Raw genomic sequence first — 72,089 nt, forward strand, 5'->3', positions numbered from 1 at the left:
GTTACCGAGTTAACTCATGGGGAGGACAGTTTTATGAAAAACGGAGATCCCAGGAGAAGGGCGTCAGGCTCTGTGCAGAGGCAAAGCTGGCAATCCTGCGTGCATATCCTTCTGCACATCATAAAGAGGTGACAGTTACGATAGTGTTTATTAGACTGGAAATTCTTCATGCTCCTGTGGCATCTGATAACTGTTATATGCACTAACGAATGACTCATGAGTGGCTATCAGAAATAAGTTAAGGCATAAAGTCAAAAATTCAAAAGGAGCTTCAGATGTGCAGTCAGCAAAGACTTCACCGCCCTGCTCTTGCACCCATCAAGGCAGGATTTAAAGGCTCCCTTTTAAGGGCCAAATCCAGTTCCTTTTGCAACCAAGCTACGCACACTGTTAGAGCAGTGATTACATGGAGACGAACTGCCTGTATTCTTCCCTCTTGCACGTGCAGAYATTTCACAGACTGCAAAACAATGGTCATAATGCGCCCTTTTAACTAGGTTTCCATGTAGCATTTAATTCTGCATGCATAAAATTTCATATTTGCTGGATCCATGGCCTGGACCTCATGTGATAAATGTCTGAATGTTTGAAGACATGGGAAATTACTGAACTTTTTTTTTTTTTCTAGTACAACTCCATTCAGGCACTAGACAGACCARTGTGGACATCAATGGCACACAGTATTTCTACTGCATATGCATATACTCGCCAGGCTTTGCCACATCATTTGGAATAGATTGCTAGAAGAGGACATAGAGGGCTTTGGTTTATATCTACTATTTTAGTGAAGTTGTCATTTGCATATTTTATTCCTTTAAAAGGGTTTGCCTTCTTTTGTAATTCTGTGCCTGTTGTGTTTAGCGACTTGGAAAAAATCAATAAGGAGATTTCCAGAAGTTCCACTGAAACTCAGCGTTGCATTCACTGCATTAAGGAGCAGGACGCATCAGCAGCCAAGTGGCACTGACTTGTGCACTAAGACATCCTCATGTTTAGTCAGCTCTTCACCTATCGAGCTTTCATGAACTCTCCCCATTATAGCACTTTTAGCCTCAGATAGGAGGGTCTTATAACAGAGATGGCTATCAGGGAAACAAGAATCCATACATTTCGTACAACCCACAAAAGGGCTGTCATAAATCCACRCAGCTCCTTTTGTCAGAACACAAGACAATGCTGTGCCCTCTCCAGAGCTGGCCACATACAGGTCTCTTTCAAACACATCCACCCTTGGTGTCACTGAAATAGAAGAGCTTCTCTTCCCTCGTGATCTTCCCTAGGTAGTATAAAACTCAGCATCCAAAGTGCTCTTTTAAAAGTAGGTTAGCTCCTGATAAAAACCAGAGTTCATATTTGTGCTGACAATAGTAGATAATGTCAGAACTGTGCTGCCTGCATGAACCCCGCTCTTCTGCAAACCCAATGTGTGAACATCAAGAACAATAAATGCCTTCTGCTTCCCTGCTAAAACTCCATCAATTGGAGGCAAGGCCACCTTTTGCCACTGCAACTACGCAAAACGCTATTAACAAACTTGAATTGTGTGCAAAGCTTTCACTGTTTTCACAACAAAGCATGCTGACTTTTCTCTAGAAGATTTTTTATGCAGATTTTTTTCCTCTTTGAAAAGATTTTTTTTTTTTTAAAAAAAGAAAAAGACTTGTTCCCCCACTACTACCACCAGGCCTTCAGTGCTCTCTGTAAGGTCTCTAATCTTACAGTCAAGCACAAAAGCTGCTAATATAAATATTTGCAACACTATCATATGCTGGAGAGCCCTGAGTGATGAACTATTCTGTAATTTGTAGCCCACGAGCTGTGGGTGCTGTTTCCATTATGCAGGAGGAATGTGGTAGGCTGACAGAAAGTATTAAACAACAGGGAGGTTTTACACGGTGCTAATACAAGGTTTTGCCACTTCAGTGCAAAATACTACAATGTATTTGTGCTACTCCTAATACGACAAGGATAAGTAAATCAGGGTCACCAAGTGGACTGTTCCAGTGAGTTATGAAAGTGAGAGTAACAAACTTGAATTTACAATGCATGCCCTTTAGCTAAAACTGAGATTTGTAGCAGTTATTTTGGCCTTATTAAAGTATAATATTAACGTCCATAAGAGAAAATTTGTTATTCCAAAGACACTTCTATACCAAACAATGCTATATTTAGAGACAATAACTATCCTGCGTTGCATAATCTGGCATTTGCACCACAAGGGAGTCATATGGCATTATTCACTAATGACAGAAAGGCTTCTGGCTCCTTTTCCTAGTATAATAAATGTCCCTTTAGAGCAAGGAAACTAGAAGGGGGTGAACTGTGCAGCCAGCATGTATTTGTTTTCAAACAAACTGCAAATTAACTAGAGACATTTTCAGTCCTTATCATAAGACTTCTTATGACAAGCCTGGCAAGAGTTAAATTTGATGAAAGTTTTAAAATAATAAATCAATAATAATAAATCAAACACAACTACAAGGTCACTACGGAAAAGGCAGCTTGAGCTTAGTCATTAGGAGACCTGTTCCTGTTTCACGCTCGGTGGGAGTTGGCAAATGTGGCTAAGAGTGGGGAACCCACAAGGCAGAAAGCAGCAGCATCTCCACATAGCCCCAGTGCTTCTGCAGCGGGGACAGGGGTTTCAGAGCCACCCCAAGACCAGTCTGGTGCTGGGCTAGAGCACACTGTGAATCAGCTGTTCTTGGCAAACCTAACAGGAGGCTCTTCTCTTCAGGAACCTTTGGCATTAGGCACCATTCTTAACAGAAAGACGGTTCAATAAAAAGCTAGGTATTCAGGGAAAAGTACATGTTAAAACAGCAGCTTCTATATACATCCATTTTACCTAAATTTCCTAGTTGTGGGGATGAGAGGGGAGCAGCTGGCTACTCTCTTCACATAGTCCAGAAGCATCTCCTGGTTTCTCTCCCTTTTGTGAGTGAATGGGCCTTTTAAAATTTGCCAGAATAGTTCTGCTTGCCCATGCTCTCTTTCCTATCCTAGTTGAAAGGATTTTTCCTCTTTGTTGCTAAGCTAGTGCTTTGGCATTGATGCTTCACAGGGAAATGGTTTGCGGTAAGATGGCTTATCATGGACCTCCCAGCACAGACTTTGCCTTTTTACCCCCAGGACAGTCAATTCTCTTTTGGGTTGAATGTATTTGATTATAAAAAAAATCTAAAAACTTATAAGAATAACCAAATCACTACCAATTTTTGCAAGACCTATTCCTCCCTGAAAAGCTTACAGGCGCAGCATCTAGGAARGCTGCACACATGTATAAGGGCAATGGCATTTGGTAGCACCAGGAAATTTGGTAGCTCCAGAACCCAGCTCCTTTGCAGAAACCAGTTTCCTTTTGAAGCAGTGTGGGATATTTTTGAAGGTAACAAACAGGTGATGGAGCAGCCCTGTTTCTAACACTGGTGTCTCTTGGATTTGTTTTTCCTCCAACTCAGACTGCTTTAGGTACTCCGTATTTGCGTGCTGTGTTAGTTCCTGTCATTTTTTTCTAAAGACATCAAAATGAGTCTAACAGACACCAAATTCACATTGTTATTCGTAAAAACTTAAAGAGGGCCAGACTCGATAGCAGCTGGCCRCTGTCTTCAAAGGATCTGCACAAATGGAATGACCTGATCCCCCAAGCAGAGTTTAACAAAGCCTGWATTTAAGAAGTCTGGGGGCTGGGAAGATAACTGTAGCTGCTTCTCATTAAGATACAAGCGTGTAATAAAACAGAATGCAGAAAATTAAATCTCCATGGTTTGTGGCATTTTGCCATTTACCTTCCAGTTTTCCAAAAAGAAATAAAATAAATAGACAACAGAAAATGATAAAGCAGAAATAACTGAAAGCCAAGTGACGCAGTGTGGCAACGACCAACAAAAAGCAACGCATCCCCGAGCTGGTGGGTGCCCAAGCCCGTCTCCTACCAACTCCTGCAGAGGCAAAGTCGGCCCCGCAGCACCAGGGAGCATCGGGCAAGTTGGTCATCTGTCCGAACCGTGCGGCTTCTGTAGACTTTGGCTTAGAAAGTGTCATCCAGATTTTTCCCCATTCCCTCGCAAAGGCCTGCTAAGCACTTCTTTTTAAGGAAAGTATTTCTGCTTGAACCCTGTAAAAAGTATATTGCTTCCTTTTTATAGCGCTGAACTGCTCTGCAACAGGTAAATACATATGTTCTTTTATATTTGTTCATGCTCTGGATAACACATCAAGGCATTTTATAGACATCAGGTCAGCACTGACACGTAACTATCAGCTGTGCAGGAGTAACAGCCCATCTCAACTGCATCCAAGGGCAGAAAGCGAAAACAGACTCTGCACCACATTGGAACCAGCCCTTWCAAAAGGCAACGAGCACTTGTTTAGACTGGAGTTTGGTCAATCCAATCAGGCTGCAACACCCAAAAACGCGATGGGAATGTTAAGGACAGGATGGAGTCGTAGGAAGGCGACCTGTAACGCTGCTCTGTCCACTTGGCATGGACTCAACTGAAAGAAAAGCAAGAAGCCCCCAAGTRCACAAAGGTGCCTGCTTTAGATCTCCTTCCGTTCCGGCGGGGATGAGCCAGGCTGACTTCAGTAAACACTGGACCAGAAAATGAAACCTGCCACAGCCATTGTGCGAGATGGCTGCAGGCGCAGTTTACTTCTCTCATCATTAACGGCACGCATCCTGATGAGACACTACCATTGCAATCTGCTCTCAAATCCCAGCAGAAGATTCCAAAAAATTTTATGCGTATTGGCAGACATACATTTTATACAAACATGATTTTCCAGTCAAGGCCATAATGCCGTTTTCATCCCAGAGTAAATTTTTGCAGCTAAGTTATAAACCCTTGAAAGCAGCATTTTATAATGCTGATATAAGCTTAATCAGAGCAGCAAGAAGAGTGCCATGCTCTGTAAAAATAAAAGTGAATCATAAAGGAGATAAGGTTTGATTACGATAAAGTACCTGGGTTTGAAATCTTGATTCAGACACTTTTTTTTTTTTTTTTTTAATTACTTCTCATGACCTAGAGATACTTTTTGGACAGATAACGTCTGGGGAATTAAATCAAAGATGCTTTTTGCAGCTCGAGAACACAATACTGATGTGCTCAAATATCTCCTCCTAGCCTAAAACACAAGACTTTGAAAGTTGCTTGGTCGACTTGTAAATAACAGTGTGATATGCAGCCTGGAATTAAAAATAAACTCTAAATTCCAATGAACCAAAAATGAGATTTGTAGGGGGAAAAAAAACAAGTTATAAAAAACTAAAAGGAGAAAAAAGAAAAACCTCCCAAGATTTCAAAGATGCCTAGTAGGAATGTTTCTTAATTGAGCCATGCTTTAGAGCTGCATGGAATTGTTCTTATTAAAAATTAAATAAGAACAGAGAAGAAGAACATGGGAGCTTTTGAGAGATTAGAGCTTTGTAAGATTTACTTAAAAGGTTTCTATTAGACTTCAGGGGTTCTCTCACATATGAGAGACTCACCTACACAAAACAGCCTGAAAAGCTAAGGCTCCATCTACCAAAACCACAATACATTCACTGGAGAAAAAGAAAAAAAGTATTTCCAATACAGTATAACAGCTCATACTGAATCAGTGCAATTTTTTTTTTGTTTGCTGATAATCATATAGTTTTTAAATGCAACATGTTCATTTTCAACCTACATTTTTTCTTATTTCCCATTTAACTAATTGAGAACCAGTTCCATCTGACTGGGCTTCTCACAATTGTCTTGATTTCCAATCTTACACATCACTTGCATCGTACAGGCTAAATTGCAAGAAGAGCAACCACAAAAATTACTTTATGTTGACTACATACATGATTCATAATATTTGCAGAGATGAGAAATACTTTGTCTCTRGTTAAATAATCTCCTATTGGACAAATGATATATAAAATGGGACTTAATCTGACTGCAAAAGCAGTCTGTTCTAGAATTTTGTCACCTTTCTACAGCAACACTACAAGTTTGCTTTGAAATCCTTAAATATGCCACCTGTTATCTTATCTTGGAATTCACCTGCAAAATASAGCCTCAAGATTCATCAGATGGGCACAAAAAATGTTCTCAGTTCTCTGGCTTCCATCTGTGCTAATCCTGTCTTAGCAAATGCACCTTCTGCATCATGCCAAGCTTTCAAGTACTGGCAGACTTTGGGGATTTCACAAATGAAACACTTAATACTTCTGGGCAACCTGAGGAGCTTTGCTGATCTTTGTTCATATTACAATGTTTCTAGCTCATTCAAGTTGGCTCATAGACCAATTTCCCATTAGGTTTTTATGAAAATCTCAAATGACACATTCCCAACCCATTCTCCTCTTTGCAAAGCTATTACATGTTTTGAAAGGAGCTAATCCTGACTCCCATAAAACTATCATTGGGTATGAGAAGCTTGAAAACACCCTCCCAATTCTAGCTTTAGGCTGCTACTGCAGCTACATTAAAAAAAAAGAGACTCAATATCTGGTAACGTAATAGCAATGCAAGATTTATTTGCTTTGGTTTAAAGGGGTGCAACTCAATGATAAGACAGAAAATTGCAGAAATTTGCTCAGAAAAAAAAAAGCAAAAAAACACACATGAAAGATGTCATCTCAGTAGCTTGAGRAAAGTGGGTTCCTGGTTTTTCTCAGCTGCTCAGGCTGCTTTCCTTCTACAGACCCAAAGACCTGGCCAGCCCCAGACCCTGCCTTGTGCAGGGAAGCAGCAGAGCTGCAGCAGCACTTCCCATCTACATTTCATAATTAGAACACGTTATTAGGGAATTATTAGCAAACACTATAAACCCAGGCACTTTCAGACTCCACAAATTTATACAGGAGACAGCAGGACATTAAGAGGAGCCGACTAATCCAAGTTCCTCCCAGAATTGCACTAACTGCAGTTCTGGCAGGATAGTGGATACCGAGACTAGAGCTCCTGGTACTTCCAGCTCAGCAAGGATTTACTACTTGATCTTTATAGTTGCCATCCCTAAAATATAGAAGTGAATAAAAGCAAGTAAGTAGGGAAAAAAGGATGTTACTTCTGTGCCCAGATCTTCTGGGAACTATGCTACTTCTGCTGCCAGTCCTTCCAGGAAAAGTGTTTCAGGACTGTTGGTGCYTTGTGGACACTACAGCCAGAGAGTGGAAAAAAATAAATAAAATTGCAATGAATAACCTAATCTAGGAGTTTAGATTTTTTTCTTATGTAATGTTTATTGACCAACTGATTTGACTTCATTGTTCTTTTAATTCATTACAATAAACACTGAGTTTTGAACAGTGGGGAAAAAAGAATAAAATAAGGTATAAAGAATAAGACATAGCTAAGAATAAAAGGGAACTAAAGCTGAGAACAGTGAGCAAGCCAGATGCAAGTTTACAATACATTTCAGTAACAACAGCAGAGAAGACCAAGGTGGGTTACGTAAACAGCAAGCCAGACCAGTGAGATAAGGAATTGATAGCACAGATTTAAGGATCTCAGCATCAGACTGAGGCTGAAAAAGTGGAGAGAATTTGTGCAACAGCAGCCAACACACTTCATGGACTAAAATGGCCGAAGCAGCACATGTTGGAAGATTTTTAAGTACGTAGAAGTGCAGCCAAGGGGCAGATGAGAGAGGAAGGGTAAAATTCTCACAATCATTTGCTGTAAGAAAAGGTAAGAAAGGACAGGAAATTCTACACAGAGCCTAGAAGATGTAACGGGGAATAATGGGAACTTCYGGATGAATATTAGCAGTTAAAACTACCGCTACTGTGAACTCCACCAGTTCAGGATACACCTTACTAAAGACACTACTTTTCGCCCGCAGGATTTTGCTGTTTGTGGTGAAGGAGGAGCCAGGAAACAAACAAAAATACAAACTAAAATAACCCCTGAAAAATAAATGTTCCGATCCTTCTACGTACGTTAAACTGTTAACACCATCAAATACATTCTTCATCTGCAATGCTCATTTATCCTTTTAGCACCGTATTCCTGCTCTCAGCATAACTGACATGACTGTTTTCAATAAAATGCAAGATTTTCTTTATGCACTCCATTTTATAGAGAAAGATATGCACACCTACAAAACACACATTTATTCTATTTCACTTTTTTCCCACCCAATACTATATAATTTGCTTCATATCCCTAAATAGATGTCAGGCTGTAGCTGTTAAGACTCCATAGTTCATGCTATCTTTTCTTACAGGACAGTCAGTAACTGCATTGATTTTATCAGGTGAAGGGCATCAATTAATTAAAAATATAAGTGTTTACAAATCATGAATACAGTTGGACTGAAAACTAGCAATGCTTTAGGGAGTTATTCAAATACTAAACTTCTATGCACTTATATATGGCTTAGCACTATTTATTGCAGGGACTATGCTAATGCAAACCTCCTTCTGCCTTTAACATCCTCAGCTCCCTATTCAGGGTCACGAACTGCTCAGTCAACAGCATTTAATTATCTACTGACACGGCGTTAGCCTCAAATCACTTCCATCCTAGCCATGCATCAGAACRGCACGTCAGAAGCAAATATATCAATGCTTCATGTATAAGGGGGACAAGTCCAACATGCAGAGACTCCAACTGCTGCTGCCATTCTTTTTGATAAAACACTAGACATGAATAATTAGTATTCATTTGCTCTAATTAAGGAATATAGATAATGGAAGCTGGATTTAGAATAGTGTGAAGCAGTTGTCTAGTGCCGGCCAGGCTCAGGCTGGATCCAACCATGCTGCTTTCATGTGTGTWGGGCACACGGCAGCCAGAGCAACCCATTTGACAGAACAGGGACCAGGAGAGGCAAAACACCAAGTGAGAAATTACCTAGAGATTCCCCAGAGCACACACAGACTGTGATAATTCTCAGGTCCAACCTTTCCAAACAAAAGTGAGGCAGATTCTATAAATTATGCTTAAAGAACATAGTATGAGTAGCACAAGGGAGTGTAAGTAAATCCATAATGCTTTTTTAAAAAATATTTTTATGCAGTAGAGTTCTACACGAGTGAACAATAATACAGGTATCAGGACAAGACATTTTACAGCTCAGTTTGCCAGCTGATGGGTGCAGACAGCCCTTGCTGTGTCCAGCATGGCACAGAGTGGGGCATCAAGCTGTATTTTTCTGTCAGGAGAATCTTCCAGGGGATGGAGATGGTTTCACATCTTTGTCCATCTGCTTATCTTGATGCAAACCACAGGATCTACCACACAGACACCACTCAAGTTTCAAAAAAACCAAGTCAGCCTCTTTAGGAGAGGTTAAGTTAGTGCCGATTTACTCTGCTGGTCTAAAGCAAGCATTTATTTAGAGAAGTGTCCTCACGTGTGCTACAACACAGCTGAACAGGTCCTTCCTAAGGAAGGTAGTGTTGCCAAGGACAGTGCAGTCTAGTCCTACAGGCTCCTCACCAACCCACCAGCAAGCTTCGCTTTACACACAGGAAGGACATGCTTGTACATGAGGCAAYGGCCTCACTAAGAGACAGTTCATGTTGGCCCCTGCTACCAGGCACCATTTCTTTGATGCACTCATTTTGGTAAGCATTTCCTCATAGGTGTCAGCGGAACAACGTCAACATGAGCTCAGGCTGCGAGGAGGAAACCAGCACCATGTCCTTTTCCAGGAGACACAGGTCAACCCCAAAGCCCTTTACTGCTTGGCTCCCAAGGGCAAGTCCCCCTTCAGTCTGGGCAGGCTGATGCTTCTTCTGGCACAATGCAGAAGAGGTCATCCATTCAGCAGGACCAGCATCCCATAGCACCCATGCAGAGCATTGGTGCAGCGGCCACAAGACACCAAAACTGAAGCAAGGGAAGAAGGTGGCAACAATTCTCCCATCATCGATGGAGCTCTCCAGCAAAGCACATAGGGCAAAATKAATTCCAAGTTTAAAGATCGGGGTACACAAGAGTAGTCATACAAACTGAACGTGTAAATCCACCTTCAAAAGTTTGTGTCATTGACTTTAATGGTTGTGGGCAACCGTTGACATTGGAATCCATTGACAATTGGAGCTCTACAGCAAGTACCAGGCTGAGCAAAGCACACTTACATTTACTGTGTTATAGTTTTGATTTATATCCTTTTTATATCCTTTGAAAATGGAATATTATTGACTCTTTTTAAAAAGAACTCTCACCAAGTTTGCCTTTAGATAGGACCCCTTCACTAATTTCTCTGTACTTTCAAGAACAGATAGCTATTATGTTTGCTAGATGTGAAGAATTTACAGTGTAACAGAACAATTCCCTGCCTTCTAGACCGGGAAAAATAATTTCACTATTTAAAAATGCAAAATAAATGCTGCTTCCCCAAAATCACACTTTTTTGTTCCCCTCTGTAAAACAACTTCTGGGATGAGGCCAAATTACACGCTAAGCGCATTGAGAGGGCTTMGTAACACAATCAGATTTGATGTGAAAATGGTTATAGATTCTGCTCTACAGTAGTGTTAGTTGGCTCAGCTATAAAATATCTATATCTCTGTATCAGTGATAGATGACCCAGTATAATAAAAGATCTTGACTTGTGTGTAATGTTAACAATTAATGGGATGTATAATGTATCACATACTGTGTGTGGAAGGTAATAAAGAGGTGTAAATGAGAATTACACTGGTTAATTGGTGTCATTAATGGTTCTTTTGTTCTGCTAGAAAAGCAGTATCTTACTCTGAAGATGATATTGTAGGGCTGACTGCAGACTTCAAGTCAAGAGTTAAGATGAGTTAAAAATGCCAACTCAGCTATGAAATTGGTTCTTCAGAGATGTTTCCTGACAGRAAACCTTCTCAGAAACCCTGACCCRATCCTGCCTACCACATGGACTGGTTTTCTTCCCTCGACCGACCTCAGGCCTTGACCACCCTCGTCTAATCTGTAGAGCAGATTATTATATGGCTCCTTCTAGTCTGTCCATAACAGATCTAACAGACACTCTCAGTGCTCACCATGCTGTCCTGAGTAGATTGACAAGGCTGCCCTTGAGACAAGAATGCATCCAACTTGGCCTCCAGAATAGATATTCTTGCAGGAATTCAGGACAGGCCAGATGAAGGGATGATAATTAGCAATACCCAAGAAGCTGCTGAAATTTGATATTCAGGATACACTGGCCTAGAAGTGCGTGCTACAGTGTCTTACGGAACAGGACATTGTTATATCTGGACAGACTCTCTGGGCAAAGATTACTTTGGACTTTAACTTTTTTAATGGGTACTCTTACAGCTTTTGTGAAGGAAGTAGAGAAGTTAAACAGCTTCTTCTAGTTGAGAGAGGGAACTAGCACCCAAGAGTGAAAGCCAGGCCTTCAAATCCCACTCCACCCACAAGAGTAGGCTAATATTCCTCTGCTTGAGCAAAGAAAGCACGTGAAAGTGCAAAGCACTGCAAAGCTGCTGTCATTTCAGTACAAATCCACCAGCCAGTGGCTCTGATCCACCAGCTTGGGATAAGAGCCAGGAGACATACATCATTTTAAAGGTGAAACCTACTAACCACACCAAAAAAATATTTAGCAATTATAATAAAAGATACCTTTTTAACGAGTGACTTTTTAATCAGCTCTACAGCMCTGTAAATCAAAACGTGCAGGATGTTTTCCAAAAGACTAAGTGCTAAGCCACTGAATTTAAATGGTCTGACAAACGATGGGCCATATACTGCCCACTGACATGAACAGCAGCTCTGTAGTGGATTTAAGGCAATGCAGAACTCTATAAAATCACTGTATCATATTCAGAGTTTTGATTTTTACATCCTTCTTCAGTATTTGCGTGCTAATTTAGTGCCTGTGGAAGCTGCCAGCTATACTGTAGCCCTTTTCAAGCCAAAGCATAGATTCAACACAGTGAAAGCAATGTAAGCCATCCAAATTTGCTTCTAACTTTGTGTTTCAGTGCTAAATGTAGTGATCTAGTAGAGCAGCACGTCTGTACAAGCAAGCTCAGGCTGATGCAAGATCCTTCTCCTGATGCTCATGGTTTGGCAGATACGGACATGCCAACTCAGAGCAGGGGCAGGGACGTTTACCCAAGGCTGCCCCCACGTTAGTCTGCAGCTACACCAGAAGCTACACTCAGCTTAATTCTTGCTATTCCATTGCACTGACAGCTGTGAAAGCCAAGTGCGAAGGTCAGACAGGATCCTCACTGAAGGCTTATGCCTAAAGTCTCCAGGCCTAACAAGATTTCGTCTAAGACAAGTGTTTTGAACAGTGACAAACCATATAATGACCTTTTATTTATTTAAAGATACACTATTATTTATACTGCAGTTGTGTCTAAGGCCAAAAGTAGGATCCAAACTTGAGAGCAGCAGGTACTGAACAACCTAGCAATGAAAGACAGCTTTTACTCATGGAGTGAAGGCCTGGAYTTTTTAAAAGCTGTTTAAACATCGCTCTGGCCAGCACTGCTAAACCTAAATCATTTAGAAGGTTAATTTTTCCTTTCAAAAGTGACCTAGGCATATTAGAAAGTTATTTTCAATTAACATTTTTGGGAAATTAATTGACTATTAAACCAGTATGAAGATGAAAGCAGGTTCCTGTCTAATTTAATTCACTCCTATAGTAAGTATCATTGATATGAACTGCCTAAAGGAGTCTCCACAAAAGTAAAGCAATGTTTGCAAAATGCAGCAAAGCCTTTAAATGCAATATATATATTCTTCATCCAGTACAAGTCCATCAGCTCTCTGTGATAGCCTCAGCAACCACCTTATCAAGTGGTTTGGTGTTGTCACCTCTCAACTCCACATCTGCCCTGATGGGGCAGYAGAACATCCCTCAGTAAAGCAGACCATGATACTGCTGCTCCCCATTACTGCCTGGGCCAGCTACATTCAAATCTAGAAGCAGCTTTCAAAACAGTTCAATGCCATATTTGTTTGGAGAGCGCTAACTTTTCGCAACGCTCACACAACAGACATCTGCAGGCTTTAAAATTTTTAGGGCATTTTGAGAGCATCGTTTCTCTTGAGCAAATTYGCATAACTAAAAGCAAACAGGCAGCAAAAGCAGCGCTCATGTGAGCGCCATTTTGAGGTGTTGACTGAAACCTCTTCAGGGCGACAACCAGAAAGGCAGAGGCAGATTTATCCGCCTGACAGATTCACCAACTGCTCAGCCCTGGCATATGGCGAGCTCCGTTCCCACCGCCACAGGTGAACACCCCCTATTAAATATCTCTCTTTTGGCCTGTATACTCCTATTTCATTAGCACTACACGTGGACTCGCTTTAGAGCAATTAGCCAAACAGATTGTGTGGGCACAGGCAGGTTTACGTGTGGAAAGTGCCACACAGAATCAGAAGCTAAGGAGAAGCACAGTCCTTAAACTCTTCAAAAGAGTCTTATTTTCCATATAACTTAAACTCTTTAACCTTAAGCCATTTAATTCCTCATTTTTCTTTCTTATATTGCACAACAATGAAACACAACCAACTATCAACTGAACAGGAGTTAAAAGAGCGACACTCCTCACGCAGGGCACATGGCTGACCCATACTGGCCTCTCTTTCCATAGCTGTCCTTGCTGCTTTCAGTGCTTGCAAAGAGCTACACAATATTTTGTAGCTGTCTCCCTCCTAGAAATAGCATCTTTAGACAGTATCCAGCAGCAATTTGCAGTATTTTTATTACCTATTGGGTCCTTCTCCCACTTAGGGGGGAGTCTCAGGAGATTTCAAACCCRTAGTTGCTTCAATCATACAGAGACWTTTCCTCACATCACCGAGRCAGCTTGCTAACACAACACAAAAAAACACTACCAAAAAAAGTTTTACTTAAATATCATGAAATGATATTATTCAAAGTGGGCTTTATGAATGCTGAGGCCTTGTGAACTTGCCACTCTTCTTGAAGCAATATGGAAAAACAACAGGGTACTTCCTGAATGGACAACTTTCTTACATGCTGAAAGATGTGCTATTAAGACCAGACATCATCTTTACCATCAGACTTTCCTAGTGGTTGTTACGCTTGCAGCTGTCTCCCTGGAAAGGAAAGAGGATGGTGGAGAAGACAGTGAAGATTTTGGTGGTGAACTGGTAGCACAATAGTCTGTAATTTAGATCAGACCGTATTCTTAGAGCGCTGGCAAGGAAATGCATGGTACATCTCAGAACAGGGAAAAGCATTTTGATTTAAGGAAACAACTGCATCATCCATATGTCCAAGTTCTCATGTTGGCTGCTGAAAAAATGGAGCTGCACAGAAGCTGGCATGCACATCTACGTCAGAYAACGGAAATGAGCACTACGCCTACGTGCTTGCCACTCTTTATTGAGGCAGCAGTCCAACTTCAGGAGATGCTTTAGATCCAGATTTGCAAGTGGATTAGATCCCGGTGAAGCTCATGTGTACAACAGTTGCTAACATCATCCTTTTGACTGTGCTTAAAGATCTTCTCAAAGATCTCATCAAAAAATGCGTTTTGGGTAGAATAAGGATAAGAGAGCAAACTTCAGTAATCATTTTCATGACACAAGGAGGATATGCATCAGAAAGARAAATCCCACAAAGGTCTTTACCTTTACACAACGCTATCAATTTTAAGGCAGTACACATAGGCATGTGCTGTAGGACAACAGCACCAGTTGTAGCTACAGAGAGCACTTGCATTCCAAACTGCTCCTCTCTGTTTGCTTAGACTCCTCAAACAGCCACCTCTGACACTGCTAAAGGTAAACCACATCTAGAGGACAGGAATAATAATTGTAACGTTCAGTATGTCACCATAGTCCTTATCCTTTTATTATTCCTAGTTAGCCTGTCAGGAAACATTTGCTACATACAATAGAAAAAAAGCATGGCACCAAGCGAATAACCAGAGACTAATCCTGACCAGCCTTGATTCATTATTTAGCCCTGACTCTTACAGGATGAGTTTCTAACAGAAGGAGCAAAAGGATATTTTGATATTCTTTCATCCTTCATTGTGGTTTGGTTCTCTCCGCTACAATCCTATTATCAACATTTCGGATGAAAGCAAATTTGTAYTCCTCCTGGTTAAGGACGTGGCCCAAGACAGCTCATACTAGCCTGTCACCTCGCATCTACTGCAATTCTTTCACAGGATTTTAAATTCAGCGGAAGGATTTTTATTTTAGTTGCTACACTCTGATCTCAATCTAGATTAGGTTTAAAAGCTAATGATCAATGAATCAAATTTACTTCAAATTATAAATCTGACTCAGTGTGCTGCAGCTTTTAAGGAAAATAGRCTTTTATAGATGATGATTTTTTTCCCACCTATACATCTATTCAAGGCTGTTCCTAAACTTCAATTTCATTTAAAGTCATTGACTTCTTGGTGTAAATCAACATTGAAAAGTACACAAGATATTACCTCAGAAATCAGGGAAAGKTTTGAAAGTCAAGTTACAAGGCAGATTGAGGTTCATGTACGAACAGTACATTGCACTGTATTTTTTTTCCCTGTACAAAGGAATATTCCCACAAAAGGTGATAGGACTTGCACATACAYGTCCAGAGACAGAAGCACACTTCTGTGCGAGTTAGCTACAAATCATTGTTAACTTGAGAAATTAGGTCTGGTTTCCACAACATCTAGCATTCAGAGGGTGTTTTGAAGGCCACAGTGCCTTGATTGGAAAATCCTCTGTTTTGGGGAACACATTTCTCTAACGTAAAGAACATGAAAGTTTATAAGGCTCACCAGAAATGAATAATAGTTAATTATTTATAGAGAGATATCTGTTCTGAGGCRTATGGGATCTGGGATAAAATGCTGGACCTATTCAGATTGATAGCAACATTCCACACTTTGAAAGGGCATCAACATCAATGTTTTAGAGGTGTTGAGAAGTTTAATACAACTTTTAGAGTACAATCAGATCATATCATGACCTTAGGAATCACTGAATCAGGCTGAAGCAACTCCATCACAACACAGTGCTGACAATTATTTCTTTAAACAGTCAATGAAAAAAATTAAAAAGCAATAGCAAAAACACTCAGAAGACACATGCTAGCATAAGACAAAAAATTTAGAAGACAAAACTAYTCTATCTCCAGGGCCATAGAAATCAGATTCTAGATTAGAAACCCGTCTCTAGTTTATAGAAGCTCAATTAAAAAAAGTACACTGACAGTACACTTTTAAGCATACAAGAATTCTACACTGAAGATAGTCTGGTTGAAATTAGTATAAATCTCACACTGTATTAAAGCATCAGAAGATGAGGGTAGCTATGGTAATTCTAGCACTTTATTAAACACCAGACAAATTGAAGAGTACATTTCCTGCCTTCTGAAAGAAATGAATGATACCTTCTGATTGGGGAATGCTAAGGGCAAAGGAAGCTGGATGGAATGGCTTAAAACAGCACTGCAGTACATTTATCAGGACATGCAGTGTATTTTTTCATAGGAAAATGGTGGAAGGGGAAAGCGATTTTTATTGCTAAAATTAATTTTATTGCAGTGCTAACTAGCCCTCCTCCCCCCTGGAATCACACGCAAATAAAGAAAAATGACTGGGAATGCTCTCCCTCTCAGTGGTTTTTCAGTACTTGTCTGTTTTCAACAGCACAGTGCTAGGTTTGAGCTGCGCACTGCACCATTCCTCTGCCCAAACTACAGCACTGAAAACAGATACATAAAGAATGAAAAATCTGATTAAGAAAAGTACATTTATATTTTGACTGGGTTTTATTTTTAACATAAAACATCTTGAAAAAAGTTTTATGATTTAGCATTTATGAATGACTAGATTTTAAGAGAATTGTAATATTTTTTTAGAGTATTTCAGCCCTATGAGTTATTTCTTGTAGATTCAGATAATGACATTATAAATCTTTCTGTGGAGGCAATTACTAAGGCAGAAATGGTCTATTCCCCATTGGCTTTTAGGCTCAGCTTACTGACATATTACAAGCAGGCTTACCATGGTCATTAAAAACTGATCTGGGATTTATTGTACCTCTTTAAACTCTCGCTACTTTGAAAAGTATTGAACAGAAAGGAATACAAGGTGAAGTTACAAAGAGATCCAACGAGGCAATCAGGGGGAAAATAGGCTTAATTTATCCCAGCAAGGCCCACCAGAAGAGCCACAAAAATATCTGAAATTGAGCTTCAAGTCCTTAATAGAGATCATTCTCAAGAGCTGTTAATCATATCAAATGGAAATACTTTTAAACAGAGGGTTTGGGAACATAAAGGACATCAACACAAGACTACAAAGGAAAAAAAACAGAGCCAAGATTTTTAAGACTGCCAATAATGACAAAATAGCTGCTCAGTGCTGTAGACAAGAATTGAGGAGGGGAAAAAATAAACTACAGCAACACTTCTTGTCTAAAAGCTCTTTGCTTGCAGCGCAAGGAAGAATCTGTATCTTATTTTAGCACAAGGTTTAAGATCATCACACCATACACGAGTATCGGGAAGATCTTTGGCRGCCTGCGGTAGGACCTGGCCCGAGAACACAGACATACATTTGCATCTTGTGCAAATAGCTCTGAAAAGCAGCCAGTATGGGAGAAAAAACAGCTACCAGTGAATCTGGATAACACTGACCTGCCAGTCAGCTTTAGTTTCAGGGTCACCAAAGACAACATCATCTTCTGAAGAGGCAGAACCCCAAACCATTTACAGATCCCAGTGCCTGGGACAAAGCCCAGACGCAGAACTCTGAGCGTGTGGGACATGGCACACGCCTCCTTCCCGGGGCTTTCATCCCAGCCTGCTGCTCCTGCAGGAGCAGATCGTTGCTTGGGGCAACTCTTTCATGACTGTAATTTATCCTTTCTTATGGTCAGCTCTGAGAATCCCATTCGCTTCAGGGAAGAAATCCATCCACTTTGATGCCTCAAAGTGTTATATAGTTTTTTGATACCACCATTATTTGCACAATGCTATAAATGACCAAACCCTCCCTCAATGAGCAATTCCATATGCGCATCCAGGTCACAACTGCCTGAGGAAGAAAGCAGCTTCGTTTTCGTTTTTTAAAAAAAATCTGTTTTCCATTCTCAAAAATAGGATGTAATTTGGATACCCTACCAGAAAAATGTGAATAGGCATCAAATTTTTTAGACAATAATGGTTTGCTACCTTTCTGAAAATTGAACTACGTTAAGAGGTCTGAAGGTTCTTGATCTAAGAAGTAAATGTCACTTTTGGCTTGTAAGTCATCTTCTGCATTATAAAGAAGATTCTGCCAGATGCATACATACTGTAATATTGAACTGTATGCTAGGCTGGTCAACAGTGATCTTAAAGACTACATTTCAACAGAATATTCATTTCAAACTTGAAATCAAATTATTACAGGTATTCTAAAAAACACAGGCATTTCCTTCAGGTTTGCATTTTCCAGAGAGATTGGTCACTCTAAAATTCTCCTTACTTTTCACCAGAAATAAACTGAAGTGTATTTGAAAATAATGGCTTTAATTATAATTGGCATTTCTGAGCCTACAGCTAGTGCCAGTCACTTTAGTAAGTGACATTACTTATGACACTGGCAAGATCAGAGTCTTTTATCACTTTTTTTAATTATTAATAGGAGACCAATTTCCAACCTCTCTAATATCTGACTATTTCTGGATAACTGGGGATGGGTGAAGATAAAGGTTCATATCCAGATCTGGATCCCGCTAGGAAGCCCTAAAAACCCATGGCATTCAGCATACAATATCAATGGGAGATGAACAGCAATTAAAGATTTACAACCACTTTGACAAAAGTGCCTGTCATATGATTGCTACGTATAAATCAAGGATGAGAAAACCTACGCCCCAGAACTAGGCACAGCCCGTGACCTCAACTCATATTTTTGGTGTGTGTTAGCATACAACCCAATGCAAGTGCCTGACAGACCTATTCATCACTGTTAAAATTATAAAGAAATATTTGCTAGCAGAAATGGCATAGTACTGTACAAGAGCCCAAGGGCAGGAACATGAAGGGGCTGACAGAGACAGAGGAGGGAGTTTCAGAGGCGCTGGGTGTCCCTACGCAAGGCGATCCTGGCTGCACATGCAGGGGATGGGATGGATGAGGGGTGCAGCACCACAGGAGTGTGACCTTCCCCTCGCTCCTCATATTCACCCTTTACATACAGCTAGCTTTGGCTTATCTTCAGTCCATAACTAGATTAATTATTAAAATCATTAATAAACAAGACAACAAGGAGGCTGGTTTTGTTCTAAAATAATCTACTGTAGACAGGAAGGTGCAAGTAGATATGACTGCAGAATATGGCACCACCTATTTAGTGTCTGCTTCCACACACGCAGAGTTCACCTAAAACATACTTTCCATTAAGACAAAGCTCATTCGGACTCGCTGTTCCTTCTTGGAACGTACACAGCATTGATTTACACTTTAGTAGTAATAACTTCAGCTATTAGAGTGCTCTTACTATCCTTTTTAAATTGGCTTCAAGCATTTGGGGAGTCATTGTCAGGCCATCTAGAATGTAGATAAAGGGATCCTACGGCAGAGTAATACTGTGTATAAACTCTAGTCTAGGGACGATGATATATTTCCCATAACTCTTACATTGCGGGCATTCCGATAACGTGTGGACAAAGTGTTCCAGAATATATATTACATCACCMGCCCCCTTATTATTCAAAACACCAGAATGAATCCTGTTCAGAGTCCAAGAGATTTGCAATGTAATTTTGTTGTTAAGAGGAGACCTTAATCACCTGGCCATTATTTTGACTGTTAGTACAAATGTTATCCCAGGCTTAGCTTGACATTTGAGTGTTCATATCAGAGTTTGTGAGTTTTCAGCATCCTCTGCTAGGTAGCATTATGCTGCAGAATGATTTTATTTTAATGAGTTTTCCATAAAACGCTAGGAGCATCGACTATTATACATCAGCTAAGTCATTTTTGTTTAAGACATACTTTACTGATGCTTCCAGTTCATGATATTCCAGAAATGAGTGGATATCTAACATGCTTATTTCTGTAACTAAACCATGAAAAAAAWTCCTCTGATAGTAGTCAAAATACTCTAAGACAAAATGGCGAAGGCTATATCCATATTAAAATATAGCGTACAGCTTTGATTTTTAAATGTACTTTAAAACTTAATGGTGTAGCTTCAACAGCAAATATCACCAACTATATTCTCTACCTACTAAATTCAAGAATAGTAAAAGCACACTGGCTGGTTCCTTCATCTCCTTTCTGTTAAGTATAGTAAGTTTTTTTTATTGTAAAGAAATCATTTTTCTACTTTGCAAGACAGAAACAAGAGATTACACAAAAGATTACTTCATGGCAACTGCTGAAGTTCATCAGACAAGCAGAAAGAAAAAGTACAGACCCTCAGAGATGTAACTTGAGAATGCTTAATTTGTATTTTATATTATAAACATAAGGATAACTAAAAAGTTCCTGAGATGTTGAAGTTATGTGACTGTTGATTGCTTGATGTAGAACAACGTGTTAATTTTTTCTTCTGGACAGACCATTATGTGGAGACACACATCATTTCAATAACAACCACCGTAACTTTCACACAGCTGCAAGGCAAGGGTGACTTAAGTATACCACATGACAGTTTTGTAGATACAAATAGATCAAGAATGATGGTGAGACACTGCTGCAACTAGCGAGAGGGAAAGATATACACAAGAGTACGCACTTGCAATTTACCACCGTAATTTTTCTTCCTTAATTTTCAAATATCAAGAAGATGTCCTACCTTAAAGTTCAACTTGAGACATAGCAGCTGCACATGTGGACAGAAGAAACAGCTCCAGTAGCATGGATGTGCTTCTCCCCCTTTTCCATGTTCCCCAATCATTGTTTTTTTCCTCAACTTTCATGAAGAACCTGTGGCAACACAAGATATTGATGCTCAGATTTCAGCACTGAGTAGTGCCTCTGCCATCCATGCTCTAGGARCATGATCTCATGGAGCATTTGCTCAGAAGTGATGGAAAAGGCTCCCTCTAGGCCTTGCTCACTTCTCTGTCATCAAGATACAGCAACTCACAAGTTACATGAGTCAACTGGATAGTTTCAGAAAAAAATCCAATAAACAGACAACTACAAGACAAGTCAAGGCCATAAAAGCACAATTCATGTAATCCATGACTTTGTCCATTAGTACTGTAGCCAACATCATTCTGCCCCAAAGAAAAGGCGTTGTTCATGAAATTCACAATATTTTATGGAGTTAATTTTCTAGACGATCTCCTGGAGATAAACACAAAGATTTCTAGATTCCATCCAAGATTTTTGGATGAAGCAGTTTCATAAAACCCTATACGCCTTCCCACCTTGCTGGACGCAGTTTTGAGAAGGAGAGTGTGCCTTGAAGGCTCTCAAGTCTTGGGAGATCTTTCACCATCTTCTTTCCATAGTTAAGACAAAAAACAGTTGCTATCAAAGATAGCTGCATAAATTTCCATGATAGTTTGATTGTTACAGCAAACAAAASTCTTCCCATCATTATGAAAAATAAGGAATAATCTAGGAGTTGGGAATTTCCATACAACATAATTTCCTAAAGTGACCTTGTTTTTTCAAAAACGTGCATGGARCAGTGAACTGATGCACCCAGCAAGTTTCTGACTGTAAACGGACTGATCTTTATTGCACACCAAAGAGCTTTAGCACTTAAGAAGCCTTTAGAGGAGAGAGAAAAAAAACATTACCAGCACGAAACAACAACATCCCCACACAACTCTCCAGGGGACAGTACAACTCTCAAGTGCCAACTGATACCACTTTTCCTTAGCAAGAAATTTTTGTGATGCAATAACTGATGCAGCCACCGTGTAAAACTCAGTCCCTGTACGATTGTGCATGGAAACAACCTTGAGATTCTCTCTGTATTAGGTGATTTACAGCAGAGAAATACTTATACCTGCTACACACAAGGCCCAGATTGAATGAAATTTAGCAAGATGAAGACAAATTAAAAGTTCTGCTGTTCCAACTTTTCAGCTTGCTTCAACTCAGAGAGACAAGGAGGCTAATGACAGATGTCATCAGCATGGCCTGCTATTTAATGATTTGGGGTTTGCCTCTACCACAAAGACAGTTAGCATCACTAACATGAGTGACAGTGGAGCAAGACTGCAGTCTTTGATGAGAAAGGTTAGCGAATATTGTAACAATTTAAATCTTTTCAAATCATTTCATGCTTTGTAGTCCTTCCTACCTCATCCTAGGTTATCTAAAGAATTAAAGCTCAGAGGTATTAAAGTATTTTTGAGAAATATTGAAGAATAGGTGAAATGCCAAAAGGCTGAAGAGAAAAAGAGAACAGAACTAGCTAGGAAATTATAAAGGAGCAGATTTCATTTAAATTTCTGGGAAAATGAAACAAGAAAATTATCTATATTATATATAAGATAACAGAAAGATGAATAACAGCCAACAGCCAATTTTCAAGAAGAAAATGTCAAACAACCTAATTTTCTTCTACAAGGAAGCAGGCTTCTGAACAGAAGAAATAGCAGTAGATACGGTATAATAAAATTTAGAAAAGCTTCCGAGTGCCATAAGCAAAGGAAACACGGTCTAGAGCAAAAGAAAAAAGTAAGATTTCTTTCAAAACTCCTCAAAGTATTTTTCCTTGCCTCGCTGTCAGAACAGGAGACTGTACCAAGTCAGGTGACATGGCATTAGTGCTATTCTATATTTTCATGAATGACAACACTGATGGAACTGAGACAACATCCAGTTGAGGGTACGATGGAAGACAAGAAATAAAGCAAGATCCATGAACTTCTGTTGCCCAAAGTTTTAGCTTTCAGAAGAAAATCTCATGCAAACACTACAATTAAAATAACTTCTCATTCTGCTTACAACTCCTGCTATAAACAGATGTCCAATACTTAATTTTCTCTCCAGATCTACAAGGCTGCTGCTAAGATACCTCTACAAGCAGAAGTCTTTTGCTTTTGAATTGTTGAGAGCAAAACTTTATTCTATAGATTCCAAAATCAAGGTTACTTATAGGAAAAAGTGACATGATCAGTTGTTTTGATGTACTGGAAGAGCAAGAACTGTGCAGGTGTGGAATGCATGTCCGATACTGCATTTTCACTAGTGGGATCACAGGATGAGAAAGCCGCATAAGCCTAGTGTCCTTTAGGTGGTTATAAATAATATATCAAAAACAAAAACTGGTTAACAGGCTTTGTGCCAAAATAAAGTTCATCTGTACTGAATCCACAGGGGAAAAAATGCCCCAAAAGAGATATCAATGTGAAAATATGGTCACTGTAGTGTTGTCAAGGTCAGTAAAACTTCAGGGATATGCTGACTAAGCCTGTTCAGAGGTACCCTGAGCTTGCACAATATTCCCATCCTTTCCTGAACTCTTGAACAAGATTAATCACAGCAGTCCCAAATCAGCTTCCATATCCATCTGTGAAAATATTTTGAATGTTCCTGTATAGTTACATGTCTCAGGCATTGCTACCATACCCATCTCTGGTCTATATGGACATTGGTGGGATGAACAGAATTCCATATCACATAATAGTTACTTAGGAAAGAAAGCATCCTCTATACTCTCTGTAGTTGTTATATAGCTTTATGCCATCTTTAAGCTATCTCTACACTGTTCTTGCCCCCTTGAAATATATACCTGGCTCCAATTTATAGATTAACAATAAGTAACAAGCAGGACTCAACATTTTATCCAATTTTCAGTGACATGGTTTAATAAAACAGCATCAACATTTAAGGTTATGTAAAAACACCCTCACAACAGCAGGAATGGAGAAGCAGCATGTAGGGTGCAAGTAACAACCACAAGATAAAGATTTTACACAGAGTCCTTTCTCTCTGACCCCAGTTCATTTGAGAAGAAACAGCAGTTTAAACTACCTAGCTAACCTCTTCCAGAGCTATAGTTTATAACCATAAGTCAGGCATGTGACTACCTGGAGGCATCGAGGAGTTTGCTGCTACACTACGTTACAGAGCTAGGAGGGAAAGAAAGTTCCTATTATTGGATCATGCAGTAGACACTGGCGCTTAAAATTTCCACTTACACTACATTAGCTCCAGGCAGTTCATTTGCTAAAATAAAAGAAACAAAGTGTAAAATATTCACTGACTTGCTCAACAAAGCAATCAACGAGAGAAAGAGAGAGAGAAACAGGGAGAAAAGGGAGGGAGGACGTTTTTTTTTTTTTTTAATATCACACTGTTGATAAATACCATTAGTATTTTAAAATTATCTCAACCATTCAGTTTAAATTTAAAAGTATTAGGGGTATTATCAGTCTGTCTATCCATCTTCCTTTATTTTGTCTGTCTCTCTCGCTTCTTTTTTTTTTGTGTGAAATTTCAAGAGATGAATCCCATTTTCTATTAATTCAATGGCTGTCATCTTGCATTGCATCATGTAGCCCAGATCACAACAATGAAATCTAAGGGTTTAAATTAATAATATTGCAACACATCACTTTGTAAAGCATTGTGCTTATCCGTATCTAGCCAGCTCAGGTACTTTGCCTCCAGTATGATGCCTTGTGCTGGTAGCTGTGAGTGGAATTACACCTGTACACTTGCAAACAACCTATAATTGGTAACTGAATACTCAGACTTCATGGTTGATAGCATTACTTTAATAGGGTGTTGAGATTTAACAAGATGTTTTTGCCTTAAAAAATAAAATAGTTGGGGAAAAGCTTCAGGGAATATGAGATCTCTGTTTTCTGAGTGGCATTTTCCACACCTACAAATATATGCTGACAGGTAACTGTATTGCATTACAATTGCCTTACATACAATGTCAGCTAAAGCTTCATGGAAAGTCAGCATCTTGGAGCACCTATGCATCATGAAACAGGTGATAGATTTGGTTAACTATTAGAAGTTCAGATATAATTTCATTATAGCTGCTAACCCACAGAGAAAAAGGAGAAAAAAGCCAGAATTACACACAAGTAAATCATCAGAACCACTACAAATTCAGGAAGGAATAAAACATTATGCCTAAAGGAAAATAACCCCCAAGATCAAAAATACATCCTATCCAGCATTTACTGTTGTTATTCAGGCATATCTCCTATTATACTTTGTCATGTAGAAACAAACCCACTAGCGGGAATCTACATTATTTTGCAAACATTTCTAACAGAAAGGATAAAAAAGAAATATGACCATAGGTTCATCAGTGGCCAGCCTAAACTATGAGAAACAGATGTTCAAGCTAAGAGCGCCTACCTTTCTCTCCCCTTCTCTCAGAGCATACTCAAAGCTGTAAAAATATTCCTAAGACTTTATATAGTGACAAAAATATGAAGCAATCGGTAAGCAGATAGGCACTCAATTTGTATACRAGATTCATTAGGTAGTTGCTAATCGCTAAGTAAGTTCCAGCCCAACCTGCTGAGTACAAATGCAAATTTACCACCTTTGGAGCTGCCTCATTGTACAGCTATTGATTTATGCTTGAATGGGAGTTCAAAAAAAAAGTTGTCTTTTGAAGCCTTGCTATCTGAGCATGGCTCCTTTGTCCAGGTGTCTTGGGGATCTCTTGCTGCAATTTTGATCTTTGTATTCCAAAAGCCTTAGAGAGTCAATTCAGGTAACTTAAAAGTGAGATATAATCAGAAAGGATTTGGAAATAAAGTCTTTGCCTTGTCACATTAATGCGGCCCTATCAAGTGGCAGTTTATCAAGAGGCAGCTCACAAGGTTTTAATGAGCATGCTGCCTGTTCTTGTACAATACTAATTAATCCCATTTTTTCACACTGGTGTGATTGCTTCATGAAACCCGCATTGTTTTATGCTCAGCAGCAAAGCGGGCTCTCACTGATTAAATCTCCTTCCCAGAGCTGGAGCCTGACAACTGAATTATACCTTGCTCAAAATAATAATGGGTATCAGCTAATAAATACGGTTTAACACACACAAAACTATGCAGCCAAAATCACACCACAAAATAGGAGTTTGACTTATAGGCACAGCAGTGTTTCATTAAACATCTGTATTATAATTCACTGGTTTTCCAACTGATGTAATAACTTAATTGATGAGAACAAAGACAAGCTTATTTATTCACCCAATTGCTTGCTTCTTGACTAACGTTTTTCCTTGGTGTTATTGTGGAAATAAATATGCAATATTCTTTTTATAGAAGTCTAATTTAGGCCCTTTTTTTCCCCTATTGAGAAGTCAACATCACAATCTGTTTCTGACAAGTTCTTGCTGCAGTGAAGCAGACCGCATTATGATAAGACAGCAGTGTGTTGTTTACCCTAATGTTCAGACATTCCAGCAAAGGTGAGAGAGGTGTGATGCTTCAGGCAGTTAATAATGAATAATTGTCTGCAAATTTACATTACAGGGTTCAAAAAGCTTGTTTTCCTCTTTCTTTTCCCTTCCCTATTCTCCCACATGATTTAAAGCTTCTTCTGTCTCAGCCAGGGAACGAATAACTGCAAAGTACTAATGAGTAGCGAAGCACTTTTCTCTGCAAGACCAAGTCAAGTCAGGGATAGCATAAATATAAAATATTTTTAAGAAAAAAAAGTCTTTTCCCCCAATTGATGAATGCAAAGTGACAGTTTTTACTCTTTCACATTGCATCAGTAGCATGTTGCAGATTAAAATGRCCAAAACTAATACCTTATTTTGCTTAATTTTTAAAGAAAGCTAGTTTCCAACTTAGAACTTCCTTCAGAAAGTGCTCTCTACAACCAATAAAACAAAAGGGGCGATCATTAACCCTAGCTTGAAATTCAAATTTRTATATGCAGCCTTGGATGCCCTAAGAAGAGCTGTATATTAATCTTTTTTCTGTAATAGTGCCAATAAAGTATAAGAAATTTTACAGACGAAAAAGTGAGATTTTTGAGTAAAAATAAATAAAAAGGAAGTGCCCTACCTCCCTTCCCTCCAGTATCACTGACTTTCACAGGTGATGGGCAAGTGAAAAAAGTTAACAAGACTGCTGAAGTGCCAAGCTCTGCCAATGTRCCAGACAGAAAGAAAGGCCTAACCTAAAATTTGTCATGAGACTTTGGGTGCTTTCCCCAAGAGCARAGGGAAGGGGGAAGTCTTGTGGAGGCCGGATGGTCCCACTTGGCTAACATTTGCAAAGAAAGATCCYGCTCACTAAAGAACTGATATACATACAAAGCATCTGATAAGGGGCCACACTCYATGAAGAAGGTTCACCTTGTGATGACCACCACAGCACAGTCACATACTCCTTTCCTAAGGGTACAAAGGAAAGAGTCTGGCAGTGATGAGTGAAACAGGGATCAAAAACAACTCCTGACCATCTCCACTTCTCTTGACACAGGGTCCTGGGCTAAAGTAACTCCTCATGATGTGGAGAGTCCCTTGTGCATTTGGGACATGGAATCACTAGCATGTTCACCTTGCAAGGTTGAGAGGCTCCTGTTCACACAGGGTGAAGAAACAAACTACAGCATTTGACTTGATCTTTCTTTGCCTTTTTTCCCCCCCATGACTTGTCAGCTAATTACTAATTGTTAAGCCCACCTCTATAACAATCACACCAGTTAATGGTGAATGTTGTTATAACAAAAATCTTGTGCAGGTGACTAAAAAAAAAGCCCACTAGCTAAAGCCCCTTTGGATTATTTTACTGTCTCTTTTAACATGCAGCAATTTTACAACAGTAAAATTTGGCCTAGTCAGCAGGATAGCAAGACACCAGATGAATTTAAGGGGAACAGAATGAGAATTTTAAAAATACATGGACTTTTATCCTTAGGGTCACTCTTCGCAATCTAGAGCGGATGTAGGTAAGAGGCTAAAACAAAAAAGCACTTATAGAATAATCATCTGTTTTTTGTAATGGCTGTCATGCTGTTGTTTGCACTGATTTCCCCTCCCGTCCCCATTAAGAATTTTGGTTCAAGGAGCACTTCTGTGGATTAGAGAATTATCTAGAATGTTTGAAAGATACTCAAACCTTGAGTCAGGAGAAACAGATGAGAAAATGCTAGGAATAAGACAAAAATAGATTATATTCGTGCTGCTTTTTGGAATTACCAAAAAGCTACGAACAAGACAGTTTGGAAAAAAATGTAAGAAAAATGAAGAAAATCCTTTCAATTATTCCAATTTCATCCTAGTTCCTGTGATATCATAATTTAACTAAGTCTCTCCGGTCCCCATTCAAGTCTTCAGCTGATGTGAGCAGCAGGAGTCCCCAGAGGATCTCGCCCGTGCAGTCTTCCAGATCTTCCCCTCCAGACAAGATTAGCATTTCCACATTACTCGCAGCCGCGTGAAGCGAGCGCACTGGCGGCACAATCTGAATTCTTCACCTGTCTGTTTTGGCTATGGCACTAATTTATTATTTCACTAGGCGTGATTTTTCACTATTGCATGTGCAATCACTTATAGTGCCACTAAAAGAGTGGAAAGGGATATAAAGGCTAACAAAGCAGAACACTTGCCTGCCCAATTCCTAGCCAGTTTGCAGAGGCAGAAGTTCCTAGGGAATCAGGCTCTACATCTATCCTCACAAATGTCAGAACTAAATGACAAGTCAGGCTATAATTAGATCATGGCCTATGTCTGGCATCAAAACTCAGTTCTTAGAATTGATGCTCCACATGAAATAAAAATAATTAACAACTCATCTATATTACAAAAGACTTCAACCATTTGCAACAATGATTTCTCTGGTTGCATGTGACATACATATTGGCAAGCAAATRCCCAGACAACTCATTTATACTTTTATATATGAAAATGCATGAAAGGCATACTTTCGGGATCCAGATTAAAGCTATTTTTAAAATTTCACTTATAAGAGCAGAAGGTTGAGTCTATTCCACACATAAAAGCAGCAGACTCTTGCATTATTTCCTAATAATTTTGCTTAGAATAAAAAAAGGAAAAAAAGGAAAAACTTTCCCTTCTTCTAGGGAATCTAATTATTCAGTGACAGCAGTTGGCTGACTTGGGCACAACACAACATGTCAATTTTCAGTTGCTTACACAGTATCACAGAAACTGTTAGAAATTGTTTTGAAATCTGGCATACTTTTCAGTCATCCTAATTCCTCCAAGTGAGCCAAACCTGATTACATTTGGCTCACCCACAAAAGATTCGCAAGATGGGGAGAAGAGAGGGTAGGAAGAGAAATCAAAATCAAGAAGATCCTTCCCACTCCACCTCGTCTCACTGCAACAGCAATTCTCTATCCTACGCTATATACACAAAAACATATTCATTTTCATCTTCTAAAGTAATTTATAAAACAGTTTGAATGCTTCTTTAGAAGCTTTATAGGAATATTGATTACTTAACATTGCACATACATCTAGAGGTGAAACAACTTGCGTTATGTGTCTACAATACAATTAAAAAACAAGCCAAGAAAACCCAGAATTTCAGGAGGATTGTTCCCAAATATATTCACATTTACAGCTTCTTGAAATTTATGCTCARAATCATCCTTGCCCATGCCAATGTACAGTGATCTCCAGTTCAACATGAGACAATAAAATCAGCCAGGTACTTGCCAAGTTTGGCATAAATATGATAACTTCAGAATAGCTGCCTTGGGAATGTGCTTAATTCACAATGCAACTCCTGTAAAATATTTTGGATCTCAATATATACGAACTTACTTCAGTGAAATTATGTTGATCTACATCACATAAGCACCTGCCCCTTTATGTAAGAACTACTCTACTTTTGCAATACATTCATAGCCCTTCAGTCAAAATCACTCAAGAGTCCTGCTGATCTATACTCTTCCATTGATAAAAATGGAGTTACATGGTTTCCCTTTTGGATTTAAGTAGAACACAGTACTATTTATTACAAAATATTTATACTTATATATAAAGTGCAGAAGTRCAAACCAAACTCATGTTTCCAATATGAAAATGTGTCCTTATCTTTAAAGCAAATAAAATTAATTCAGTCTAGCCCTTTACAAGTACAGCTTTTTTTTTTTTTCAAGCATATCCTTTTTAGGATGCTTTGTTTGATAGACCGATAGAAAAACATGAAGGCCATTATTCAGATGTTTATGGACCCTTTTAGCTAATGGATTCAAATCTATAATTCTGCACTTGTCAACAAGATAATTCTGCAATCATATTAAGACTGCATAACTCAGTTCAGTCCAAATCTTCTAGGACTGTGTTCTGCAAAGCAAATAACATTTCCCYAGGGGAAAAAAAATGTACCAATGCTATCTAAACAGTTCTCAGGTTTGCTTAGTGCTTTCTGCATTTTTGGGGAGTAGAGACACTTTTTGGAAGTGTGGTCCTGTTTATGTAAAGCTTAGCCCCCTCTGTATACACAAGAGATAAATATTCAGAGTGGCCTAATTTAAATGCAATCATCTGTGGTCTCCATAATGATATCACACATTTTTACACTAGGTTTTGGGAAGAATATCTGTGCCTTATAGTAAATAGCTCGTGAAGTAAATATTTTAAAATTGAATTATATTTCTTTCTTTATGAAGCTTGCTTCTCTCTTCCTTCATTACAGTATTAAAGTGAAAGCTGAACTAGCCATAAAACTTTCACATAAGTGAAATTCAAACAAAAAGCAAGCTTTTTTTTAAAGACTTTCATAACTGCTTCCATTTTTCATTTGCGTGATAATGATACTGTACCAAACCTGTAAAAATTACCTTATTTTTTATAGGTTCATACAACAGCAAAACTTTCATGAAACCAATAAACTCAATAAGTTGTTTAAACATAGCATTAGTTTATACAGAATTTTTACTTCCTGCTATAACGCAACTTACAACATAGATCTMAAGAATAAAGGAGTCTTTTAACCAAGTAGTAAAAGTTTTAGCAACTCACTTTTTCTCATTTTAACTATGAAATGACTATTTTCATTTTAACCTCTGAAGGAAATGTTGGAAATTATCAGAGAAACTATGACCATAAGACCAATTCCTAAGAAATTTGAGGACAACTTCTCTATGAAAGCCACATAAAGAAGGCTGAACAACATTAATGCAAAAGTAGTTTTCCATTAATAGAAGAGTCTTGTGGGTTTGTGTTCTTGCTTCATTTTATTTTTGTTGTGAAGAGTCTAAGTCATCAGAATCCCTAYCAATTAACTCTGTAGCAGCTTTAGAAGAACAAGCTGCATAGAATTAGGGCTAGTTTTTAGTTTCTACATAGTGATTTTCTATAGACAGAAAGATGTATTAAGCACTTCTCTAGCCTAGCGCTGTTCTTAAGCAGGTGGAGGACTGGGTCCTAATCCAAGTTAATTTATCATGAAAATTTCAAGGAAATTTTCAATGAAAATACTCCACTGTTAATACATTTTAAGGAGCTATCCAACTCTTTGACCTGTCAGGCAAGATGTTGCTAACCTGAAGACCACCCCAAGACCAGGCAAGGTGCTCAATATTGTCCAAGAAATATACTTTGGTCTCACCAAATGAGGCCAAACAATTGCACCCACCAATTGTCACAGCTTGGTACATTACACAGCAGCTTCTGGGCCATGATCACTAGTTGTGAAGCTACCCTCAAAGCAACCTCTAACAACCTTAAAGCCCACRAGCCTTTCAAGAGTCCTCCAGCTTTGTAAGAGGATTTCCATCGTATTTTGGTCTGAATAAATGCTATAAAATACTTTTCTGGCTTCCCATGTTTAAAGAAGTTGAGAGAGAAATAGGAGACACAAATATACAGGTCTTTTCCCACTTGAGACCCACCCATGTGGGCAGACCTTGAAGAAGGATTCTCAGAGCATTTCTCTTGATCCTCCTCTACAGATGGTCTGGGTTACCCTGCATAGCCTGAAACTAATAACATTAAATTTGTTGACCCCTTCTCCATATTCTGCCCTGTATTTCAGTATTAGAGCTGTTGGCTGCCCTAATTTTACCTGGAAAATATTAGCATAAGTAGGAAGAGATGCAAGACAAAAACTCTCCTTAATACAGGTTGATATGTGACTTTGCATAGCACTTTGAATGTTATTAAGTGTTTGAATTTCTTCCTGTGTCTTTTTAGCCTAGATGACTGTCTTTCTCTTTCACTGACAGCCTCTGCAGGACCAAATTGACAGCTCTTTAAAGCAGTCTGACAAAAAGCAGCATTAATTAAGTCATTGCCGGACTGTAATTGTGTTAAGAAGTAAAAATCTAATATGAGAAAAGGTTAGTGAGTCCTCTCTTGTGTCAGATTTTCTACTCTCTATGAATATTAATGTCCTTAATGAAGACAATCTTTGCCTCATCAAGCCGTTGTTCTGCATTCAGGTGCCAAATCCCTGCACCATTGATTTGTTTTTAAAGAACAAATATGTCAGGGGAGAGTGACTGTCCTGTTTCTTATCAACATCATAGCGAATGCTTTTGTATTCCTGGAAAGAGTTTATAGATTTTTGTGCACCATGTACAAGCGCTGCCTGTGATGGTAGAACAGTGGGGAGGGGAGTAATGTCGAGGCGAGGTAAACCAGTTTAGGTAATTTAATAGAAGTGTTACATTTTACCGTGTTAGCTTTTTTGTGTGTGTATGTTAGCAATATCCATATATTAACGAGGTTATGATCAGCAGTTTTAATGATAAAATATGAATTATCTCTCCAGAAAGAATCCTGCAGTTTAAGCACTGAAATGAAGGAGCTCAGTGATAAGACGCTGATCATCTCCTGCTGATTATCCCTCCCCCCCTCCTCCCGATCGAGCAGATAATGATGATGGTGCTGATGAATGATGATCCTTTTTAAATAGGTTGAAGGCCCTTAGGAGTCTAGCTCTGGTGAGGAATGCTTCRTGCGCTCCTCCAGCTTTCTGCTTCGCCTCCACGTCCCCAATCACTCCACTTACACAGTCCTCAAAGATYATCAGCTGTGAAATAAGCCTGGCATTGTTAGTTATTAAGATATTGATAGTTATTAAGATATTGCTAAAACTTTTGGTTAGGAACTGTTGCGTCTCCTCCAAAGGATGTATGAGAGGCCTCAAATGGTGGGGGAGGTCTCAGCACATGGTAYGGGGAGGTGGATGCTGATCTCCCCACAGCTCTGGAGATCAGATCAGCGAGAAACCTACTGAGGGTATTAGAAGGTCCATGAGCTTCTGGAGAGGGTATTTAAAAGATTCATGCCCCTTCAGAGACTCAATATATAATTAATATACTATTTTTCAAGGAAGAAAAAAACACTTGCAACAGCTCCATTTTTAAAAGAAGTTTTGCGATGTTTTTGTGTTATCACAGTAAATTAACAAAAACCTGAGAAAGAAGGTCTTTTTTCTCTCCTTTTTAAGAAAATCTCAGCATGTGTTACACTGACAGAATTAGATGAGATTTTTTTTCTAGACAAAATTAAACATTTAAACTTTGAGTTAGGTTGTGTCTGCCAATTAGGATGGGTACAACAAACATTCCGTAACAATAGCACCAACAACTCCAGAGTGATTTATATCAGAAAAGCGTTGGAAGAAATTTCTCATCTGACATACTTGAAGTACAAACTCAGCTGAAAAGCCACTTCCCCCCTCCCCTTTTTTTTATATAATATATATAATGTATATATAAAGTCAAGCAGCAACAACCACTGCTGCTCTTTATAGGTTTTAAGCAACTACTGCCTTTCTAAGCCTCTTGCTTGTGCTACCACAGCCCCTGGACTGTCTTCTGCCCTAAAAACTCCTCTTACAATCAAAATTCATGTTTTAGTTTCCTTTGCTCCAGATCTCAGTTTGCACTGATTTCCCTGGATACTCTTGCAGTTCACTAAATTCTGATCAACACAATTTTTTAAGATACAGGACTGAGACACCCACTCACACCAATTGATGAATTATCTSTTTTCTGTATACTGGCTGTAAAAATGGGGACCAGTGATAAAAACTCATAGAAAAAGTAGATTAAGACTAGAAATTCATTTTAGAAATTTGGATATTTAGGTTTGATGAAGAACACTGACCTTTAAGATTCTAAATGCCATTTACAGGATTGCCCCTAATTCTTCATCACTTGATTAAATTTATTACTCAAATGTTTCACAAAAGCAGCAACTCTGATTTGAAAACACTCCTATGTCACATATAACAGATACTGTATATAAACAAGCCCTGTTTCTGACAGGTTGATAGCTCAGGGTTGCACTTTAAAAACAACCCCCTGGCAGGCACTTTTAGGAAGCTCTCATGCAGCAAAACAAAAAAACTTTACTACAAAACTTTCCTTAATGCAAAAAACTTAATTACAGCAGTACTTGCAAAGCATATGAGATAATTTTATTTTTTTTATTAATAATACCTGCCCTTAGTGCCTTGACAAAGAAATTAAACACCATATCCTTATCTCAGAGGAGAAATCAACTTCACTGGCCCTTCCACTGGTTAAAAAGCAAAACAGGCACCTGGCCTCCGCACTTTCCAAGCAGGATGGCCACCTGTGTGGCAGGACCTCCCATGCTCAGAGAACGAGCTCCAAGGCCTCACTGGAGGCCTCCCCACRAGTCTGCAGTATCCAGCACTGCACAAGTGACAGGCGGCCGCTTCCCTCAGCCAAAATTCCAGTGGGCTCCTGTGCAGCAAGGGAAGTAACATTGGATTTATGTTGTCAGTGAYTCATACCGGAACTCAGAGTCCAGGAGAAAAACTGTTGATAAGAAACTATAAACACAGCATTGCAACAATAGCTTCTGACATTGTATGTGGGAGCTGTATGTTTTTCATATACATTTTACTCTCAGGTTTCTTTTTTCCCCCCTATGTTTACTGCTCCATAGTAGTTCATAACCCTGAAGGAGATTCTTCTTTGCATAGTCCTCCCCCATTTATCTATCCCTGCCCAGCTGACCCACTTGTAAAGCAAATAACACAATATTCAGAGAAGGATGTATAKTATCTTACATATACTATATCACTGTTCAACTACCCAAAAACCTCAAAAAATGGCTTCAATACCAATAATTCAATGCAATTCTCAGCTAGCTGCTACAGAACCTTCTGCACTTGGTGCTTCTTCCTCTAGGTATGACTCTTCAACAAGACATCAGCACCGTTGTCTCCCTGGGCAGGAGCTAAAGCAACACGCGTGAACCGAGCGAGGACAAAAGCCAGCAGAATGATTCTGCTCATCCTGCCACAAAGCCTTTGTGATTAAGGGATTAGATATGAAACCACCAGTCTCTACAGAGCGCAAGGATTAGGAGTTCATCAAAACAATACTGCCCCATATCTGAACTTAGACACGCGCTACCAGAGTCTACAGCATAAGATATCACGCAAGCTACGCACGAGATTCCTGTGGTGTCTTTGGCCCATACTCCTTCATCCTGATGCCCATTGATTAGTAACACGCTAACTCTCTGTTACTAATACATTTTAAATTGCATATAAACATTGTTTAAAAAAATCACATGAACATTAATCATCATTACTTTCAAGATGTACATATGAGAAAGCTATAAATGCAGGCCTTACTTCCTATTTATCCTTTAAAATTTCTGTAGGAGTCAGACTGAACAGGAGGGAGGCAGTTCAGCACTGAAATGGGTGCTGTTTAAGAGGCCATTCTCTCCTCAGCTTTGCCCTACAATAACATTCAGGCCTCACTTAACCAAACTGCTTAACATAGTTGCTAACTCTCTGTGTTTTTCTAACTGATCCAGATAAAACTGCAGCTTATAAAGAATTCACTGGCCAAACTACAGAGATCTTCTTCCTTCATTGTCTTCAACAACAAAAATTAGAGGCTGATTTCTGCTGCAATGAGAAACCCAACTGCAAAAAGCAACCCAACTGAGGTTCATGGGTTCTGCCCTACTTGGTTTTCCAATTGCCAACTCCCCTCTGCAGAGTCCTGCGTATGTCTCGTATGTGGTGCTGCATTTTACCAAGTTCCAGCTATAGGCAGTCTGGCAGATTAAGTTCAAGCTTTTGAACAGAGGAGAGATAATTCAGAGGCTTCTTATTACTTCTGATCTCTGAGCTGTGCAGGGATCACAGCTCTCGGATTGCATCTGTTCCTGAAATTTTCAAAACAAAACCAGCCTCTATGCATAATCTATTTCCTTACCATTATGCAGCAAGACAGGCTCAAGAGCCCTCAGTAAGAAAAAAAATCTCCTAGAACTGCACAGCAATCTCCAGGTGATTAAAATAACCACTGACAAAATGAAATGACTGGACTTCCCCCCMCACACCTCTCAGCAAGGAAACAGAGTCAAATGTTTTCTGAGGACAGTCTTCAGTATCAAAAAAAACCCGTAAAACTGTAGAGTTTTACAGAAAACTATGTGCCAGGCACAAAATTTCATGGACTTCTTTGGCACCCCCCCCCCCTTTTTTTTTTTTTTCCAGTTCAGGTGTGCCCCCAATCCTACAGCCAAACTGAAAGAGGAGCTAGATTTTCATGTTCGTGTAAATAGGCAAACAACTTTCATAGTTTCCTTTTGCATAATTGCAGCCCAGGCATTCACTTTTCAGTGACTGAGCTTCATAACTTAAGTATTTTTTGAATACGCAGTCTGCTCCATGGGAGAGGCATTTCCTGGGACTTCTAACATTTGTGCTATGAACACCTGGGATCAGGTGCCCTTAGTCCAGCTCCTAAACCTGYACAGGAAGCACCAGTATAAGCTGCACTGTGGCATACAAGAGTGCTTCACACCCATCCCAGAGAGACTACTTGTAAAGGTAAAAGGATGTTGTAGCAATTTAGACTATAAACGGGGTTCAACACAAGACTGACGAAATTAAGGTGTGTAAGTGAACCCTGCTATAGYACTGACCTAGCTCTTTCTCTCCAATTAATTTAATTGAGAGTTTTGGTTTACTTAGCACTTTTCATCCATAGATCTAAAAGCACTTTATAAAGAAATGTAAATGTCAATATCCTCATTCTACAGATGAGGATAAAAGGGCACAGAAGTTATATGAATCACCCCAGGTCAGCAAGTAGGTGGCAAAACCAGGAATAGAAGGCAGGTCTGCTTACTGTCTGCTGTGCCCCAATCCATCAGGCCACTGCAAACTCCAGACCATTTAGTAGAAGAGCTAAAGCAAAGGCTCTCAGACAGCTGCCTTTTACACAGAGGCACAATATCCCATCTGTAGGCTTCAATATTTTAAGGTAAAATTTTGGCATTTCATACAGCTCTATTAAGTTTATACTCTTAAGAAGCATGACGTGCATTTTGTCCAGGTCATTATATAAAACACTATTTCAACTATTTTCCCCCCTGCAGAAAAAGTTGCTTTTACCACACGTACACAGAGCTATTTTTAAGGCAGCACAAGGAGCTGTAAGTCAGAGCACAGCTACAGAGAGAGAAACCTGATTTCCTCTCCCTAAAGGCAGATATTTTCAGTTTTAATTTGTTTTCTCCCATGGCAAAAACATTAGGAGACAGCCATGTGAGGAGGAGGGTAGGAAAGTTTCCTGAAACACAGGGTCAACTCAATATGGTTTTTAATTTCTAAGCATCCATGTGCTAGGTGGGTATAGTGGCAGCTGAGATATCCTATTTGAAGAGTTAGTAGTTATTGGTTATTTTAAAGGAAAGAGTAGAGGAGTTTTGGACCATTGAGGTTTGGTTAAAATACTTTGCAAAATTCTGTCCTCTGCTTTATAACAACATGCAGTGAAAGTCAACACTCTTAATCTTGATAGGCTATTTTAGCTACGAAAATAAAGGATAATATGATATGGAACAGAGCTTATTCTGTCATACTGAGAGTCTCAAGCTGCAAGATAAAATGAATSTAAATTGATTCATCTGGAAACCCAGAGCTGAGGCCAGTTTACAGCACAGTCAGGTTGTTCCTGCACTGGCAAACTGCATTTGATCATATTTCAATTCATATTCATTGAGCTGAACCATCCACAGCAGCTCCTTCATGAAGTTAGTCTAGAGAGCCTGTTGGTGCCTTCCGTCTTGAGATCTCATCTGAAACGCTGGAGACATTTTAGATATTTGATATGTTGAGTCAGTATTTTTTATGTCACCCAGTGCCAGAGGAAAGCAACCAAAGAGAAAGGGAATCTGGAGAAACAATTCTTATTTTTTTAATCCAACACCAAATTTRGAAGCCTAAAGGGACAATCTGATACTAACAACATTCACGTACCACTTCCTTAGGAAGGACTCACTCTCCAACTGTGAGCAAGATAAAGGTTGTTTTACTAATCAGAAGCTAATGGGAATTTCCTTATGCATTTTTTTTTTCCCCTGAAAACTAAAGCTTGATAACAGCCACCCTTCAGCATTTGGCTTTTCAATCGGAAGTTCTGAAGGGCAGATTTTGCCATTCTTTTGCTGAGTGCTCCATGAATAATACCTCTATGATGAAGACTTCAGTATACTGCATGACTCATGAATTCTATAGTAAATAGGCCAGATTTGCAGCTCCAGGTATTTTTAACTTTCTAAGCAAAAAAAAGGGAATATTTAGGATAAGAAATGAACATGAATTTAATAAAAATAGAAAGACCACTTGGTATATAGCACTTGGGTAACCCTCTGGGATAGAACTGTACAGATTACCATATGTTCTCTTCCAAGCAATATATATAAAAAAGACGACAAAATGTTTTATGAAATTCTTTACAGTGTAGATAACACTGATGCAAAGCTATAGCTAAATAAATACGATACCTTCCTTGTGCTACCCTAAGACACTGGTGACCTATCAATTTCTTAATCTGAGCAGAAGAAAAGCAAAAGATGACAGGCCTTTCCCAGCAGAATGGCTGGTATACAACAATCCACTGTAGCTCTGTACCTGATTATTAATTATGATTAATATATGGTAAGCAGATGCTAAGCGAGCCTGGGGCTAGCTTCAAAACTGGGAGGTCTCATCTTACCCTCTTCTTGCAGTTGTGCTGGATGGGGCAATGACAGGTTGAACCAAAATGGGCAGTCTGGTGGTTTGAGATGGTCCTCACCAYGCTCTGCTTGCCTGGGCTGATATACCAGGAAATGAGAAAACCAGCTCATCTCAGTATGGTTTCTCAAGCATGCAAAAAWCAGATAAAATGGCTAGGGAGCAAAGCAGCCAAGTACCCCAGCAGCCACTTCCTCGGGACTTTGAGTAGAGMGCTGCAAGCCACAGCTAGAAGAACATAAAAGGACAAAGGTGGCCAAAGTCCTCGCAAAACATACAGGACTTTCACATTGCAGCCTTTCTTTTACTTTTAAGCTAAAATTTCCAGATATCTATGGGATTCAAGCATTTAGCTCCCATTGAGTTTGCTTGGTTTGGGGCAACTAACTCCCCCAGGCACTTTCAAAAATCTCATCTGTAGTCATTTTCCTGTCCTTGTTCTCACTAATTAGCATGATGCTCTTGCATGTGACTTTACAACACTGCAGAGGATTCTCCTGAATGTGTGTGGGGGCTGGGGGAAGTCATCTTATTGAAATTTGATTCAAAAGAAGGAAAAAGAAAAACACTTCTATTCATATTAGGTTTTGTAAAACCATTTAGTTTTATGAAAAGCCTAATGTTTAAGCCTAAACTAAGTAGACAGTGATCCTTTAAGTCCCTGTCTTCCAGTATATTTTACCATTCTATTCTTTCAGGGGAAGTTAGGTTTGTTATTCCTTCACCTTCCAAAGTCTTTGAAGGTTATTTCTAGAGTACATTTAAGTCTAAAATATATTTGTCAGCAAAGATGTCTACAGAAATTTTTTCAAACTCCAATATGTATTTACCCACCATCCAAAAATTCCTTTTCCATTTTCTATTAATATTATTTCACTGGGATCAATCTCTGTTGAGAAATTTAGTTTAAACTGCCTAGCAGTCTTAAAAGAGGAAGATCTATTAATTTAATCATTTATATGAATCATGTCTAAATGATCTCAGCAGAGAAAATGTGTTAGCCATTTAAATCCCATCATTACATATTATATAATAATTACCACTAATTCCAGTTTGGATGGGCCACAATATTGCTTTACATACTTAATATATTCAGAACATCTACCTTACCAAGCTCAGTCTTTTTTTTGTGACCTTTGAGTTTATGCTTGTCTCTTGATTATGAGCATAGGACAGGCTCTCCAAGAAATCAGATATGCAAAGCACGTACACAGTACCACATCTATTTGTCATGCACAGCTACCACATTTAATTTTATTTTTTTTATAACAAGTTTTTTTCCTTCTCTGGAAGATATCTGGCATGCTGTTGTTACTATTGCAATCCAAATAATATTTGTTAAGTACTCTGCACTCAGTAGTGCATATGACACTAATTCACAACCTGGATCAAGCCAAACTCACATTGTAAGATAGAGGTATCCACAGGGGACTACAGGAAGTAACTTCCATTGAATTTTCAAATTCTTTACCTTGGAAAGCACTGCTCAAAAATTGTGCATGCAAATAAATATGTTCAGAGGAACTGACTGTGCATCTTTGCCTATTTATTGCGTGGAGGTATGGGTTTGCACTATTCAATTAAAAAAATAAAGATTTCAGTGCACAGGACTGAGTATGAGTTATACTATACAGGATTTCATGGAGCACTCCTGAAGAATATTTAATCCCTCTATAGGCATTGCATGCAACAATGAATAAAAACAGCTACCGGATTGTTCCTTGGTTGAACCACCTTAGCAAAGGCCTAAACAGCCTTTTGCTCCCTGGTAGCCAGTGGATTTCCACACAGGTATGTTGAGCCAGCATTACTTATTTGAGCCAAGGATGGGTTGAAGAACTCGACATGAGCTGGTGCTGCTGGCACCACACTGAGCAGCTGCTAATGGACAGAAGAGTCRAAGTTCTGCACACTGGTCACCAATTGTGCTTCCAAGGAGTGATTCCTCCCTCCCTGCCCCAAATAAGTACCTGTGTGGCCTTGCTGGGAGTCACTGAACCCTTCTTGCTTATAGATCTCAGGATCTGACTCCGCCCTTGAGAAGGGTTGAACTGCATCTCTTCTATGCTAGAGGATAACCTCATCCAATACTGATTCTCAATTTAATTTTCCTTTTATTTATTACTATTCTTTATTCTTTTTTCACCAACTCCACATCAACATTCGCTCTATCTCAACCAACAACATTGCAGTCCAATTTACACCCATGATTAATTACAGAAGAGCAAGATTTTCAACTTGCACATCTCAGGGGTCAAATTTATCCCACGTGTAAGGCAACAGAACTCAGTAGTGAGACAAATTTGGCCCTAGGTGACATTTTTTCCTATCAACTCATTACACCAGCCCTTCTACAGCTGATGAATTGAACCCCTTGTGTTCTGTTTGTAGCCATAATTAGTATTCATTTTGCAAGCTTAAAGTTCACCCTTGATACAGAATTGAGCCTAATGTTAATCACTGCGGTGTCTTACCGCCTTTGACTCTGATCTGTCAGGTTTGTATTACTTGTCCCATACCTAATTTTTTGCCCTTACCAGCCAACTAGCACCTCGACATCACACTGTGTCAGAATTAGAAACTTTTGACAGATCTGTAATCATCTAGTTCTCATCAGCTCTGTGCATGTTAGTCACTTCATTTCCACATTCTAACAGTTAATATGCCTTAATTTCTCTCACTTTGTGAATATTTAATTCCTCCCTTTTCAACATCATTTTTAGGTTGTGTGAATCATTTTCAAAGCCTTTGCTATTCTCCCTCCACTATCATCTGCATATTTTATGAAATGGCACAGTTGAATCTCTGAGGGCTCTTGATAAAAATGAAACTGGCAGGCTGCTCATTAGTTGTTTACCTGGAGCTGTGTGAATCCCCTAGAATAGTGGGTTCCCATTTGGATTTGAATTAGGATATTCTGACAGATAAGAATCGAAGCCTTTCCAAGTTTCAAGTAATTTTTCCCCCCTTTCTACTCCAATTACGAGCTCTTCTAGCAAGTTTGCATTCTTTGACCAATCCACCAGTAGTAGTCTACTAGTAGTATTGTACTGTGTACACCAACAGCTGAAACAACTGGACTATAAAAGGTGAGAGACAGAACCTGTAGCCATTCAACAAATATGAGGAGGGAAAAAGCAAAATGCATTGAGGGCAACAGGGCTAAAATAGGAACTTTGCAACTTTGCAGAGTCAAAACCAACTTGCTAGAAATAGGGCTGTGGTTTATCTAAGCATGTGCTTAAGGAGCAAATAATCCAATTACATTCAGTGGAAATACTGTGAGCAAAGTTCAAGACATTARATACTTTGCAGTGACCATATTCTACATTCTACATGAGTTTCAAACAGCTGTTACTCAGGAAGGACATTTTTCATTATTTCCTTGATCTTATTTATATAACAACTTTCATGTCTCACCATAAAAAACACACAAGTCGCAGCTCACAAGAGAGGAGGACACACTTATATTTACCATAAAATCCTGGAAGTTAACAGACAAATTCAGTGGATTATCTAGCCCATCCCTGTAGCCCTGTAGCAGAACAACTTTCCACTGCTGCATCTGATGCTGACTACATTTGCAAATCTCTACATGCTTCTTGTCACTTCTACAAGAAACTATTTATAACCAAAAATAGAGTTCAAATTAAGTTTCCGGCCATCTGATATTACATATTTTTTTCCCACCTAGAACTAAACAACCAAGAACAATCAAGGAGCTCCCTCCAAATCCTTAAAGCTGCATTCTCCAGAAAAAAATTGATAAGCTATGACTTGCTTTGATATTGATTGATAAGCAAGTCTCTTCATAGCATATCATTTTGCTTCATATTAGCTCTGTTACACAATCACACAGTTTAAGAAAATTCTTAAAACTCCTACTGTAAGAAACAAGTGAATACTTAAAAGTATAGCAACTATTTTTAATATACCCTTGCACAGAGTAAGGGTGGACTTATGTAAACCTTGAGTTTAATGCAAAGATTCAGAAGTTAGACATGTATTAAAAATAATTTTCTACCATCTCATGAAGCTTGGTGGTCTACGTGGCTGTAATTCTGAGATTTGACTATATTGCATTCTCCTAATTTGGTATATATGCTTCAAATCTATTACTTGTTAATTGGACATGAACATGACTATGAACTGTAATCTCCAAGGGTTTGCATAAAATTAGTCAAGACAGAGGCAAATGGAGTTGTCACTACAACTCATAACTATCAAATAGTGCAAGTAGTYAAAAATAATAGCCATAAAGATCTTCATGCAACTTAATACAACTCAACTACAGTAAGTTCAGGTTTGGTAGAGTGATATTTTTGCTCCTTGAGCTTTCCAAGATTCTTCCACCACAACTGTAAGCCAGCACTTTTGGCATTTTATATTTATATCTACTTTATTAAATACTAACTGAAATTTCAGAAACAACTTCTATCCTACTTYTAGTGTACACGTCATTCATGCAGATATGTCTCATTCACTCTGTGTTGTCAGGCTTCAGGAAATCGGAGGGCTTAATRCATAATCATATTGTAGGGTAAGATTTTTATTTTCAAAAGCAGCTCTCACTGCTAGAGTGTTGCTTGTGACTTCAGTCTTGCAATGCTAGCCAAGTGATTATCTTGCAAATAACATACATTAGCACATTCTCTTTTTGCAAAGTATTTTCACATACCAGGATATTTCTTAATTGTTCTGTATTTGATGAGCACAGCTGTGTTACTTCTTCACACTGCACTTTCTAGGCAAAGAGAGGGATGATTCTGGGAAAAGGCAATTTAAAGCAGCCTTTCAGTCACACACAACCTGTTCTCACTATTGAGGGAAATCTGCATTTGCTTTTGGCTGCTTATCTGMGCTGACCAGAACATGGGATGGAGCAAAGAGTTCTCCACCAGCCCAAAGCCATACGGATGAGAACATGAAATAGTAGTTTTCACAGAATCTGATATTCCTCTTAAGAGTTATAGGGGAAAAAAAAGGTTGAAATGATCAGTTGACAAGATCATTTGTATAATAGCAAACAGAACACCATGTTGGGGGGGAAGTRACTATATTGCCAGAGAAATATAGGTGAAGATAGGGTTTGGAAACACAGTAAAAGAAAATACTTGAAGCAACTAAAGGAAAGAATTGTCCTGATGCCTTTTTTTTCCCCCTCCCCACTCTCCTCGTTAGTAGCTCTTTTCAAAAGAAAAGCTTTCCAGTTTGGCTTGGCATAGTATATTGAGTCATGGTTTATGCTCCCTCTCTCTTCCCGCCCCTCCCACCACATGTTAAACAGACCAGAGACCTGACATTTTATGTTGTTTGTTTGAAATGATAAACTTAATCATGAGTGAAATGTTAGGAAGTGACAGCGCTGGCCACAGTAAGGTCATTTCTTGTTTCAGCCAAGTACAATACAGCTTTCCCCTTAATTGCATTGCCAGTCCTTGCCACAGGAGGACCCCGGCATTTGCAAGTGGGGAACTGAATCTGTCTGTGTGATAATTAAACCATGGACCTCTGTAAAGACTGCCAAATCTGCCATATGGTAGTTTTATGACCTAGACTGCTGTTATCTCTTGAGAAAGCTAACATCCTAATCTCATTTTAGTTATCTGTGATCAGAACCCATATTTCTAGAGGGTAAATGCAGGAGCGCTGCTTGTCACAGAGCATCCTAAAGCAATGAATTTTTTTCAGTGGTTCACATTAATAAAGCGAAAGGAGAGCTCATTATTGACATACTAGAATTAAAACAGAAATCAAGGAGGTAAAACCAAATCACCTATAGGTTACCTGCACATACATTGCAACATCTCRCTATGAAAAATTCCTGAGACTTCACCTGGGATAAATGAGCTCACTGACTAGTAATTAAAAGCTCCATTGCAGGAAGGTTGTGAAAAGGGCGCTGTATTTTTCCCAAAGCAAGCACATTATTTTTAAAACACAAAGTGTTGGTGCATTTAGAAGTCTGATATCATCTACTGCAACTGTGCTGCTTTGCAAGCATCCTTATGCACAGTSTCTGAGCTAGAGAAGTACTTCACAGAACACAAGATGCCCAGTTAAGAGAAATTAATTGATCAGAACTGGGGCTGGATAATGCTTTAAGTCTGGCTCATCTAATACCAGTGTTCTTTGATTAAATTAATGCTAATTTGTCTTTAAAATTAATATACATCTAGTTGGGCATTTGATTAGCTGCAAGTACAAACACTTACCAGCTGTGGTCACCTTCTTGCATCTCCTTTGGGGCCAAATCATTTCTTAACCAAGAGAGCCTGCATCTATTCCTTCCAGCAAGRCTACATCCTCAAAAGCATATGGAAATTATAAGAAACAGGTGGCATATTTTTCATCTCACTGGTAACAAGCAAATACACAGCCTCTTACACAGGTCTAAGAGCCTTAAATACAGATATCTTCAGTACTTGGAGCTCCTATTTTAAGATGAGGCTGACTAGGTATTGCAAAGTGGGGTATTCTTTAGCAGAGATGGACCTAACAGCTGGTCAAGTCTTCCCAGATTGCAAGTTCTCCAGACCAGTGACCTTCATCACGTTTATCGGATAGACAGACACTCTCAATGAGAAATTACCTAGGTCTGTTTTTACAGAAATATTCTGGTTATATGATCTAGATAATGCAGCCTGCTATAAATCACCCCAGTTGTCCCTTGATATTTTGAAAACTGATGAGACTGCCGATTCTTGCTTCTTACTTTGTATGCAAATGATGAATTATAGATGGGAAATAGGAAAAAGAAGGTTTTACTCATTTGCTGGATTGAAACAGACTGGATTAGTGAGCGAGCAGTAGTACCCTTGGACTATTTATTGTGACATTGCTTAGAAAAATTCAAACCCCAAAGCCTTCAAATCACTGGGGACATTGTTAGCCTTCTGCAGGAATTAAAATGTACAGAAATGTATGAGCATCACTTTATAATAATTAATCAGGGGCTGTTGATTAATAAAGCTCATTTTTTAGTCCCGATGATTCAGGGTATTATCCAAAGGACAGTGTCCTTGTCATATTGATTAAGAAACCAGACTTTGCCGTGGAAAAAAGTATAAGAATAGTCATGCTTCTTCMACTCCCTCCCCCCAATATAAAATAAATATTGAATGAGAATATTAACTCGTTAACCTTGACAACAATTTGTAATTTTCATAAGGAGGAAAACTCGCATATTCAGCAAATAAATTGCTGCAGGGATTTCAGAGAAACAAATTGGAGAGAATGAAGAATGCTACCATATGAATTCTGTCGTTTTTATGGGCTGCAATGATAAATTTGTTTGGTTATGTCCCTCAATTAAGGCCACAAATACTGTAAAGCGTCAAAAGCAAGTTAACTGGTAGAGCTGGTACAGAGCCGTCTGGGTGACAGTCTAAGGTCATTCAGGAAGTTAAGTGTTTTTTCTTGTCTCACATCTAGTTCAGATGTGGAGAAGACATCTCAGCTCCATTACAGATTGCTTCTTATGTGCAGCTTATTAATCCCTTTAAAGCCTTTCTTAAAAAGATAACTCCATTTATTAGGTCCTGCATGAGAAAAATCTTTATGTGGAATTAGCAGCACCAGTCACAGGTTTTAGAGGGTTATCTAATTGTTTTGAACTCACTTTAAGCAGGAATGCAGGTAAAATAAATAATTCATCAACTGTTTACCTCTGCAGCTAGTGTGCACTATTTTTTAACCCTCTATAAAAATGGTATGGTTTGAAGTGTGAGCTGAGGTGCTGTTTTAATAACAGGAAAAATGGATGCTGTATGCTCCATTGCATGTTTCCAGTTCAAAAATATTATTTGTTCAGATCACTAAGTCAGCAAGTCAACAAAACAGTTAAGCATGTGCTTATTTTTAAGTATGCGTTGTCTCAGTTGACACCAAGTAATACTACTTACACTTAAAATTAAGCATATGCTTAACTGCTTTGTTGGATTACAGCCTAAATTATCTATTAATCCAATTGCATGGTTTCCTCTGATCATTGCTGTCTTGAAATTCTTGCTGTACAATAGATTTAATATAAATGCATTATGTTTGTCAGGCATGGCACTAGATTTGCATGCTGCCCTTGTCTGCTTAGACACATTATCATCCATAGGAGAATATTAAAGATTTAATATGATTTTTAAAAATTTAATTTTAGTGACTTTTTGAAGGATATGAATGAACTGGTATCTTGTTTGGAAAACTAAAAGGAAAAATTAAATAAAAAGTGCTTAATACTTGAAAGATGCAGATAGGGGATATGAAGTGCCTGAGAAAAATGCATATCGATACCAGTAGCCTCAGATCCAAAAAGACAACACAGACCCTGTCCAATTTGACCGTCCTCATTCTGCAACAATTCTGGGATAGCAAAATACTGTATACCCATGTTTTATGCAGGAAATTTATATAGAGAGAATTTTAGATATAGAAACCTGAGCATAAAGAAGCTAGCTGCCAGGCTTTTGTAAAGGTTTCAGTGAGTTCTCATTCATTTCAGCATACGAATGAGCCTAAAGGTGCTCAGGGTGAAAGGCACCACTGAAATCACACCATTTGCTATTCCAGTTTCCCTATTTGCACCTTTTGAGTGCGGCTTTTTCTTGGTGTCCTCACATACTTTTAACAAAAAAAAACCTACCACAAAGTCTCACAAATGCAGCCTCAAATAATTTGTTCAAGGTCACACAGGACCCAGAAGAAAACCTGATTTCTCAAAGCCCTCTGCACACTGTCCTCCTTCCCGCACCTGGCCAGCACTGATGCTTCAAGCGCAATCCAGGCCACTCTGCAGCAGGGGTGGCAGCTTGGCTGCTCACAGCAACTGGAACAAGGTTTCAGTCCCCGTCAGCTACACCCCTACCTATACACTGTGCTGTTTTAGCTGAGGTATAGGAGGAAAGTTTGTGCAGCCCTGATAAGACATTGTTCATATAAAGCAGCGGGGAACTGCTCAGAGATGCAGTTATTCAGACAATGCCTTACAGAGGATAATAGCCATAATGACTTGTTCTAAGCCTTTTTTTGTTCTCCAAGCGCACAAAGCAAAAATAAATAAATAATAATAAAAAAAGAAATCCCCGCATTTCTATTACTGGTGACACTGGAATATAATCAGGCAGTACCTGCAGGATAAATCAAAAGATTAAATTAAGTTGGGATTTGAATCCCCACTAAACAAAGAATCAAACAGAGATTACATTTTTCTGGACTCTAGTCTCAGAATAGCTTTCAAGGGCCCCCCTTACAAACATAATATCATTATTTGCTTTGACCATTGGTATGTTAAAGAAAACACAGGCACAGGGGGGTGGAAGGTGGAGTCGCAGGGCAAGCACCTATATGGAGAGCAGTATGGGGCATGCTAATCTTCACTCACTGCCTGGCCTCCCTCCTGCCTCTCCTGAGCCTGTTCCAGCCCTAGCCTTGGGTTCTCACTCTTGACCGATACCTGTCACCATTTTCTGCATCCCACCTTCTGCTGCTCCTTTCATTTGGCTCAAGATTTTACCTATTTTCTTGCAGAAGAGACTGATTCCTGCTGTCACTATCCACACTGCCATCTCAAAGCCATTTATTCCTTCCTTGCAAAAGGTACAGTTGTCTAAACCCTCTCCCAATGGAGAGGGGTTGTGCAAATACAAGTGAGATTAATCATAGATAAATATTATATTTAGAAGCAGGAGAATCATCTTACTGGCTGACCTACAGGCTGTATAGTCTTGAATTCCTCCCCTGCAAGTGAGAGGGGTGAAAGGCACAGCGTAATTAAGAAATAATTTATACCTTCCTGTCTATGCATGTCACCCTAAATTTTAAGCAAATGTAGATAATCCTTATATAGTGACTTGAATCTTCCTTGACATATTCTGTTCATTAGAATTGCCTACATTAACTCTTACGTATTCATAATTTACAAATAATCATACAAATGCTGTTTGAATCTTGCTGCTGGTGACCTCAGTTTCATCACAACACAAAAACATCTAATGATGGGTTGCTTTTTTCTGCTAAGTTTTCATGGATCAAAATAGATTTGTCAAATCAGTCTGCACAGCCCAAACCAGCATGACCAAAGACTGTTTTAGAGATGTTCATTGCCCAAGTTTGGCAAAGACTGGGAGGTTCTCTAGTGCAAAGCCTYAAGCGAGTATGTTATAACAGCAGCCTCAGATTGCAAGCTTCTCACACCTTCTGGTTGTGAAAAAGAAAATCCCAGCATGGAAAAGAATAAGAAGCATCTCCAATTTCTCAAAAGTGGAAATGACGACAGTCTTGAAGGAGTATTTTCAAAATCCTTAGCCTTGAAAAACTGCGTATTTGAAATTCTGAGGTTTAGTACCTTCGGTTATTTTAAAAAATTTTAAATCCCAGAGCTGCAACTCTTTGAGACTATATGCACACACATACACAAAGGCTTACAGTTCTCCTCACTGAGGAAGGAAAATAAATTTCTGCCACATCTTTTGCACCCTCTTTACATATTTCCTCAGCAATATCGCTGCACAGGGACCACAGACCCAGTGTGGGTAGGGAGCGTGTCAATGACCCATTAGAAACCTGACATGACATTTATGAGCACGTTTACCGGGGTTACTCTCACAAGCACAATAATTACACACACAAATGAGGTTTGAAATWGCCCTTTTATGAAAATTCAAACCTTGATATTTAACTATTTAATAAGAACCTATCYTGCATCCGATTTGCAAATCAGATGTTTCAGTTAAAGGCTTGCTTTTTCAGAAAGATTAAGTCTGTCACCAGTACACATTTTCTGTGTCTATTGTAGGTGCTCATTTAAAAAGCATACATATATGAATTTAGCCTTTTATGGAAGATATTCATGTTTTATCTCTCTACATATAAATGCTTGTACATAAGTTCCACATTGATAGCTGGACACAGAACAGGTACAGAGGTGTGCATATATGCAGCAATTTCAATAGAACATAAGCCTCTAGAAGAGGGGTCTTCCAACCATAACTGTGAACAATTGTAGATTGCATTTTGTGAAGAAGCATTGGATTGAAGGAAAAAGAACAAGAAAATGGCTCTTCCTGATCTTTATCCTACATTAACAACATGCAAATCATCAGCAGCTCACAACCAAAGATCTCTAAATTCTCCATAAAGCACTAAGTTGCAAAATACTGTATATCAGTTAATCATTGTACCTATTGTACCAGTGGGAAAATGAAAGCACTGAGCACTGCACTGATTCGCCTGGTGCCACACATCAAGTTTGCACCTTGAATACCTYGAATGGCTAGATCTGAAATATCCCTGGAGATCAGATTTCAGAGGTAAGAAATGATTTGTTTCAGCCACCTGAAGGTAGGTACCTTCTCAGATAAGTAAATTTCTTTCAAAAAAACTCTGAGAAAGCAGCAATTGGTCAAGACCAGAAGGCTAAAATTATTTTTTTTATTTCAAACTGTGAAACATAGTCAGCATGAGCTAAATACTCTCTAAATTCTCACCACTCATCTCCAGCAACTCAAATCAGCATCATTTTTCACAGGAAGTTATTTAAAAGGGCAGCTGTATTGTATCCCAATTCTATCACTAGCACTGACTTTACTAAATGTCACTGRTACCTTAAAAGAAAGTTTGCATACTTAAACTCTTTCATTTCCCAGCACAGCCTTTTCTCTTAGGTCTTATTACACTCAGTTCTCCTGTGGATTTTGTTAATAGTTTATAAACAGTAATTACATGTATTCACACAATAGTCACAAATTGACCAGCTTGATTTGGCACATTTTCTGTAGAGGTTTCCCTGTCTGCAGTTTACAGCAATAAGAGATCAATTTTTAAAACAGAGATGGTATAATGTTAAATGTAAGTAGCCAGGCATTAGGATTTTATAGCCTGATTATAATTACAAAGAGTGATTTTTTTTTTTTTTGGAATGTTTCCTAGCTTTTAGTGAAAAAACGCCAAAGTGAATTTAAAGACTGTAATTAGTCATTGCTATTTGTGTGTTAGTACTTTTAAATAGTCTTGAGTGTTAGGCATTGGACAAGCATATTAAGTCTGGCTGTCCTAAAGAGTATATCATTTTAGTCAAGTCTGGCTGCCTCATCCCACAGGCAAAAACTGAAAGAGAGGAATGAAGCGACTGTGCTGCAGTCATGAGCCTCTAAAATGCAGAATTTCCTTCCCAAGATTCAGCCCTGTGTTTTTATGGTCCTGACACTTGCATATTGCATGTTATGACGCATCATATAAGAGCATGCAGAGCAGTCTTCAGTCTAGGCTAATGCAGATAAAATCACCACAGCTCTATACAGACTTGTCTTGCAGGGATGCTCTAAGAGGCACAGGAAATTCRAATTGTAGCAGAGACAAAAACACAGTGCCGGTATTAGTAACACTAAGGAATTTTTGTATTTGTTAATGATTGCAATTTCACCTTTCGTGAGAGATGATACAGAGGTTACTGAAGTGGGACTAGGTTCACATGAGTGATATAGAGCAGAAAACCCCACCTGGCAAAACCACACAGGTCCTTATGAATTAGCTTCAAGAGGTGGTTATGTATTCCTGTAGTTTGCAGCTGGGTGGCAAGTAAATAGAAATATCGCCCAAGTAATATCTGTGTTAGAAAACATCCGCATATTTCTTCTCCGGCCATTTCTAGGAGCTGGGCACCTGCAGTCTTTTACCTTCATTATACTAAGTAAACGATGCCTTTCTCAGACTGCAGCATTTGTTGATTTGGACACCTACCTGAAACAGTTACCCATCTCTCTACCCTTCTTCTGATTAACCTCTCCTCCCAAAGAATTAAAAAAAGAAAAATGCATAAGGGCAAGTATCTCTRCACTGCATGCTCTGCTTACACATCTGCTGCTCAGACTTGCACATTAAGAAATCAACATTAAGAAAGAAAAACAGATACTTTTCTTCTAAAGGTGCATGCAGCACTAAAGAAAAAAGGATTTATTAGCAATTTGGGCCTACAGAGTTCTCTAACCTGAATTTGTACTGGCTCAGCAATTCTTTCAAATGATTGATAAGTGTGTTTTTAGTATGTTGTGCATACAGGTACACACAGCAATAATTACCATATTATAAAATACAAAGGAAGTGTGCAGTAATTTTCACTGATTATTAACTGAAAATAGGAAACTTTAATAATTAATTTTTGAAATCACTGAAAGGAGAAAATAGCATACCTTCCATGTGCAGACACTGAAATTAGATTAGCTTGACAAGCCTATTTCAGAAGGAACAGAAATTCTTCAGTGCATTTATTAAATAGACCTTGAACACATTATGAAGCAAGTGTCTGAAAGGATTTTAAATCCCTCACCCTGATACTGTTTTTAGCACAAAAAAWTAAAAGAATACAGGTAACAACAGCTTGATATTCAGAGCACAGGGAGGTGGAGGGGTTGTTCCTTGTGGTGGGTTCAGAGCAGGGATTCCCTTTGTGCCTGTTGCTTCTCTGTCATCAAGGAACTCAGGAGCAACTGGAAACACTCGAGCCCTTTAGCCATGTGGTCCAAAATGCCAAACGCACCCACTGACACGTACACACGACCCTTCAGATGAGTCTAGCCCCAAACACATGGAAGTTGGGGGACATTTTCCCATTAATTTGCTTAGCTGTGGGCAAAAATTCCCTCACATGTATAAATAGCAGCTTGCGTCAGTGTGAGAGGTTACATGAGTTCTCAAGAATTCTTAGGAGACGTAAATTGAAAAATTTCAAGGGGCAAAGTAATCTACATGCATTCTGTAAAGTTTCCCTGTCATATTCTAAAAGGTCATACTCCACTTCGGTATCATTCGCAAGCATATTTTCAGTAAGACAGACGGAAAAAAAACAGTTAAACAAGAAAATATTCTTGTAGTTTCCTATGAAATTGTTCCTCTCTGTGCCAGCAGACTAAGAATCCTATCAATCTCCAAGAAGTCACAGAAGGGAAGGGTTTGGCCCATTGTGCCAAAGTAGTTTTAACCAGTAAACTCAGAAAACACAGCATAAAACATTCTTTTCTAAAGGCACACACCTTGAAGGCCACTACATTTTAAGGAGTCATTCAGAAAAATAACCATAGTTTTGATGAACAAACTTCACACCTATCATCAGGAGGTCAATAGCTCATTAACYAACAGAGGTAGTATCATGCAGTGCTCCACCACCATCTCCAACCCCAGGGTTCTAGGTCTATTAACATGAGTCTGACATGCCGTTCATTCCTCCAGGTAGAATTATTATATAGCTATTAATGAAAAAAATGCCATGGTACTTCATTTTTGAGCTTTTCCCCATTCATAGACAGAAGATTCTCCCAAAAAGTTATTAGCAAGAGCCACTTCATAAGTTCACCTGCTTTAATTGCATCTTGTCTGAAAACGCACTCCCTTCCCCCAGGTCCTGTGCAGTCAGCATCAGATTTCTAAAATGATCGTCTGATGAGGAAAAACCAAGAAGGTTCACGCCGTTTCATCAGACTATTTTTGTTGTTGAGTCAATGACCCCTGCTGTGATAAATATGTACATTACTTTCATGTTGGCATGTTAGACTTTTTTTCTATTGTTCTCCTCCTTCAAAGACATCCGACTTCCAGGAGTCTCCAAAATCAACAGACCAGGAGACTCTTCCTGAAAAACCCCCTTTCACTGGATTATGAGAAGTCAAAAACTCTTTTCAGCCTTACTCTAAAGCACCAGAACATGCTATTTGGACCAGGGATAAACACTTTCCTTGGCCTGTCTGCGTCTGCCCGTCTTTACAACGCTGCAGAAAGGATAGGTTCTGATGCTTAAAAAAATACCCAAAACACTACAGTATTTACAAAAATGCAAAAGTTCCTGGCAATAGATACCTAATTTTTGTAAATCAGTTCAGTTCCATCAGTTTTGGATCTGTCTTTAGAATGTTAACAGCAACTGGCTGCTCTTCAATAGTTCCTTTCTCCCCACCAAAAAAAAAAACCCAAAACAGAACCAAAAAACACCTTATCTCTGAGTTTTCAGGTGGAAAGATTGTTTTACAGAATTTAATGTAAACACTAGTATCTTAGCTGAAGGAAAGCATGCCATGGTCAGGAGAGCAGCAATATGAAATTCAGCTGTTTTCTTTGAGAGGGACTTTCAGAGAAGGACACTGAAACAAGGAGAGGGAAACTGCAGCGATCCAGGTTTGAGCTGGGCTAGGTCAGAGACAAGCATTTTCATTGCAGGGATGGGAAATGATAAATGAAATCGAGGAGGTTGTTTTTAAAGATCAGAAGAGATAGAAAGGTAGTGGAATTTGGCTAATGAAGCAGAAGGCTCTGCAGAAGCTGTAAGAGTGGAACCAAAAGGGACAGGACTTCTTTTGTAGCTTCTCCCCACCCCCTTTTCATTAGGCTGACTCTCTTTCCCCCTTCAGACTGTGCAAATATTGTGTTATATATCTCTGTCTCATTGTCTTCTGTCACCCGAGTAACACCTCTTTTACTGCTGCCAAAATGGCTACTCCAATGCTAGGTCAGACCAATTATTTCTTAAATGGTTTGTATTCACCTGCACTTCAAATGTGTGGCTTTGAGAAACAAAATAACAGCACCTCATTCTCAGCCTGCTCCCAAGATCCATTATGCTAGCAGCACATCAGTCTGCTCAATTAAAGAGCCAACGACTACAAAGCGACTGTACATCATTTGTATTACCTTCCTGGAGCCGACACTTTATTCACAAATATCTGACTCCAAGTGGTCCTTTTCTGCTTAGCTATGTGCTTTATGCTAGCTTGCATTTATGTTAAAGAAAAAAGAAAAGAGAAAACACAACCATATGCTTTAAGCAAGATTTCTATAYCCTGTACAGTGCTATAGTTATTTCTTTTCTGCAAATGATTTTTGCTATTCTTAGCAGACAATTTGAGAACAATTTATTAGACACCTTCTAACATACCTTAACGCTAACACATATGAAATTGCAAGTATAAAATCTCAAGGTATGTTTTCAAAATATTAATGGAGATTCAACACCATTATTTTGCATACACTTTGATACACTTCTGCATCTTGCATGCATTAAATTATTAATAGATATACTGTATCTCCCTAACCTAGGTAGGCTAACATTTTGTCAAGTGTCACCCCAACATTCAAGTAGCGYGGGATTTCTTGTTGTCTACTGTTTCTATAACCTAGAACAGGCATCGCTTGCGCTCTGTTCCTACCCTGGCTACACTCAGCCAGCTAATTCCTCTTTTAAACACATTCACTCCTCCAAGTATTCCTCCTCACTTTCTGGGAACTGACCACCAGGTGATCATCTCTCATGTTAGCTACTATTAGCATTGATATTACAGATATAATAGCAACCCACCAGGACAAAGTTGAAGACTAGGCAAGAGCTTGTCTTCTCAGCAAAGCAACTCGAGTGAAACTGAGGATTTCGTGACTGGATATAAGGAAGGCTTTATCACTAGTGAGATAATTAAACACTGGAAGAGACTGCCCCAAAGGGGCTGGGCACTTCTACCCTTGTTGGGTCTTGAAAGCTTCTTGGGCAAATTCCTGAGCACCCAGRTCTAAATCCAATGTTTGTCCCAGCTTTGAGCAGAAGGTGGACCAGACACCTCCAGAAGTTCTTTCCAACCAGAACGGGTCTACCATAATGAGGCAATCATAAAATAAATCCAGCTTTTCCAACATCATAGGTCTTTCTTACAGAAGCTTATTATGACTGCCAGAAAACTTGCAGGCAGCTCCTTGCTGAGCTAATTTAAAATAACAAGACAGAACCCTGAAATATGAGGTCTTATTCTCCACTCTTCCAGACTTCCATAGTAACTTGCTTGTATGACAAGTTTGTGTAAAATGCTACAAGGACAGAATTTTCTACCTACTTATATAAGTAGCAGAGCCACACATACACTTGCCATTCACAGGGCTAAGTCATTCTGCAGTTCATTTTCCTGCTTTACAGAACCAAGTAAGCCACATACTGCCTAGGAAAGAACAAGATCAAGCCCATGGATGGCATGACACAGGTATCCCCAAACCTACAAGCATACCCAGGTTGTCCTCCTTTCAAGAACTKATGAGGAGGTAATGTCATTTTAGGAAGTGTAAATTCTGCCTAGYGCAAAGAAAAATTACTTTGAATTAACTGGATAGATGTTATGAATAATCCACATTAAATTCTTAATTTTGGGTTACGATAGAAGACTTAATAGTGGTCAGATACCCAGTGCTTATGCAATTAATTCTTAGCAAAGAAAATGAATGAGAGATATAAAATATTTTAGAAATAATCTTTTCATAGAAAAACAATGGAAATTTGAAGAAGGATTAAGATTTAGTGTCACAACAGATTACAGTGTGAACATAATATGTCCTTACAGGAATCTATTTAACTAGTGACATCCTAGAAAGAACAAACTCTAGAGCTTTTTGACATGAAAAAAATGTGAATATGCTCTTTGAATGTTTACTAGAGCTCACARCTAGCAGGAAATGAGGCATGAAATGCATCAAACAGTGCTCCAAATATAATGCRTTATCTTAAGTTGAGCAATATTTTGAGTCCTGAACTTCTCAGGGCCCTAGATAGAAGTATATTTTAAAACAGATCAACACYCCAGCAACTAGAACACAGGAACTACAACAAGAGCACTGCATTTTCTTAAAAAAGGTGTCTAAATCCACATAATATATTCCCATTTGTTACTTATTCCTCAAACTAATAATTCAAGAACTACTGGAAAACTAGGCATTGACCGACAAAAAACATGGTGAAAAGGTATTATGCACAGTATGTATGTGCTCCATAACACATTGTTTGTGCCCACTTCTTACCCACCTTGCACCAAATCTCCTGAAAACAGAAAGATTCCTTTTTCAAGTAATAATGAAGGTATTTATTTTAGAGAGAAAATAATTGAAGAGTTGCTCAGAACCTGCATGCTCTGTTAAGAGAAGCAAGGGTGTCATCCTTCTGTAGAACATCTTTCCAAAATATTACTTTGCTGCTATGGTCTGAGATACCACTGCCAAAAATAATCCACTGAAGTTTGTTCCTATACATTTATTGAGGCCATGAACTAGCAGCAATCTGTTTAGGTTCACCTGTAGCACAACTCACCTAACACTTTTTATAGAAACAGAAGCAAGTGACTGATTTCTTAGGTGACATAGGCTCCTGGTATAATTAGAAATAGCTTCATGCATCTCAAATGCAGCATCTGAAAATGGAGACTAATTGAAATATTAGGTTTATCCTTGGCTTCTTAAGAAACCAGTTAAGAAACATCCAGTTTCTTAACTTCTAGTTAAGAAACATGCTCCAGTAAACCAGTACTTAACAATGACAGAATGTTYAATTTCTTTCTCACTTAATCATGTTGAAGATAAGGCCTTCCTAGTGATAAAACTTCAACTGATACTTTCATTCCAGCCTCCAGTTAATAACCTGCTGGTAGACAGTCCAGGGAGGCCTTCCTAAACTTACTTTCCATAGGAGACCTCTGCTTTATTTTTCTGCTGCTACACACCCACGAAGGCATCCATTACAACTGCCAGAGCCACACGTACACYTGTTTCTTGCTCATCTTGCGACATGACAGTCTCACATGTCGTACTATAGTAACATGTCTTAAAAGATTCAGATGTAATACTGGGGCTCCAGTATTTTCAATCCTCCAGCAATTAACAGCAAGTGAAAAAGTTTCACTGTGAAAAGTACAAAGTGAAAAGTTCCCTTCAGGTAGTTTTCTGACCTTCTGAGTGTTAATGCAAAGCTACTTAAACTGAGGTAGGTTTCTTGCTCTATTTTATACACATGTGTTTAAATATACACTCCTCTTCCCCGCTACACACACCTTTTGGAGTGTATCAACTCATCTACCTAAGCAAATTTAAGAATACTCCTTTTAAATTCAATGGAGAAACTGTGATAAGCAGCAATCATTCTAATCGTCTACATGAAGATTTTGTTCAGACAAAAAAAGTCATGACGTACTTTCAAAGAAAACCCCACAAACACTGTCCAAATCCTAAGTGTATAGAAGAGATTACTCTAAAAGTTCATAGTCTTCCCAATGCCAATGGCATGTGGAGTTTCTTATAGCCTCATGGCCATCTTAAGCCAAGGAAAACAATTGTCTTTTTTACTTGTTCTATGGAATGGAAGCATAAAAAAGCTGACTTTATTTTGGTCCAACAGTTGGGTGTAATAAGCTCCCACCCACTTTCATACTTTCAGCCTAAAATGGTGACAAAATCTTTCTGGTTGTGTCCCTGAACAGCTTTTGAGGTAATGCTTATGCAATGATTAATTCAAGAAAATATTTTCAATTAAGTTGTAAAATTTTACACTTATTTTACAGCCAAAATTGAGCATTCAAAAATATTATTTGATTAATGTTAGGTCACTCTTTCCAAACCCTAGATAATGCAGTTAATTAATTCTAAATAATAYAGCTAACTAGGCTGTCTATAAAACCTTCCTTAAAAATATATAAATTTGTTATCTTTATCAGAGTTTGACACACAGGAAAAAAAAGGAATGAAATTAAGAACATTCTCCAAAAGCAAGAACCCAAACTATTTCATATAAAATATTAATTGCTATGTTCACAAAAGAAATCAACTGTGCAATGATTTAAGTACAGAAGGAGATGACTGCAGGTATCTKTCTGGTAAAAGTAGTGCTCTACAGAATAAAGAGCCATTTTTCCTGGATTGAGGGAAGTATTCTTTAAGCTGTTTGCTGTGTTAAAGAAACAAAACCCCTTAAGTTTAATTGTTTCTTGATATAACTAGGCTACTAATCAAAACAAAGTACAGGGGGTACAGGCTGATGTTTCTGTCCTTCAAGTTTTAAGGAAATAGACTGCAAGATGTGCCACACCAGCTTTGACTTTCCAGCACGAGGAAGGAAAGCAAGACTAACCATGGCTCAGCCATTCCTTACGGCTTGGTCCCCAATGGCAGGGAATCTGCTTTGCCCCCGCTGCATCGCTGTGAGAACCAGCAGAATTGTGGCACGGATGGATACGAGCAGCTTTAAGTCAGTGCCATTCATTTCTACTCAGAGAAGAGGCGAGAGAAGTTAATGGCACACTCTCATCCTTCATACTTTAATTAAGTTACTGAACACTCTCTATTCCTGTATGATTGAATGTAAACTTAGAGGCTGGTTACTTATCAAGAGCAGCACCAAGCACAGACAAGGCTCCATGCTGCGCCACACCACAGGAATTAGCAGCAGCTTTTCCTCATCAGGGACCAAAGTCCTTCTACACAGCATGGCAGTGTCAAGGGACAGTATTTGCAGAGTTAAGAAATAGAACAAGAACCAGTGCCACATTCAAGTGCTACAGCAACCTGGGGGCATGCCAGGACACTGCTCTAGAGGCCCTGGGTCAGCATCAAATATCCTTGAACGCAGTCTGGAGACCTCTGTTACAAAAGGGTGCATAATCTGGCTTTAAAGGTCTAATATGTTTTGCCATCCTAAGAACAGGATCTAGGAGTGGATATACTTTGTCAAACTATTTGATATGTCCTCAAAGTATTTTGTCTGCACTGAGGGTCTGTGGGAGAAGACACCATCAACCACCAGATTCAGAAAAGCAAGCTTCACTGCACAAAGTAATGTCTATTCTTCTATTAAGAAAGACAAAACAGTGTTTCTTATTTTCTTTTACTTCAGTCTTAAAAAAGACAACTAAAAAATATCAAGTCTATCGCACATGTGCCATAATTCAGCTATTGGACAAATAAATTAATGGGAAGTCAGTCCATACATAAAACAGTATATTTAGCATGACGATGCCTTTCAAACATCTAACCTTTTAGCCACATGTACAATGAATGCTTTTGACAGTTTTATTAGTTGAATACTTGTCCATTTACGAGTCCCATCACATTAAGAATGGGGTTTCTGTACTTCTGCCAATGTGCTAGAAGTGGAAACCTGTCTCTTGTGTTTTCTCTTCTTAGAAAGAATGTCAGGCTAAAAAGACAGGTCCAAACAGTTACTAGCCATCTTGGCAAACATGCTACCATTGTTTATAAAACCGTAAAATTATTATTGTTTTGGGATAGTTTCCTGTTACCTTACTTTTTATAAGAGACAAGTGACTTTCAACGTGTCAAGGAAACCTAATAAAATATAAATACAAACCGCTTGCCTGCTTTTCCTCTTTTACTCTGAGCACATAGTACATTAATAAAACAAAAGCAGAATAAAACTCTGCAAAAAATAACTAAAACCATCAAGATTTTAGGACAGAAACAGCCCAAAATGCTATGGTGTTTATTAAGTTTTAATTTATAACCACCTGCATCACCTTATCTCTCTATATAAAAACTGAAAAGCAATATATATGTGACTTGTTGGCTAAGGCCCCAATCCAGCAAAACACAAACACATGTGTAGCTGTAGGCGCCATGTCATTATGTCAGCTTTAACCTATGCATCTCCAGTCATTTTCCCCTCAAGCAAAAGCCAGGATAGAAGATGACCCTGCACCTTCACAACCACAACCAATTTACCTCACCTGCTGACCTTCCAGCCACAATTTCTCATCATTCATCCACTGGTATTTCAACCTAGAGACTGTTAGCTTGAAATAAACTTGGAGGAAAAATCAAAGTACTGTTATGTGGAGAAAACAGCCAAACAGTTCTCCAAAAAGCTGAGAATCAGAAACATGAATACTTTATATTTAGCTTTCTTTGCATTAGAAAAAAAAGCTAAATGACCTTTTGAGATTTGCCAGACTCATTTCCAATAGACTAGTTGCAGTTCACCTATTTTATTTCAAATCTTTTACTACTTTGACACCAAATGATACCTTGTTTTCTCAGATTTATATAACTACACATATCTCCTTTTTGTTAGATAAGACTTGCCACATCTGATGGGAAAAGCAGAAAGCATCTTTTTCTGAAGATCAGAGATTATTATACTTTGCACCTTTGGCTGATATGCCCATCCTGCTGCCTACAGTTCTCTGCATTTTAACTTGAATAAAGAAACACAAGTAGAAAGCTCAGTCTCCCATAAAACAGAAGCAGAGACTCAAGGGGTGAAGAGCAAGACAAGAGCAGCCACATTAGATAAGCCCTTTCATGCACATATTCTCCACTTGAACACTATGCATTTTGTCCTCCATTAATATCAAATTGCTCTTCCACAGACACCTCCTTGATGGCAAAACTTCCAGTTGAAATGGATTCAATTTCAGTGCAGAGTTATTTGTTCCTGTGCCAACATTATCTCTTAAAGAGCTGTTCTGCCTCCCTTATGCTCACTCACTGTTTTGAGAAAGCAATCAAATACCCTCTGAGCCTTGCTTTTGCTAAGTTTTTATATGGCATTGCTAAGCTTTACTAGACTATTTTCTCCACTCACCATACTAGCAAGCCTTCACATCTCTGCTTGAGTTCATTTGGTTGAGAACATTGCATGCAATATTGTAGAGTCTCAGAAGATGCACTTAATGGCATTAGATACTACTCTAGTCTGCCTTTGGTAAACCTGCACTATCTTCTCCAATTTGACATCTAGCTCCATATTTTCAATTATATTTTCATTTGTTTTAACCTTGGATATATATTTTCCAAATTCTAGGCACCTGCTTCCATTATCTAACCCGTCTTTTGTCTCTTTGAAACTTGAGGCACACTCAGCTTTGGTGCCATAAGTAGATACCTTCAGCCTAGCAAGAAGCATTTCTTGATACTAATGCTAARGAGCAATTTTTGATGAAAAAGACTTGCACTGCTTTTCCCAAAAACCATTTGGTGAAGTTGAATATTTTCCCCTTGTTTTGATATCTGCTATCATTATTCTGCAGGTGACTAAGCTGATACATGGCAATACCAGTGGCACTGGACATATACTCTAAGGAGAGGACCAGAGGTGGACATCACTCCTAATCTTTCTGTTGAAATTAGGAAGAGGATTGTATCCACCTCCCTTTTCAGTGTGCTTATGTTATTTCATCTGGCAAAACCCCTACAAAAATTAATAATAGCTTACCCTTCTGCAAATAAAAGTATGCTACTTTAAATTTTTGGCAGTGAACTGGCATTTTGTCATTTAATCATTTCACATCATTACACTGCAATATGCAATGTAATGATATGACACTCCTAAATGACAAACACTGGTACCTCCTGCACTGGAAGGAATAATGTAATAGGAAGGAAATTATACACTTAAGGTTGCTACGTTTCACTCCAAGTTGGGATTAAGATACAGAATAGTTGCAAGGAGAAGGAGAACTTCACCTACAGATGGCCTAGGTAACCCTATGTTGACTTCACACCCAGAAATAAAAACACTATGGCATGAATCTGATAAAGGTCAAGGATCCTAAAGTCATGCCAAAGCATTCACAACTCCAGGGTGCTAAAGCTGATAATACTCATCACTTCCAAGGTTAGAACATACATGAAGGTACAGCCAAAACCTCCTTATCTCTCTGGCCCACTTGATTTTGAGGATTTATTAACCTTTTAAGCCTTTTGGAGAAATGTCTCCAGAGATCACCTGCCAAAACCTGATTTGTTTGTCTGGTGCAGTGGCAAATAGGATGAGCAAGTAAAAGTCCAGCCACCAGGTGGTACTTGCAATATTTGCTACCCACCTACTGCAAGCACAAAGCATTTCCAAAGCATTCCCTAGATATCTGAAGCCTCTGAGGACAGGATCKCTAACATTTTTTTCCTGCCACCCTTTCCTACCATCAATTCAGCTCACAAGAAACCAGTAGGGATGCCTTAAAGAGGGAAAAAACAAACAAAAAAACCCCACAAAATTAAACACAAAACACATGCAACTAACACACTGGCAATCCCTTTCCTGCTGTACATCCACTTAACTTCAAAGCACCAATTCCCAGCTTTCCTTGAGCTTGTCAAATTTGCAAGTAGATGAAGTTACCACCATGATACACACATTAAAGAAAAAAGCAAGAGACACCCACTGGGAAAAGCACAAATACACCTCTCAATGTCTAGCCATACCTGGGCAAGGGGGATCTTTCCAACCAGATCAGGCACTCAGGCTGTGACTGCTGGTACTGTCAAAGCCCAGCAATGCAGAGATCTCCAAAGGGTCCACCAGGATTCTAGGGAACCATGGAGGATCCTGGAGAGGCAGAGAGGTGTCACAAGGACAGGGAAGGACAAGAGCTCTGCTTGATGCTTGGTTACCACAGCAGTCCAAGACCACCACAATAAGGATAATTTAGAGAAATCCTCAAGGGGCTGCCTCAGACCTAGTTAGGGAGGTGCAAAGACATTTGCTCACACTCTTGGCCACTCAGCCTTGACGCCTGTCAGAAAACTTTAGAAGAACAGAGAGAGACAATAAAATTGAAGTGAAGAGCTCTTTAAATATTAGCTCAGCTGGCATTATCATACATTTTTCCAAGTTCAAACACGATAAAGTGATTTGAGAGTTTGCCAACTCCATATTCAAGGGAAACATGCAGAGAGAAGAAAAAGGTTGATATCTTTGATGTAAGTTCTTTTTCTTTTCTTCCTCTTTCTGTTTATTTTAAACAACATCCTCCTTAAAACTCAGTTCAGAATCCATCAGAAAATACTGGAAATTACACAAAAACTCTAGCAGAATTGCAGGTGGCAAGACATTTATTTACCAAAAGAAGCTATCCATGAATGGATGAGCTATCCCAAAGAAATGCTTATTTTCTTTGCCATCTTATTCACAGAAAAAGCCCTATTGAATCTCTGCTGTTCAATCATTTATTATTCAGGGGCTGAGAGCACTGGCTTTTACATTCTTGCCTATGTCACTAAGAAGAAATAATCCTTAAAAACAAATTCCTAAAGTGACTACAAACCTCTGGTTCCCACTATTTAATAAGCAGCCCTAGATATCTCTCTCTTCAGGACACAGCTACATGCAGCAAAAGCAGTTTAAATACAGGGATCTGGCACACAGAGCACTTCTGCAGGGCCTTGGCTTTAATGTGCACTTCCCCAATTCAGGTTGAGGCTTGGGGACATAAAACCATCTCTCCTATTGCTAGGAATGAAATCAACACTTGAAGAGATGGATCATGATGAAAAACCAAACCAATGCAAAAAACCCACAACCCACCATCAGCCCTCCCCATATTATGCTCTATTCTGGCTGTTTCRCATAGTATATTCTGCATAACATGCATAGCAAGTTTGGATAATAGATTTAAAGACAAGCAGATTCAGGGAAAGATAGGATACACTTCAAACTCACTGCCTGAGTGTCCAGTAAAGCCTGATAGCCCACTGAAAAATTATACATTAAAAAGCAAACATTCATTAAAAGGTAATAATACAAGTTTACTTAATCCTGCTTCAGACTGTTATACAGAAAAAGCAATATTCATTACACTTGGCAAGAACAAAAATGGTGACTGGGAGCCAAAGCAGTTCTGGATGCTTGCTTGTTTCCTTGCCTTTTTTTCTTAGGCTTTTTTTGTATTTTCTTAAATCATTCTGTACTGGCATGTTCACTAAATACAGTAAAGACAGAAGGTAATTACATATCATGACTCATTAGCAGAAAAAAGGAAAGTGGGAGCAAAAGCAATAGGTGGGTGGGGGTAAATTTATCATATAATGATTTTAAAGCTTTGGACTCCTGCACACAAGAGAAAAAAAGAGGAAGGAATTTAGTCAGACTAAAATTCTAGGAGAACAAGTATCATATTCTTTAGGATGTCCCAGAGAAACTATTTATACTATTTGATGAGTTTTAATTATTTTCTGGCACTTCTAAAGAAGATGGGGAAAAAGGAATAAATTGAACAGAAGAGGGACAAAGAAATAATCAAGAAAAGGAAACCAGGGAAGTCTTAAAGCAGAGCTCTGCAAAACCATCAAGTTAGGGCATAAAAATCCCATGTCCAGCTCCAGCCTCTGACACCAACTTCTGCAGCCGTAGGCTTGCTGCTTATTGCCACTGGTCCTCATTCAGCCACCAGCATCACCCTTTGCTACTTGTCAATCTTGGTTTTCACTAAATAAATCACAAGTTATGTTTTAACATTGTTTCTTTWTATAATACCAAGCACATAAGGAATTTATCCTCTAAGCCCACTAGACTGTAAAACAAATAAATAAATATAAGTAGTAATAAAAGAAAAGAACAAGGGAAGTGAAACACTGGTGATGCAAAGTCAGAAAGTCTCTCGTATATARTCCCTGCACACAAACTTTTCCATTTGATAACTACTTTTTAAATCATTAAAACTGTTAAGTTCATTTTTTTAAGTTGTGAGATATCTCATTTTTGGGGCTATATCACAGTAGAGTATACTCTGCTTACTTGCCTCGAATTTTAAAATGTGGACTTAAAGACCCAGGAGAACAGAATAAATTTTCTGCTATTTTAAAGAATTAGAATGTGTTGGGGAAAGACGGTACTTGGCTGGGAGCTGGTTTATTAAAAGGATGTTGCAGCTAGAGAGTGGAAAAAAATAGGACAAAGCATCCAGAGGGAGCCATTGTTCTCCTTAGGCAGGCAAGAGAACTCCAAATCCAGTTTGGGAAGGAATGGTACATTTGGACTAATTCAAGTTAAATGAAAGAGATGAGAATATATCCATCCATCAAGTGACCAGATCTGCCTTGTCCAGCTCTATCATCTTCTGTTGGTAGAACTGACAGATTCATCACATCTTCAAAGCAAATTTGCCTTCAATAYAAGAGCATTGGTGGTAGCAAAATTCAGGAAAAAATATATATGATGTATAATAGGGAGTTTACTGAACAAAATCCCATCCAAAAGGCTTCGAAGAAGAACCCAAGATATTTCAGATAAAAAGGCCTAATCTCCATATCTGGCCTCAAACAGATAAGCTCCATAGATGGGCCAGAGAAGRGAATCACTAACAACATTATCAATGGCCTCCCTATAGATGTTATTTGGCTCAAAGATTTTAACTATTTGGCTACAGTTAATAGCAGATGAGCAGTAGCTGATCCTACACCTACATGACATACTGGCCTCAATGCACAGAGATCACTACACTGAAGTAGGGGGCTATATATTAACCTCAACTTGGGAAAAATAATGCATAGAGCAAAAGCACAACTCAGCTAGGATGGGCAAAGCAGATAGAAAAYGTGTGCCTTTGGCCAGGCCTTCCAAAGGATCGCCAAGATCTGCTTGAAAGCACTAGTGAAGCTTTTTGTTGTTCAAGACTATTCTGCTCAAATTGAAACACCTTTCTTTATAAAAATTGCTTTTGTTTTATTTAGATTTTATTTTTGTTAATAAAAACAGAGTGAGCAAGGGTGCCAAGTACCAGATAATGGAGAGAAGAATTTACATGAAAATACAAAAATTTAAGCAGTATTTTTTTTTTTTCTCCCCAACAGGAGTTGCAGATGTTCTCATTAGCTACAGCTACCCCAAGCTCCTTTGAAAGCATCAACCTACATTCTCATTAATATTTTTAACATGGATAATTCAGTTTCTGTTCCTCCCCAGTGAGTCCTGAGAATTAACAGCAGGGAGCATCACACATTCCCAGCTCACCTGTATGGAAATCCCAGCAGGCAGCAAGAGCAGCTGAAAGAGGCTGCTTGCAGCAGGAGCTTGCATAGCATATCCTTTTTTCCTCTAATACTAACTTTTCCTCACTGCAGGCTTACTCTTTAAATGGGTATGATAACAGTCCCCTAATTTAAGATACATGATATAAGGGCACAACTAAAGGTGATAATCAAACAGCTGAAATATTACTATGCTTAGAATATGGTACAAGTCTCAATGTCTTCTACAATTTAAGTCAAAGTTCCCCTTCACATCATGACTTTCAGGATGTTATTTCCTCTTACTTTCTGATACCTACAAGTATCAGCACATTAAATCACAGCAGGTTAAACATCCATGGTTTCTGAGCTTGTGTATGCATACCAAAAAATACAAACCTCTTATATGCCCCTCTGGCTAATATAAGCCTTTAGATATCATAAAACTTTTGTTTTTTAAAGCAAGCTAAGTAAACCCTCCAGAAGCCAGTGTCTGTGACCCTTCAGAACRAGTCTGTTATTACTGCACAAAATACATTAGCTGCATTGTGGAGATCCTAACAATTTTCAGCTTTAATGCAACCCAAGCCTGCATCAGATTCACAGCATAACCAGCACTGCAATTCTTTCCAATTTAGCACCAGTAATCCCACATAGGAAAGAAATCATAACTCTTAACTATTATTTGCAATGACATCCACCTTTTAAGCAGTGTTCTTTAAACATTTCTAAACTTTTCCTATTTCTTCCCTATGCCTTGATATGAATTTGCCTGTCACTGAAGGCTGTACACAAAGAGAGACACAGACACCGTGCACAAAGATATCAGGAAGTGGTTTTCCTAGCAACAGTAATCATTTGAGAGATCCCAGAACATCCTTCCTATTCATGCAGCATTTTGTGTTTTGAATAGTGCTGACAGGTGAAGTGGATTCACAGTATTTAATACAAAAAATATTGCTGTGGATGGGTATGGCACAAAAGCGAAAATATCCACACTATTCATGAACAGATGAATTCACTGTTTTCATAACGTTCGAGATTATTCACTAAGACAGTTTCAAAAGCAAAGACTTTCACCTTCTCACAGAATGAATAATCCAGTGTGCTTTGCCAAAGCAGAATCACCAGCTACTTTTCCAGCAAAAATTTTGCATCTTCACATCCTGCCCACCCATGCTGTCCACTAAATATCATCTTTAAAATATTACACTTGTCCAAGACTGCACTGGARTCCTGTACTGAGACCTCCCATCCCTCATTCCTCAACGAGGACAGGCAGACCAACAAGCTACTGCAGAGACACTTGCTCCACATGAACCTTGCTGGTGACRTTCCAGAGTCAGAAATCTGGGCTGCTGCTTCACAGGTTGCTCTGCAGCAGCCTGTTTCCAGTCCCTGGGTCATGGGAAAGGAGAAGAAAAGCCTGGAGAAACTTAGTCCATCCCCGTTACCTTTCCCTTTCAAATAATTTTTCAAGAACAATTTTTTTTTTTTTTTTTTTTTACACCTTGGTGATTTTTGCCCCCAGAAATCCAATAGCGCAGTTGCCTCCAACTACAGCAGGATCAGTCATGATGCCTTTGTCCCCCAAAATATGACAAATGAGTGGGCTTGTGTGCTGAGCTCAGATATTTCCACCCATCACAGCTCTGGGACATATCCAGTGCTTAAATCATTAAAGGTTGCTTAGAAGAGTGAGGAATAGATGTTACCATGCAGTGGACACAGCCATCCTGCAAGACCTAATGCATTTAAATCAATTCTTCCTGTCCTATTAAGTCTTGTCTTTAAAGCAAATCAATGTCTYCTCCTCCACTAAAAAAAAACCTGAGGACCACAAAACTTCATTTGGTTTTGCCCTAAAATGCTCCTCAAATTTTAGTTCAAATTTCTACTGTCTTTGGGGAAACCAGACATTAATTTTTTTCCAATCATATCTCAGTTCTCTTCCTTGCCCTCAGAAACTTGCCTTCCAGAGTTGTTTTCCACTCTATCAATTCAACAACTGCATCGTAGCCTCCACACATGAACTTACTGAAGAGACACTGACTTACTATCTAGGACATTATAAATCTTTCTTCCTGAAGGTCTTGGTTCAGTAGGAGTGTAACTAATTTTTACCATTCCTTTAAGAAAATCATCCAGTCTGTTCAAAAAAGCCTATATACCTCTCATCCCAGCCTTAACCCTCTTTGCACTTTAAGCAYTGGGTTGTCAACATACTCAACTGCTTCCTTCCTACCTGCACCCCAGGATACATAATGGAAGCATCAACAAATTCTTGGCTATAAGCATGCCAAGAGGATGGGACTTACTACCTGGACAATTTGTTACTGGTTCAGATTTTTATGCATTGGAAGTGATAATAAATTAAATTGAAAGGGATAAATTCAGAACAGATGTGAACAGGTATAACTAATGGGAGTGTCAGAGAAAATTAAATAGTGACAAACAGTGGTGTAAATTACAATGTCAGGTTCAAGTTGATTTTAAAGGGATATCAGCAAGGTAGCTTTCATGGATTTCACATTTAGAGGGTACAAGTGAGCTGCAATTGCAATACACAAGGTATGGATTATAAGTATATGAATTAAGAAAAACTCTTCTATGAAGTTGTAAGAGAGCAAACGATCGATCAGCTTCTTTCTACTCTTTGAAGCCCTTATGTTGGATACATTTCCACCATTTGCCCCCTGCCTTCTGTAGCTGCTTACACTGATGCAAAGTGTATATGAAATGCTACTGTTCCAATCAGGAACACTTGCACACTTACTTCGTATACTATTAATCCTCATGCACTATGTATGGTATGGTATATCATGCATAAAAATATCATGTTAGAGATAATGGTATTTTTTCCTCCTTCAAAATGCATTTCTAGCTTTCAATTGCAATTTTTGAAAATGTATCCCATAAAAGTTGTATTAAAAATCCCAAGTCACAAGTATCTTTTAACCTTCTAGAAATAGTCACTGATATTTTAAAAAGCCAAAGCCTTCATGGATTCAAAAATGCCACAGGCTGAATTGCTATATTCCAACCAAATCTGCTCCCTGCATCTTGCAAACAGCTTGACTATCTATAATGAGCTAAAATAAATCTCTAGATTGAAACACTAATTAACTTTGAGCTGCCTGACTCTTGGTGTGAATCTGAGTTTTATGGCGTTAGTCTGTTTCCAGTACAGGAACTGTCCCATTGTCAATTCCTTTTTTTTTTTTTATTTTGGAGACAGCACTCAGCTTTGTTTTTAAGGACAAAACTCAGAGGAAGCCACATTCGTTACTCCTGAAAGGATGCCCCTCTCCAGTTTGCCTGTGGTGCACTTGGCCTTAACAGTGGAAAAAAAGGTGACTTAAAGCCTTTAAAACTTATGGTGTTAGAGCAACACTGAAACTCTAGAATGAGCAAACTGCGCAATTTTGCTTACTGCAATAATTAGTCACCATTTTGCTTACAAGTGGGAAATAACATTATATTGTACTTTTATGAGACTGAAGCTAATTTGAAACAAACCTCCAGCAATACGACCAATAAAAGCTTGTGGAAAACCCTGTTGCCATACCCTCTGGCTACTGACACAACACTACTGATGTACAAATCAAAATTGACGGCCCCAGTAACAGAGATTCCCCTGACACAGTGAGGTTTAAACTAGGAAAAAGGCTACCTCTGCTAAAGACAGAACTAGCTTAACTCAAGATTTGATGCTAGGCATAGAAGCTGGTGACAGGGAATAAGAAGGGACAGAAGATCCTCTCTGAAGCCAACTACAGGTGTAGTGAGTAGCTCAGAGGCCCCAAAAGGAAAATGCAAACAGAAAAACTCAGAAAACAGAAAAAGCCTTTTACTGAAAAGCAGGTAGATTTAAAATAAAATGAGCTCCAGCTTTACTTTTATTTTTAAAAATATAAAACTCTGARATTTTTAATAGAACTAGAGTTTGCTCATCCTAAAAAGTCAGTTYTGCCCAGAATGACAATAGGAACATTGCTAGATTAGTGCACAGATGATCCAGGCACCAGGGTCTTCTGCATTTGAGACAATCCTCTACTAGACTAATAGAGTAGGGTCTGTAAACCTAACCATCCTAAGCCAGTCAGCAGAGCTGTATGAGATATAAGGCTATTTATGKGAATAAGAGATATATAAATTGAGATTTGGCTGAGTAGGAGAAACAAAGCAGCAGTAACGTAGCATGTACCTACTCTGTCCCTCCTCAAATGCCCAAGAGTGAGACTCGCCAGTCTGACACCCATGTACTTGTCACCAGTGTCATTTCCATGAGATTCACTGGCTGCCCCTACAGCATTTYAGTATAAGATTAGTTTGCACTTTTTGTGAAAGCAGCAGTTTGGAAATAGAGGCCTCGTGCTTTCTTCTTTTTGGATGGAAGGGATCTTCATCACACAACTCAATTCCATCATATCTTTTCTGTTTTCATCCACCTTCCAAAATATCACAGGAGATCATAGAAATTGAGAAGCCACATTTTTCAACCCTACCAGTATCTATTTCCCTAAACATTTATGAAAATCACACACAAGTTTAGAGAACTTTCCCTGTCTGTAATGGGAACCATATCACAGAATGATTTGGCTGTTTTTTTTTCCCTCCATTCTCTTAACTGTCATCCTCAGTTAAATTAGCAATATTGCARTTCAGCAGATACCAGAAAGTTTTTGGTCTTCAAAACATAGTGGCCCTTAAGTTACCCTTGAAACTATATTTCCTTTGAGAAATTTCTATTTAATGAAATATCAGCTAAATATTGTTCSAGTATCTAAGAAATAATGCAAAAGCATATCACCCCAAATTACATTTCAGATCAATAAACACCTTTGCAGAAGTCTGCCATGGTCAGCAAATAGATGGACAACTGTTTTAATTATTAAGCAAGTTGGCAAGAGCTGAAAGATAGTCACTTAGAAAAACCCCTCTGTTTAATAAAATCCTTTGGATCTAGTTGAGGCTTTTGCTCAATATTTATTATTCCACCTGTCTTCAGATGGGAACCATGACCATTTTGATAAATGGATTGAAATGCTTGGTTCTACAATTGCTTCTGTATAAGCACCTCTGCATCCTCCCCACTTGAAATTCTGTGTGGCAACTTCTACACAAATATTCCTCAGTAAATCAAAGAAATAGCACTGGACTTCTCATGCAGGTAGTTCACTAGAGGGATTATTTTTTCTTCCCCCCCCCGCCGTTAGAAAGCTTAGTACTAAACACAGCACTGACTCACTCTAAGAGGCTCAAAAAGCATAGAGTAAGCTGTCTTCCCAACACCGATTTTTTTCTTGGGGTAGTGGGGGAAGTCTATCTTTATTTCATCATACACAGCGACAGGACTTCTGAAGACAAAACACTAACAAAAATAGAAGAGCTTTTTGCCTCCTCTTTCTTATAATTATGTCCTCACAGTTTAAGGCCCTAAACTCTTTTGTAAGAACCAGTTCCAACAGGATACATGTTTATGTACTTATTAAAATATTAAATAAAATCAGTCCCAAGAAGTATGAACACGTCTTACTGATGACAGTTAGGTGGAACTATATCATGGAGAGGAACAAAGACACTACAGGAACAACTGGATGATTAAGAACCGGAATAAAGGAAATGGAACAAACTGCAAAATCATGCTTGAGACCAGTAATTAGAATTTCTGTAATCCCAAAACATAACTCCTGGAAAACCCCAAAAAAGCAAGACTTGCTCAGTCACAGAGGCATTACAAAAGGGCAAGACTTATAC

This window comes from Nothoprocta perdicaria, unplaced genomic scaffold (genome assembly GCF_003342845.1).
Source record: "Nothoprocta perdicaria isolate Ctin4 unplaced genomic scaffold, notPer1 scaffold_3, whole genome shotgun sequence".
NCBI classification, from domain to species: domain Eukaryota; kingdom Metazoa; phylum Chordata; class Aves; order Tinamiformes; family Tinamidae; genus Nothoprocta; species Nothoprocta perdicaria.